This window comes from Delphinapterus leucas, chromosome 20 (genome assembly GCF_059928025.1).
Source record: "Delphinapterus leucas isolate spDelLeu-1000000601 "Yukka" chromosome 20, BTC_Dleu_Yukka2, whole genome shotgun sequence".
Classification (NCBI taxonomy): Eukaryota; Metazoa; Chordata; class Mammalia; order Artiodactyla; family Monodontidae; genus Delphinapterus; species Delphinapterus leucas.
In genome coordinates, this window is record NC_143148.1 from 13,114,692 (window position 1) to 13,175,537 (window position 60,846).

At 50.6% G+C, this 60,846-nt stretch overlaps 3 protein-coding genes across 5 annotated transcripts; all 3 read right to left on the reverse strand.

Moving 5' to 3' along the window:
- Positions 1-4,837: 4,837 nt before the first annotated feature.
- On the reverse strand, positions 4,838-23,480 carry DLL3 (delta like canonical Notch ligand 3). The gene is made up of 10 exons (XM_089902853.1): positions 19,786-23,480; positions 19,377-19,658; positions 18,464-18,521; positions 17,291-17,533; positions 16,144-16,361; positions 14,849-15,071; positions 12,965-13,544; positions 12,630-12,714; positions 8,553-12,290; positions 4,838-5,787 (listed from the first exon to the last, which is right to left on the reverse strand). The coding sequence occupies exons 1-9, from the start codon at positions 19,852-19,854 to the stop codon at positions 12,285-12,287; spliced, it is 1,764 nt and encodes a 587-aa protein (XP_089758979.1). The 5' UTR covers positions 19,855-23,480; the 3' UTR covers positions 4,838-5,787; positions 8,553-12,284.
- A 1,224-nt stretch (positions 23,481-24,704) lies between these two features.
- On the reverse strand, positions 24,705-31,767 carry TIMM50 (translocase of inner mitochondrial membrane 50). Of its 2 annotated transcripts, none has more exons than XM_089902851.1 (11): positions 31,336-31,587; positions 30,531-30,693; positions 29,970-30,001; positions 29,733-29,754; positions 28,207-28,265; positions 27,995-28,114; positions 27,487-27,591; positions 27,279-27,377; positions 26,161-26,317; positions 25,714-25,820; positions 24,705-24,926 (listed from the first exon to the last, which is right to left on the reverse strand). In XM_089902851.1, exons 1-11 carry the CDS (start codon positions 31,507-31,509, stop codon positions 24,825-24,827), a joined length of 1,140 nt encoding a protein of 379 aa, XP_089758977.1. In that variant the 5' UTR covers positions 31,510-31,587; the 3' UTR covers positions 24,705-24,824. The 2 variants fall into 2 exon arrangements, with proteins under 2 accessions (XP_089758977.1, XP_022441380.1); XM_022585672.2 differs by lacking the exon at positions 31,336-31,587 and adding an exon at positions 31,627-31,767 and having other exon boundaries at positions 24,706-24,926.
- Positions 31,768-33,041: 1,274 nt separating this feature from the next.
- On the reverse strand, positions 33,042-59,933 carry SUPT5H (SPT5 homolog, DSIF elongation factor subunit). 2 transcript variants are annotated; one of them, XM_022585668.2, is made up of 30 exons: positions 59,864-59,933; positions 59,515-59,592; positions 54,418-54,583; positions 50,696-50,761; positions 50,144-50,155; positions 49,548-49,617; positions 49,383-49,451; positions 49,208-49,273; positions 48,888-48,918; positions 48,063-48,131; positions 44,387-44,638; positions 43,101-43,190; positions 42,922-42,992; positions 41,249-41,354; positions 40,924-41,017; positions 40,699-40,835; positions 40,111-40,266; positions 39,865-40,011; positions 38,853-38,999; positions 38,641-38,766; positions 37,672-37,756; positions 37,228-37,347; positions 37,041-37,143; positions 36,830-36,957; positions 36,633-36,738; positions 36,019-36,177; positions 35,729-35,897; positions 35,410-35,613; positions 33,540-33,635; positions 33,042-33,450 (listed from the first exon to the last, which is right to left on the reverse strand). In XM_022585668.2, exons 2-30 carry the CDS (start codon positions 59,587-59,589, stop codon positions 33,307-33,309), a joined length of 3,264 nt encoding a protein of 1,087 aa, XP_022441376.1. In that variant the 5' UTR covers positions 59,590-59,592; positions 59,864-59,933; the 3' UTR covers positions 33,042-33,306. The 2 variants fall into 2 exon arrangements, with proteins under 2 accessions (XP_022441376.1, XP_089758966.1); XM_089902840.1 differs by lacking the exons at positions 37,228-37,347; positions 50,144-50,155; positions 50,696-50,761; ... (1 more) ...; positions 59,515-59,592; positions 59,864-59,933 and having other exon boundaries at positions 49,548-50,026.
- Between the last annotated feature and the right edge of the window lie 913 nt (positions 59,934-60,846).

Consider the following 60,846-nt stretch of genomic DNA (forward strand, 5'->3'; position numbering starts at 1 on the left):
GGGAAGTTAAATATCTTTTCATTTGAGTCATACATATTCCCTTTTCCATGAACTATCTATTCAAAATCTTTTCTCCATTTCTTTCCTGAATAATTTTGTCCTTTCTTTATTGACTCTGTTAACTATTAATGAAATAGTGAGATGAGATATGATAATAGCTTGTAATGTGAGTTATGGATATTTTTTCCTAGGTTGTCATTTGTCTTCGGTTTTCCTGAAAGCCTTTTGGCATGGAGATTTTTGCTCTTGTTTCCTTTTATCTTTTAAACCTGCAAGATTTGGGGAATTCCCTGGTGGTCCAGTGATTAGGACTCAGTGCTTTCACTGCCGGGGCACGGGTTTGATCCCTGGTCAGGGAACTGAGATTCTGCAAGCCGTGCAGCGTGGCCAAAAAAAAAAAAGAGAGAGAGAGAAAAAAAAAACCTGCAAGATTTTGAAACTCAAGGTTTTCTCGGTGTGTGTGCATGTGTATGTATGTGTGTGGTTTTATTGTTCATATTTGAATTTTTGAACCATTCGGAATTTATCCCGATGTACAATATGAGGTAAGGATCCAAGTTTTCTTTTTTAGGTGGCTACCTGGCTGCCCCAATACCAGATACTAACTAGCCCATCTTTTCCCCACTAACTTTGTTTCTAACTAGTTTTACATGTAATAATGCTAAAACCTCTCATTATACTTCATTTTCAGAGTGTTCTGGCTATTTTGGTTTATTTATATCACTACGTCAACCTCAAAGTCAGCTTACCTTATTTCAAAGTTCTTTATTAGAATCACATTATATTTAATAAATCGAAGATAACTGCCATCGCTAAGATATCCAAATTATTTTTCCACTTTTTAAAGGCTTCCTTTGTATCCTTCAGAAGAGTATTAATGTTTGTCCTTAAATTAGTGTTCCTAAAGTAGGCCTTTTACAGGTCTAATCATTTATTCCTAGACATTTTATCTTTTATGTTTTTTCCATAGTAAATGAGGATTATCGCTGTTATATTTTCTAAAAGCTTGCCTATGTATTTGAAAATAATTCATTTCTGCATATTTATTTGATAGCCTGTTAACATACTGAATTCTCTTACTGTTTTACAGTAATTTTTCATTTGAATCTCCTAGATTGGGGAACAAGTCATATGTAGATAGTGACAATATTGCCTCTTTTATAATTTTTATACTTCTGACTTCTTTCTCTTTATTTATACATTAGACAGAAGGTACTTTATTGGTACCTTCTTTCTAATGTAAAATAATATGAATGATAGTGAAGCATCATTAACTTGTCCTAATTTTGTAGAGATTCTTCACGTATCCATCTCTCACTATTTGTACATGTGTGTGTTTTATCTAGAGTGGTTATAGAATTTTGTCAAAGGCCTTTTCATAATCCATGAAGGTGTTATTTTTATATCCACCACCATGAACCATGATTGCATTCTTCAAATGATCCTTATTTACAAATGAGATATAATCCTTTTTTTTTTTTTTGCCTCGCCAAGTGACTTGCAGGATCTTGGTTCCCCGACCAGGGATCGAACCTGGGCCCGGCAGTGAAAGCGCCAAGTCCTAACCACTGGACCGCCAGGGAATTCCCTTGGCCACTTCTTAGATCCCATTTCTATGAGACCTCCATGTGCATGAACTAAATTTTGTTTCTTTTTCTCCTGTTAATCTGTCTTGTGTCAATTTTATTATTAGTCCAGCCACAAGACCTCAAGATGGGTCCAAGGGAAAATTTCCCCCTCCCTGACAGTTCCTTCATACGTTTCCAATCAAATCCACTCACACGACAGACCCCTTCACTTTGGTAGACTTGAGTGAAAATCTGGTGGGTCGCAGGGCTGGGGTCATTCCTTGAAGGACAAGCCTCCCCACCTGGCTGGTTCCTTTCAACTTCTCCCCTTCCCTCCTCTTCACCTTTCATCTCAGGAGCAAAATCAAGTCCTCTTCTTGTCTCTCAAAGCATTTTAAGGAGCCTCTTCTCTTGCTTGAACAATTTCAGCTGCAGTGTCAGCACGTACAGTGGCTTCTTCCCCAGAGTTTAGCCAAACTCCCCAGGTCAGGGACACAGTCCTCTGTTACAGACACCATAGCTCTAAGTTCAGGGGTCCCCAGGCCACTCCCACGTCTGACCAGCAGGCTACAAGTTTGAAGATTCCCAGTTCCCATGCAGTTTCAATAATTTGCTAAAAAAAAAAAAAAAAAAGACTCACAGAACTCAAGAAAGCATTACAGTTATGATTACAATTTCATGATAGCAAAGGATACAAATCATAACCAGCTAAAGGAAAAAAAGACGAGTAGGACCAAGTCTGGGAGAGTCCCAAACATATTACTGCCATCCTCAGGGATGCGTCATCCTCCGGCAGGTGCAGAGCATTTACCAACCAGGGACGCTCAGCGAGCCCTGAAGTTAGGCCGAAATCGCGAGGCTTAAACCCTCTAAGACTCTCAGGGATGGCCCAAGGGGTTCCCCACACACACCAGTAACAGACACTCCTATTGTAATGGGGATGGGGCGGCCGTTACCGCGCGACAGTTACCGGGCAACCGTTGCCCTGTAACGAACAGGTCCCTCGCATAGCTGCCTCTGGCGCTACAGTTACCAGGCAACCGTTACCGGGAGACCGCTAATGCGGGACCGTTAGAGCGAGACCGCTAGCCTGGCCGGTTAGAGGGCCCCTTCTGCCAGTCAGGCGGTTGGTGGTTCTCTGGGGAAAAGTGAGGTAAGAGGCGGATCCCGGCCTTCTCCCGGGGGCCCTCCAGGCACTCTGGCCTTGGGCCAGCAGGTGAGCTGGGGGGCTGGGGATAGGCTGGGGGCTGTGTCCTGCAGGGCTCCAGAGCCCTCGCCAAGGCCCCCCACTGGCCGGGCCCAGACCTTGAGGCTGCGGTGAACCTCGCCCCCATCCCCACCTCTGCGACCTAATGGCAGCGGCAGTCTGCGTGGGACGCAGTTTGCGGGACCTGGCCCCCAACGTTTGGGCGGCCTGAGGAGCCTGAGGGCCGGCTGGGTCCTAGGCGTCTGGCTCCCTCAGTGATGACAGCTGTGCAGGGTCTGGGGACCTGGTCCTGAGGGCACTGCCAGCTGGGGTCTACCTCTTCAGCCGGGAGGAACCAGACTGGGTGTCAGACGAACGCTCCTGGGCAGGGTAACTGGCCCCCGCAGGGACCCCCTCCTCTCAGCCAGGACCTGGACCTCGGAGGGTGAAAGTTGAGCCTTGGGACCTTGCCCTTTCTTGTCAGAACAGAGAATAACATTTGTTGGGTGGAGATTTACAGGAACATCATTACCTGACCGTGACCTGACCTCAAGAACAAAGGATCTGACACCAAGAAATTTACAACTAACCACGCCCCTCCCTCACCATTGCTATAAAAGGGCTTTGCTGAAAGCTTTCAGGGAGTTTATAGGGTTTTTCAGGCGTGAACCGCCCATCTCCTTGCATGGCCCTGCAATAAACCTTTCTCTGCTCCAAACTCGGACGTTTTAGTATTGTTTGGCCTCACTGTGCGTCAGGCACACAGACTTGCATTCGGTAGCACTATCGCTGGAAATTCCAAAGATTTATAGGTTACCTTCTGGGAATTAGGGACAAAGTCCAATGCAATTAACATGATGGTTCTTCCAAACCAATACTGGCCTCTCTTTACGAATTCTGGGGGAAATTAGTCTCTGTCCCCTAATATTGATGTTCCAGTTATCTCTTGCTGTGTAACTAACCAACCTAAAACTTAATGGCTTTAAGCAACAACCATTTTATCACTGCTCACTCTTCTGTAGGTTGACCGAAATCAGCTCAGCAGTTCTGCTCCACGTGATGGTGGCCAGGAGCTCAGCTGGGCTGGAATGTCCTGGACGGGTCACTCACATGCCTGTCATATTGGTGGGAAAAGGCTGGAAGGCTGGGCCTCTCCCTTTATGCAGTTTCAAACCCTCTTCCTCTCCACCTTGCTCTCCAATAGTGTAGCCAGATTTCTTATGTGGCCGCCTCAGGGCTTCCGAAAGTGCAAAGGTGGGAAGCTGCCGGGCCTTCAGTCTCAGGCCCAGAGCTAGCACACATCCGCCTCATTCTGTGGGTTACATAGGCCCAGCCCATTTCAGGGAGGAGAGGCAGTACCCAAGGAAGTGAATCCTGAGCACTGGTTTATGGGGAGCCATCTTTGGAAACCGGTCACCACAGATGATATAACCACCATCTCCATTGGTTGAGAGCTTATGGTGATCCAGGCACAGATCTTGGTGCTTTATTTATGGCATCTCACAGAATTCTCACCATGGCGTGAGGTAAAGAGTATTAGCATATCCATTTTATAGATGAGAAAACTGAAGCTTACTAGCTGTATCAGTCAGGGTTCTTCTGAGAAATAAAACCAATAGGAAAGCCATATTCTAGGCACGTGGGCTTCTGTCTTTCTGTGTGTGTGTGTGTAATGTATATTGTATATGTATACATATATATTGTATATACAGAGAGAGAAAGAGATCTTAAGGAATTCGCTCACAGGATTGTGGAGGCTGGCAAGTGCAAAATCTGTAGGGCAGGCCAGCAGCCTGGAGATTTAGGTAAAGTTAATGTTGTGGTCCTGAATGTGAAGGCTGGAAACTCAGGGAGAATATCTATGTTGCAATCTAGAGGAGAATTCCACTTTTCCAGGAAACTTTAGTTTTTGCTCTTACGGAACTAAGATCCCGCAAGATCTTTTTGGCTCTGCATGGCCAAAAAAAAAAAAATATATATATATATATATATATATATATATATACCTTCAAGTGATTAGATGAGGCAAGTCTGCTTTATTTAGAGCCAACTGTTTATAAATCAGATGAGGCAAGTCTGCTTTATTTAGAGCCAACTGTTTATAAATCTTAATCACTTCTAGGAAATATCTTTACAGCAACATCTTAGACTAGTGTTTGACCAAACAGCTGGTCATCATAGTCTAGCCAAGTGGACACAGAATTTATCATCACACTTACCCAAGTTCACACAGCTAAGAAGCAGTAGAATTAGGGCTCAAACCCGGCTTTCTTGCCTCCAAAACTCATACTAATAATCAATTCATCAGTGATTGCCAAAATGGACCACCTTTAGGAATGAACTGGAGTGCTGACCAGAAAATTTTTTCCCAGGACTCCACTCTGACTCTAGAAGACACTTCTTGAGATGGCTACCCACTATGTCCTCCTTTCTCCAGGAATCTCACCCCACCCTCTTAATGCTATTTGACCTCTGTGACTTCACTTCCCCTCCAACTGTAGTTGATTTGATCAACAGTGGCACTTCAACTAGGCTGAGCCAATGAGATACTCGAATACTGGAGCTGGACTGTCAAGGTTCAAATCCCTATTCCACTTCTTACCAGCAGTGAGCTCTAAGGTGAATTACTCTACTTCTCTGGATCAGTCTTTCATCTGTAAAATGGGGGTAATGTTAACAATATCGACAGTTACATTATGAAAAATTATCCAAAGCCTACAAGTAAGACAAGTGATGACTTCATGTCCTTTCTTTTCTTTTTTTTTTTTAAATTAATTTATTTTTGGCTGCATTGGGTCCTCGTTGCTGTGCGCGGGCTTTTCCCTAGCTGTGGCGAGCAGGGGCTACTCTTAGTTGCGGTGCTCGGACTTCTCACTGCGGTGGCTTCTCTTGTTGCGGAGCACAGGCTCTAGGTGCGCAGGCTTCAGTAGTTGTGGATCGCAGGCTCTAGAGCACAGGCTCAGTAGTTGTGATGCACGGGCTTAGTTGCTCCGCGGCATGTGGAGCCCCGACCAGGGCTCAAACCCATGTCCCCTGCATTGACAGGCAGATTCTTAACCACTGCACCACCAGGGAAGCCCTTCATTTTTTAATATTTTTAAAAATCATTAGGGAAGTCCCTGGTGGTCTAGTGGTTAGGACTCCAAGCTCTCACTGCCGAGGGCCCGGGTTTGATCCCTGGTCAGGGAACTAAAATCCCACAGGCCTGTCAGGCACAGACACCGAAAAAAAAAAAAAAGTTACATGTTAACAGTTTTATGAAAAATAACTGTTTCAGAAGAATGATGTCAGCAACATGGCAGATGAAAAACTCTGTCTCTTCAATCTACAACCGCTAAAATATCCACAACACAACAAAGGTACCTCTGTCCAACACACCAGGTGTCCAGAGAATTCACACATCTGAACAGCTACAGAGGGATGTACAGGGACACACAGAGCAGGCGGAACTGAGGGAACAGGGAGGTGGTTCCCGCAAACCCAGCTCTCCTGCCATGGCAGCTGAGGCCGCAGTCCCAGAGAGCGAGTAACAATAGCAGAGGAAGCGGCACACACGACTCTAACCTCCCAGCGGCAGCGGTGCCCACAGTCACCGGTAGCAGTGGAGCCTGAGATCCCATCCCTCCAGCTGCTGAGGCATCCACAGTTCTGACCCCTGGCCACCCACTCGCAGCGGTGGAGCCGGCAAACCTTACAATACTGGCAGAGGCGCCAGGTGCAACACCGCTCCCCCGCCACCATCGCCACCTTCGCCCTCCCCCAGGGGCGGAGTCTGCAAGGGGTGGGGATCCTGAATGTAAGAGAAGAGCACACCATCTCCGAGTCCCAGGCGGAAACACCTGGTGGTGTTTCCAGCAGGAAACAAGGCACCAATGACCCCGGTGGCACAAGGAGCAATAAAGAGGGCTTGAAGCAACGATAAAGGCAGTGGAGTGTGGAAAATGCAGACTCTCAAACATAACCGGAGGCGGCGCAGGGAAGAGAAACCCAAACCTTGTGCTATATCACCACCTACTGGAAAACAGAAGAAACGCCTCAATTTTTTTTTTTTTTCTCTCTTTTTTTCTCTTTCTTTTTGGCCGTGGCCCTTGGCTTGCCGGATCTTAGTTCCCCCACCAGGGACAGAACCGGGGCTATGGAAGTGAAAGCGCCGAGTGCTAACCATTGCACCGCCAGGGAACTCCCTGAAACACCTCAGTTTCTAATCTGTTAAATCGTTAGCATCAAGCAGAAAGGTGTCCCCTACTTCAGACGCATGGGCAGAGGAGCAACTCATCAAGCACCATGAAGAACCACGGTAACACTGTAACACGAAAGAAAATGACAATTCTCCAGAAACCAAACTTCAAGTCGCAGACTACTGAGATCTCACTGATGGAGAATTTAAAATAGCTCTATGAAGAAACTCAAGGAGCTACAAGAAAACTCAGAAAGGTAGTTCAGTAAGCTCAGGAATAAAATTAATGTACAGAAGAAATACTTTACCAAAGAGATTGAAACTCTAAAGAAGAATCAAACAGAAATTCTGGAGCGGAAGAGCAAAATAAACGAGATGAAGAATGCATTAGAAAGCACTGGAAATAGAGCACACTATATGGAAAAGAGAATTACCAAGCTTGAAGATAGAACTCTGTGATACAAGTAGAAGAGGAAAGAGAAATAAGATTTTTTAAATGAGGAAACCCAGCAAGGCTCACATTCAGATTTGATGGAGAAATCAAAAGCTTTACAGACAGGCAAAAGCTAAAAGAATTCAGCACCATCAAACCAGCTTCACAACAAATGTTAAAGGAACTTCTCTAAGCGGAAAAAAAAAAAAAAAAGGCCACAGCTAGAAAAAAGAATACTACGGAAAGAAAAGGCTCACTGGCGAAGTCAAACATACAGCAAAGGTGGGAAATCATCCACACACAAAGCTAGTAGGGAGGTTAAAAGACAAAAGTAGTAAAATCTGTATCCACAATCTGTATCCACAATAAGCAGTTAAGGAATACACAAAACAATTAGATGTAAAATATGATGTCAAAAAACAGTAATTGTGGGACTTCCCTGGTGGCACAGTGGTTGGGAATCCGCCTGCCGGTGCAGGGCACACGGGTTCCAGCCCTGGTCTGGGAGGGTCCCGCATGCCGCGGAGCAACTAAGCCCGTGCACCACAACTACTGAAGTCTGCGCGCCTAGAGCCCGTGCACCACAACGAAGAGTAGCCCCCGCTCGCCGCAGCTAGAGAAAGCCCGCGTGCAGCAGTGAAGACCCAGTGCAGCCAAAAATTAATTAATTACATATTAAAAAAAAACACACACACAGTAGGGCTTCCCTGGTGGCGCAGTGGTTAAGAGTCCGCCTGCCGATGCAGGGGACACGGGTTCGTGCCCCAGTCCGGGAAGATCCCACATACCGCGGAGCAGCTGGGCCCGTGGGCCATGGCCGCTGAGCCTGCGTGTCTGGAGCCTGTGCTCCGCAACGGGAGAGGTCACAACAGTGAGAGGCCCGTGTACCGCAAAAAAAAAAAAAAAAGAAAAAGAAAAGAAAAAGGAATCCAAACCTAACACTAGAGATAGTCATCAAATCACAAAAGAAGAGAACAAAAGAAAGGGGAAAAAAAGACCTACAAAAACAAATCCAAAGCAATTAACAAAATGGCAATAAGAACATACATATCAGGAATTCCCTGGCAGTCCAGTGGTTAGGACTCCACGCTCTCACTTCCTAAGGGCCCAGGTTCGATCCCTGCTGGGGGAACTAAAGATCCCATAAGCCTCATGGTGCAGAAAAAAAAAATACATATCAATAATTACCTTAAGGGCTTCCCTGGTGGCGCAGTGGTTGAGAGTCCGCCTGCCGATGCAGGGGACACGGGTTCGTGCCCCGGTCCAGGAAGATCCCACATGCCGCGGAGCGGCTGCGCCCGTGAGCCATGGCCGCTGAGCCTGCACGTCCGGAGCCTGTGCTCCGCAACGGGAGAGGCCACAACAGTGAGAGGCCCGCGTACGGCAAAAAAATAAAAATAATTAATTAATTAATTAATTACCTTAAATATAAAGGGACTAAATGCTCCAAGATTTGCAAAAAATGTAAAACAATGTCACTTTTCTCACTGAATTATTTTTTTGGGGAAATGATTATATTTTCATAAAAAATATTATTTATGTTAACATGTAATGGGCTTATTGTTTTAAATTGGTTTTAGGATTTCTCAGTTTTAATTCCTAAGATATGAATAACAGTAGATGAATACACATAAACAAAAGCTGTTTGGGACGATCAATAACTTTTACAAGTGTAGGTGGGCCTGAGACCAAACAATTTGAGAATTGCTGCTCTGAGCTTGGCAATCCATTCCTATTTGCTAGGGACTGATTGGCCTGAGATGGACATTTGACCCCAGTATGGCCAATCAGATTTAAGAGCATATCTGCTAAACCTCTGGAAAGGACTTTTCTCCTTGAAAATGCAGATTTTATTTTATAATCAATTAATAAACATATTTAACTTCTCAATTTATTTATTTATTTTTGGCTGTGTTGGGTCTTCATTGCTGCGCGCGGGCTTTCTCTAGTTGCGGCGTGTGGCTCAATAGTTGTGGCACACAGGCTTAGTTGCCTTAAGGCATGTGGGATCTTCTCGGACCAGGGATCAAACCCATGTCCCCTGCGCTGACAAGTGGATTCTTAACTGCTGGACCACCAGGGAAGTCCAGTCCAATACTATTAGGTCAGGTACAGACCTTATTCAGATTCATGGAAGGGTTTCAAACCGAAGTCCACTGTGCTTCCCAACCCCTGAGAGCCCCTCCTGTGCTAAACCTTGGGCCTGGGTCCCCGAAACCAGGAAGATCAAGAAAGACACTGAATTTTCTGTGCGATGCTAGGCAAGCGTCTACCCCTCTCTGGGCTTCACTTTGCCCCTCTGTGAAATGAACTTCAAATGGGCTTTCCTCTTATAGCATAATATTGAGAAGTAATATTTACTGAGCATCTATTGCATGCCAGCCTCTGTTGTAAAATGCTTTGTACTTATTAACTCATTTAATACTCACAAACTTGTGAAGCAGATTCTACTACGTTTCATTTTACAGATAAGGAAATTAAGGCACCGAGAGGTAAAGTGACTTGTCTGAATACATGGCAGAACCAAGGTCTGAACCAAAGCAGTCTGATTTCTGTGCATTTGTAGGCTTTTTGGTTTTTTTGTCTTGGTTTGTGCTTTTTTGGAGTGATCATTTAGGTTGCTTTATTTGCTACTGCCATTGTGCTAAATGCAATAAGTGTATGCCTGATTTAAAGATTTAAAGCTCTGTCAAAAGAGAAAAAAAATGACAAGTTTCTCCTTGGTGTGCAATGCCTTCCACCTTACTCCTCTGGGGCCCTGCTTCCTTTCACCTTTAAAGTGAAGAATTTGGACCAGAATAACTTTCTCTTCCCTGCAAGCTCTGATCATCTCAGATAGTCTTCCTTGCCCCAGAGGCTACGACCTTAGGCTGAGCCTGCAGCAGCCTATGAGGCAAAGCGATAAAACAGAGCCTGCACTTTAAAGGGCCTCCAGACTTGGGTGTGGGACTCTTCCCTTGTGGTGGTGAATCAGAGGACTCTGGTCATCACTCTTTGATAATCCAGCCAGTACTGTTCCTGTGATGACTCACCAACATGTACAGTGATGGTGCCAAGACTCTGAGATAGGTGAGGCATCCTTGACACCAGAAGTGCATCAAAGGGGGGAATCCATGGGATTCAGCTGCTGCCTTCAGCTTGCATGCAGTCACTGATCAAAAATACACAATGAAGGGACTTCCCTCGTGGCGCAGTGGTTAAGAATCCACCTGCCAATTCAGGGAACACGAGTTCGATCCCTGGTCCGGGAAGATCCCACATGCCACAGAGCGACTAAGCCCGTGTGCCACAACTACTGAGCCCACATGCCGCAACTACTGAGCCCACATGCTGCACCAACTGAAGCCCGCGCACCTACAGCCCTGCTCTGCAACGAGAGAAGCCACCGCAATGAGAAGCCCGTTCACCGCAATGAAGAGTAGCCCACGCTCACCGCAACTAGAGAAAGCCCACACGCAGCAACGAGGACCCAACGCAGCTAAAAATAAATTTTTTAAAAAATACATGATGCGTGTAACACAGTTTCCCATCTTTGCTTTTAAATTGAGTTCTGCTCTCTCGGCAGGTGGTATAATTTGTTCAAGGCAGCAAAGACTCGGCCTCTGAATATCGCGTTGTCTTTGAAGGAACAATGGGCTGGTGTTGATGTCTGCCTTTAATCTCAATTTAAATATCATTTGATAGTATGCTTTTGTTTCAATGTCCATATTCCTTAATGGTACAGTTAAATCTCTTGACACAGAAATTCAATATAGTGAAACTTGAAAGGAGAATTTGTATGTATAAGTATTTATTCAATATATGGTACCGTTGACTGAATTAAAAGAACATGTGGATCCCTTGGCTGATGTTCTAATAAAAGGACTCCTTCATTTGTTCATTTGTTGCTATATTCCATTTGTTACTTTTCTCTGTTCTCTCATCTTCAGTTCCTATGATTTTGCTCATTTCCAAAAGTGCTTGGCCACTGTCCCAGCCTACTCCCCACTAGAAAATATGGGGAAGGAGGATTGGCAGAAATTGGCTGATGCAGGCTTTTTATATTTTCAGTGGTAGAAGCAGTATTAGATGTGTGATGAACTGTCTTAGGATAGTCCCCAAATTTAGGAAGGTCCCCCCTCTCTGCTAGATCTTACCTACATTTGTTCCATCTCATCAGGAAGGAGCTGCAGCGGTTACTCCACTCTCTGAGCCTCCCATTCCCCTGTAAAATAGTTACTTTCTGCTCTCACTGACTGGTTCTGTCCGTTTGCCTGCCACGTACAGTACTTATATCTAGTAACAAATGCTGATTTTTGATACAGAAAGGGACACTCCTTTGCCCACATATTCCATGTGGTTTGGACAGGCTGACCTTAATCCCTGTCACGCACTAGACAGACGGCCAAGCCTGGCCAATCAAAATAAGCCATACTGCCTGGCCCCTAGTTTGAGCAAGGCCATGTGACAAGCCAGGGCCAATGAAAGCCTGTCTACATATGAAGTCATCCTAGAGACAACTGGAGGAAAACACTGAGCCCCTGAATCTAGCCCTGCTAAAGCTACCACCTGCCACAGGATTTTCACTTTTATAAACTAATAAATTCTCTTGTTTATTTAAACTACTTTGAGTTGTTTCTGACCCCTGCAGTAGAGTCCTGACTATTATTCTTGGGAGACAAAATCTCTCACCTCAGCCCCAAAACCACATACAAAGCACTCAACTTGATGAGTCAAAGCTGATCAAACTAAGAGCCTTTATAGATGTCTCTGGAGAGATGGGGAGAGAAAAAGAGATACGATATAAATAACCATTATGTACAACTTCCAATGGTAAAACCCTCCCCTTCACCCCTTCCAGCTTGAACTCCAAAGTGTCTGAAGCAGAGAATACAAAAATATCCAGGTTCTGTCCCCAGGTGCTGATGGAGAAGGGGCAGCTCAGGCCTAGAAACAAAGTAGGAAACATTAGAAAGGTCTGACCCTCTACCTCCCCTCCCTCTCCCCAGTGAGTGGAAATCAGTGGAGAAGCTCTGGCTGAGGCTCCCCACTGTGACCTCTTGAGGCCCAAAGGTCATCCAAAGAGAAGATGCCAAGTAGCTCAAAACGATAGCAAAAGGCATGCAAGATAGAACTAAATTAAGTCAAAACTGAAAAATGGGCAGAGGATCTTCCAGAGACACTACCCTCTTCATTTTACAGATAAAGGAGAGCTACAGGAAAAGCAGGAGCTGCCTCTGCCCAGCATGCCCAACGTGTGCAGGGTGGGGAAAGGTGGGTAACTACCTCCCGAGCATAGATACAAGGAGCAGATATGACGTAAACCGAACGAGCGTCTCCATCTTCAGGGCGATTCCAATCTGAGGACGGGCTGCGGGAGGAAAAGAGTAAGATCCAGACACTTTAAATTCTCATATCTTGTTTTCCCACCCACCAAGGAAGGGAACCCAAAGCCAACCAGAGGAATTGTGAAACGACCCAACCAGAAAAAGGTTGGAGCTGGGATAAGAGAAAGGGACCAATCAAGGAAGGCCCATCAAGGAATCAGGCCAATTGCACTACGGAGATTGATGCAAGAAGCCGAGAGGGACAAGGCTTACGTCTGCGGCCAAGCCCCTCACCTCGGGCCATCCCCGGCACCTTCCCTTGTCCTCATGTTGTTGAGTGCATCAGGGAGCGCGTGGACCGATGGCTCCGGTGTCCCCGCCAGCAAGCGAGACCCAGTATCCCGGCCAGGGCCACGGCGTCGCACGTGGACCAGCAAGAGCGCAGAGCCGGCCAAGCCCGCGGCCACCAGCAGTCCCAAAGCCGGTGGCAAAAGGAAACGCTCCGGGTCCCCCGGCCTCAGACCCGGCGGGGCCACGGGCAACGCGCCTGCGCCGTCGGGGTGAACCGGGAACTCGCACCGCGCGCCCATATAGCCGGGCGCGCAGGCGCAGACGAGACCGGAGAAATGCGCGTAGCAGCGCCCGCCGTGGGCGCAGGGGCGCGCGGCGCACGGGTCGGCGCGCTCGCGGCAGTCGCGGCCGCCGAAGCCCAGCGCGCAGGAGCAGCGGCGCGCGCCGCCGCCCTCCAGGCAGGTGCCGCCGTTGGCGCAGGCGCGGCTGGCGCAGTCATCCAGGTCGTGTTCGCAGCGCGGCCCCGCGAAGCCCGCGCGGCAGCGGCAGCGCAGGGCGTGGCCCAGATCCAGGCAGAGCCCGCCTGTGGGGAAGAGGGCGTCAGGGGCGCGGCCCGATTGAGGGGAGTCCCCCAGGCCCGCCGCTCGAAGCCCGCCCGCGATTTCTTCTCAGCTCGGTGATCCCCGCCCTCATTTTTTCTCTGGGCGCCCCTCTACCGTCTAACTCTAGGGCCAGCCTCTGGGAGTTTGCCTGTAAAACCGACCCGCCTCTTTTCCCCCTGGTGAAGTCTTGGATTAACTCGGCCTCATACCTCTTTGATTCTCTGGGTCTCTTTCTCTTTTTCTCTCGGCTTTAACCGTACTGAAATAGTTTCAACAGTTCTGGAACGACGGGTTTGAACCATCTGGCCTTTGCCCATGCCTTCTTCTCCCTTTTCCCTTCCTCCTTTTCTCTCATTCTTTTCACCTGTTCTCTTCTCGAGCTCATCCTCCAGGTCTGTGCTCAGGTGTCCCCTCCTCCAGAAAGCCATCCGATTCTTCCTCCATCCCAACCCTCCTCTGGCTCCATCTCAGGGTAACACCAGAATCCTCCCCATAACACATGAAGCCCTACAGGATCTGTCCCAGGCACCTCCCTGACCTCATCTCTCACCAGCCTACCCTCACTCCCTCTGCTCCAACCACACTGGCTTCCCTGCGATGCTGAACACACCAGGCATATTCCTACCTCAGGGTCTTTGCACTTGTTCATCCCTCTGCCTGGAACATACTCTTCCCTCAGATCCCCACACGGCTGCCTCCCTACCTGCAGCATGGTCTTCCTTACCCACTCTAGCTAAAATGTCAACCTGCCACCCCATACACACTACTTCTCATCCCCCTTCTGGCTTTTTTTTCTTTTTTTTTTTTTTTGTTTGTTTTATTTTTGGCGGCACCTCACGGCTTTTGGGATCTTAGCTCCCCGACCAGGGATTGAACCCATGCCCCCTGCAGTGGAACCACAGAGTCCTAACCACCAGGGGATTCCCTCTTCTTAGTTTTTATCACCACAAAACCTCCTATATTTACTCATTGATCTACTTTATTGTCTCTCTGCTCCATCACCTCTGTGAGGGTGGGGATTTTCATCTCATTCCCTACTGTATCCCCGGAACAGGGCCTGGCACACAGTAGATGCTCAACAAATAGTTATGAGATAGGAATGTCACCTCGCCCATTTTACAGAAGAGCAAACTGAGGCTGGGCAGAGGGGAGCCCAGCTGCAGACCGAGAGGAGGCAAAGTCAGGATCCCCACCCGGGACTGTGTGAGCCAAGCCCTGCTCTTGCCCACTGACCATGCAGGGACCCCCACTCCCCACCCTCACCGCTCTGTGCTCCCCACCTCACCATTCCGGCATGGCTGCAGGCTGCACCGGTCTACCCTCTTCTCACAATTGGAGCCTTGGAAACCGGGCGGGCAACGGCAGATGTAGGCAGAGTTGGGGTCCGCACCTCCCACACACAAGCCGCCGTTGAAGCAAGGTCCATCCGCACATGTCACCCCGCTCACCTCACACCGCAACCCGTAGAACCCACGGGGACAGGTGCATTCGAAGGACCCCGGGGTCTCCTGGGCACAGGCAAGAGGACTTTGGTCAGCATCTCCTTAGAAATCCCATCCCTCTCCTTAGCCTTTTTTTTTTTTTTTTCGCCGCTCGGTGCGGCATGAGGGATCTTAGTTCCCTGACCAGAGATTGAACCCATGCCTCCTGCGGTGAAAGCACGGAGTCTTAACCACTGGACCGCCAGGGAAGTCCCCCCTTCCTCAGTCTTGACCACTGGGGGGCTGCTCCTGGTCTAGTCCCACCTCCTAGGGTGTAGAGGCCTCACCGAGGAAGTCCCTGAGGCCGAGACAAACTCTCTGTTCCACGTTTCTGGGTCTGCACATCCAACCCCACAGATGGGAGGCTCTGGAGGCCCGGAGAGATCCCGTTCCCACCTCTACACCTTTGCTGCCAAATGCTGCCTGCCCTGTTTGCCCTCCCCGATGCTGTCCTCATGGCCCAGGCCTAATTCCAGGTCTTAGCTCTAAGCCCACCTCCTCCATGGAGCCTTCCCTGGATCTCCCCTTCTCAGGCCCTCCCCCTAATTTGAACGCTGAGCGTTTCTCACTGTCCCGTGGTGGCAGTGTCCAGGTGGCCCACACCAGGCTCTGGTTCATCCCAGGCTCACTCCCACCACCACACCTTCTTTTCCCCCAGGCCACTCATCCGGTCTAGCTTCTCCAGTCGCCTCCTGTCTGCCAAATGGGGCTTACTTCAGAAGCCCCAGCCCGGGTCCATCTTCAGAAGCCTTCTCTGATGCCCGCCCTTCCCTAATCCTCAACCCACTCGGCCCCACCACCCCTACCTTGAGCTCTGACTTGTTCTCTACCCCATAGGCGGGGCAGTTTGTGGCCCGATAGGACCCCTCATCATTCCCACATCTACACCTTTAGGTCCCACCCACTGGGGCTGCTCTCCCCAACATGTCATCCTACTTCAAGGCCCCAGATGCAGGCTGGACACCTCCAGGAAGCCCTCCCTGATAGCTGTCCCAGCCGCCCCCCCCTCAAGGCTGTTGTCTCATGGAGCCCCAGACAGGGGACTCCCTGGGAAAAGTATTACCTAGGATCGGGGGGTGGGGGTGTGTGTGATACTGACACTACAGCTGCCTCCGTTGGCACACGGATTCCCGTCACAGGGCCCAGGCCCGGGTACGAGGCATCCAGTGGTAGCAGAGGATGGGCCCCTGGGGCTGAGGCAGCTGCTGGTGGAGACAGGGATTGTGCAGAGGGGCCCAGTCCAGCCCTCCAGGCATCGACATTCATCGGGCTGCTCACAGAAGCCGTGCTCTGGGCTGCAGCCTGCTCGACATGCTGCTATGGGGGAAGGAGAGGCAGAGGGAAGAGGAATATTGATGAAGGGAGGATAGGAAATCAGAGAAATTTCTGAGCACTTTCCGTGCATCACTTGTTTCATCTTTGTGACTGTCAACCCAATGGGCTAGATGGTATTGTGACTCCCAGTTTACAGACAGGGAAACTGAGGCCCTGAGAGGCAGGGTGATTTACCCAGCTAGGAAGTGGCACAGCTAGGATCTGAACCCAGACCAATGAGTTCCAGAGTCTGTGCTCTTGGAAGGAGAATGGAGTGGGGGTTCCCAGGTCTGAGCTTGGAGAGAGGAGAATGAAGGAAGAGGATTGAGGAGGGACCCTTGGCCTTTCAGGGGAAATGGGAGGGCCTTGGATTAGGGGAGGTCTGGGAGGATCTGGATAAGCCTGGGGGTCCTAGGGGCTTCAGTGGGGCTCAGACATTGGGATATCTAGGGTGGGTTGGGGGACCCCAAGCTTTAGAACGCAGTGGGGTCTAGAGTGTGATCACAGGGAGGGAGGATGGTGGAACCCCTGGGGGGGGATGGGAGGAGCTTCCAAACCTCCTGAGTGGGGGTAGGGAGGGCCCCAGAATTAGAAGAGCTTTGGGGTCCGAGCATCTGGAAAGGGGTGCGAGTATGGATTAGGGGAGGAACTGGGGGGTACAAGGATGGGAAATGGGTGTGCGGTTCTTTTTTGGGGAGACAAGTGTGCTGGGAAGAGGGAAGGGGGCTGGAGTGCCCAGGCAGGGCTGGAGAGAAGTCTAGGGTCCTTAGCTTCCCAGAAAGTGGTAGCTGGATCATGGGAACAGGCTGAAAACCATGAGTGAAGCTGGCGAGGGGTTCTCGGGTCCCCAGTTCCCTGAAGAGGGTAACTAGGTTGTGAAAGGAGCCGGAGGGGCCGTGACGGGATGAGGTGGGGTTGAACGCAGGACTCACGCGGTGTCTCGCATTTGTCCTCAATCTGCGGGCAGGGGCGCAGTTCCGGGCCACACCGCGAGGGGGCGCCGCGCGAGCGGCAGAGGCGCGCGCACGCGGCCCCAACGGCCGGCGGCTCGCAGCGCGCGCGGTAGGAGAAGCGCAGCTCCCAAGCGCCTGCGCGCTGCACGTCCCGGGCCCACGGGCCCCCGGCCGCCAGGCGACGCCGGCCCGCCACGCGCGCCAGCAGGCTCCAAGCGGGCCCTGAGGTGAGAAGGGAGATGTGCTAGGCTGCGGCCCGCCTCGGTCTCGGGATGGAGACGGAGCGCGCAGGCTCGCACTCTCCCTTCCCATCTTAAGAAGCCAAAACACCCCTTTTGAGTCCTGAGAATGGCAGTTACTTAGCAAGGCTGCAAACTCCCCTAATGCGCCCTGGGATCTTCGATGACGCGAACCCTGTGACCATCATGATGATAACAGTTCTCCCAGAGAAGCCGAAGTGCCCCTATATTTTGCCCCAGAATCTTTGTATATTAAAGTAGCTCTGAGACCCCTAACACCCTGGGACATATGATATCCCTAATATGGCCAAGGGGCAATGACAGGTCTTTGAAGTGAGGTCAAAAACACCCCCAAATTGTGCCTCAGGATTTTCCTATATCAAAATGGTGACAGAACCCCCCCCCCTGGGCCTTATATAGCATCAAAGTCCCCCTCGAATTAAGGTTAAGATCATCCCATATCCCTCCCTGAAACCTCTCTGGTGAAACTGCAACATCCCAAAGGGGTCCTGAGGCCCTCTGTATGGACAAGGTGACAAAGCTTTGCCTACAAGAACCAGAAAGTAACTCATATTGTACCCTGGGTTCTCAAAATCAGATGGTGACAGAGCAGGACTGTGAAACGCTGCTGCTTCGACTCCAAGAGAGTAAGAGAGCTTCTTCCCGCCTCTCCCTGCCCCCACCCCGCTTTGCCTGGTATCAGGACATTTCTGTGTCGACATGCCAAGAGCCCTGGGGCTGTCAACACCCAGCACCACACTCCGGGAGCTGTGATGACATCATGGGTCCAGCAATCCCATGAATGCCCCACCCTACAGACAGCCCCATGTCACCCTCCTGGACCTCACATCGGGCCCCAACTCCCTGGATCTCCCACACTCTACACTGAAGTCCCAGAATTGAAGATACTCACCTCCAATCTGTTCTCCTAACTCCTCTCTCCAGGTTTCAATGATGAGAGAGAAGGTGCCCTGGTCGGGTGGAGGAAGGTGGAGAGCGAAAAATGAAGACAGTGGTCAGGGCCGGTAGGTACTCAATGAAGCCCAGATTTTAAGAGGTAAAGAGTGATGACCATTCCAGGGACCAGACAGGCAAGGGACAACTCCCAGAGGCTGGCCCAGGCAAGGAATGACTGTTTTGGCTTTCTTTATTGAGCACTTACTATGTGGTAAGCACTATACTCAAGATACCTGGTTGAATCTCTCAAAAGGGACCACTGTAATGTACCATGATGATCCCATTTTACAGATGAGGATACTGAGGCTGGAAAAGGGAAAGTCACTTGCCCAAAAGCATAAGCATCTAGAATTCAAAAACAATTCTGTTCACCTTTATGCTTTTGGGGTTGTGGGATGGGAAGTAGGATTTTGGAGGTGAAAAAGTCCTGGATACAGGCCCCAACTGGAAGGTCTGAGAAGAGATAAGGTGAGAGGATATTGGGGGTCCCCAAGACAGAGTGTGAAAGTCTCCTTAGGTGCAAGGAAATTGGGGGACAAAGATGAGGATACCAGTGTTTAAGGATCCCCAAGGAACAGGGGTAGGGTCCTGTGAATTGAGGATTTCTAGAAGGTGAGTTTGGGGTTCTGGGAATTCAGGGTTCCAGGCATGCAAGGCTGTGATCTGGGATTCCCTAGAGGGAAATTCGGAATCAGAAAATTTGGGTTTATGGGTAGGGTTTATGGGTCTGAGAATGTGAGATTCCAGATGATGGAGTTACCGGGAATTTGGGGTCCCCAGTGGGCAGGGTCTTGGAAGTTGGAGGGCAGATGGCAGTCGAGGTTTGGGTAAGGCCCCCAGCACGAGCGTGCCCCGGGGCTGGGTCTCACCGGCCAGGCGTCCCGGAAGGGCACGCGCATGAGGCCGTCTGGCAGCGGCATGTCAGGCGCTGGCGCTCCGGGCTGCGCAGTGTAGACCGGTCCGCGCGCACTCAGCGCCGCGCCCAGGGTGCACGGAGACTCGGCGGCCTCCTCGGAGATCCCTGGCTTCAGGCAGACCCTGAAGAAAAGGCGGCAGGTGTCCCCGGCCTTGCAGGGGGACCGCGGGGCGCCCGGGCCTGGTCCCGGCCCGAAAGAGTGGATCTGCAGCTCGAAGACGCCGGCCGGCCGTGTCTGGGGCGGAAAGGGGTACAGGGTGAGGGGACTGCGGGGACCCAGACGTCTCATCCGCCCCGCGCCCCCTCCCCAAGACCCCCGGGTCGCACACCCTCCCATCCACCCTTTCCACTCGGGCTCCGACCTGGGGAAGGAAAAAGAGCACCAGGATCACCGTCGGGGAGAGGAGCTGGGGCATCTGCGGGGAGACCATGGCCTTCCGGAGGTCTTGGGAGCTGCAGCTGCTGGCTCCGGAGCCTTATATCTGAGAGGACAGCTCCGCCCCTTCGGGCAGCCGCCGGCTGCAGGGGACCCTAGGGGAGGAGGTCGCAGGGGAAGGAGAGCGTGCTGGAGCAGCCGTGAGACTGTGTCGTGGCCACAGGCAATGCAGTGAGTGTACATCTTATATGCGGTTGTGGGTACGATTTGTGTGGCTGAGGATAGGGTGGGGTGGGGGGGGTTAAGCTTGTGTGTGAGGTTGGATATGATTTTAAAACTCTGTGTGTGGTGTGTGAGCCAGAGCTACTGGAGGGTGTACATGACTGTGATTGTGTGTCTAGGTCAGATTGTGTGGCTCCACATGTGCTTGAAATTGTATATTGTTAAGCCTCTTTGGGAGGTTGTAAATAATTCTAAGATTCTGTGTGTGTGTGTCTGTGTGTGTATACACGCGCACACACACCTGCATGGGAGAATGGAGATGTACATGATTTCATGGTTGTGTGACTTTTGAGATTCTGTGGCTGTGTAGATGCTTCTCTGTTCAGGTGTACAAAAATGTGTTAGCTCCTGCACCACTGTGTGTAGTCATAGGAACCTGTGACTTTGTGGTCTGTGCAGGTGCCTCTAGGTGGCTGTGTGTGTTTGTGTGTGTGGTAAGGTCTGTGCAAGGTTGTGAATGGCTGAGGGTTTGTGTGTGAAGGAGGCTGGGTGTGGGAGGTCCATGAGTGTAGCCCTGTGTGGATACGATGAAGATCCAGTGTTCTTTGTGGACCCATGTGTGTCTGTGTGTGTGTGTGTGTGTGCACGCGCGCATGCTCGAGTGTTTCCCCTCCCCAAAACAAAGCCACCCTCCCCAAACCCGCATCACGGATGCACCAGACGCTAGGGCGAGGAGCCCCCGCCTCAGAGGGGGCTCCCAGCTGTATGTAAATGCTGCCATCTGCTGGGCGGCCGCGCCCCTCCCCCTTTGGGCCGCAGCTGGGCTGCCCGTTTGGCCTCCGGAAGGTGTGAGCAGCAAATGGGCAGGAAATTCGGTCCTCACAGATCAGGGGCCCACTCCCTCACTCCAGGATGAATGGGGGGCGGGGGGGCACCCGGCGCCCTCCAGAAGCTCCTTAGTATTCCAGGACCACCGCAAGGAAAGCCAGTTAGAGCAGATGTTCCAGCCCTCCGGTCCTAATCATTTACTCTGCCAGGTGCTGAGCAAAGCCCTTTAGACGGAGTAAACTTTTTTTTTTCCAGAAGAAAAAAATTTAACACTTAGAAGCTAATAATTATAGGGGGAAATACAGGTTCAATTATATACGTACATATTTTTCTTTCGGAGAAGGTGCTCAATAAAGCACAGCCCAGTAGAGCCAGGCATACAGTAAGTGCTCATTTTTAATGAATGAAAGAACTCAATCTAAACAGTTTTCTCATAATCCTGAGGACGGGAGTCATGGAAGGGTTTTGAACAGGGGAGGGCCATGGTCAATTGTGCAGAACATCCCAGGTTCCTTTGCACAGGTTTTTCTTCTACTTGATACATTCTTTCCACTTCCTTCTTTTTAAATTGTTACCAGACTTCACCTCCTATAGGAGGCCTTCCCTAACACCCCCCAAGGGGGTCAGGCACCTCTTCTGAGTTCCCACAGCCCCTGGGGACTCCTCTATCCCAACTCCAACCACTCTGGCCTATGAGGTCTTTCTAAGCACAAATCTGACCATGTCCCTCTCCTACATAGACTCTTCCATGGCTCCCCAGTGCCTCCCAGCTTCTGAAATTCTAAGGTTGACATTTAAGGCCCTCCCTCCACATCCCCCTACTCAAACAGGTTCTGTGGCCCCAAAGCACAGAGCCAGACCTTGTGGACCCCAGTTAATGGGAGGCAAATTAGGGCCTGTACTGGGGTAGGTAAAGGAGTGAGCCTCCCATTATAGGAACTATTCAAATGAGATCTGGACAGTTATTAGCTGTGGGAGAAGGCAAATTCCTGCCGTGGATAATAACTGGGGAGGTAACAGTTTCCACGTCTGAGATATCTCAAAATTTTTAAAGATTGTAAAAATAGCCAGCCTTTATTGAGGGTTTCTGCCAGGCATGATAGTGTTTCATGTGAATTCTCTCAAGTCTGTATGTGTACTTTAAGGGATTTCCAAGCATCTTTTTGGCTATCTAGGACTTTTCCTTATGTGCCCACCTTAGAGCCCACAGAAGGCTATGCTGAGGTGACATCTGCAAAGACCTGAAGGAGGGGAGGGAGTGAGCTATATGGATCCTGGGGGAAAAAACATTCCTGGCAGAGGGCATAGAAAGTGCAAAGGCCCTGGGGTGACCATGCCCGGCACACCCAGATATCCCCATGGTTTGTCTCATTTCATTCTGGTCTCTGCTCAAATACACCCTCCCAAGAGGCCTTCTCTGACTGTCCCATTCAATCTAAAACAGCACTCCTGTTCCCAAACCACTCTATCTCCTTACCATGCTTTCCTGTATGCATTTATTTTACCCCAAGAAATATCTGACCACTTTGTCTCCTCCATGAGAACATCAGCTCCTTTTTTTCTAGAGCTTTTTCTCTAGTTTGTTCACCAGTACACCCTTGTGCCTAAAATGAGGCCTGGCAGTCAGTACTTAGGAAATATTTGTTGAGTAAGCAAATGAGAGGTACTATTATTAACCTCTTATGAATGAGTAAACTGAGATGCTTGAGACCTTGCCCAGGGTCACAGGGCTTGCAAGTGGCGTGCAACCTGGGAATTCAGCCCCTGCTGGGATATGCCTCAACGCTGGCCCAATCCTGCCCACTGGATGACGCCCTAATGCAGCCCTAGCACCGAGCATTTGATATAAACATCCTACGCCATGTCACGTAAGCAGCGTCTCAGAGGCCACCTGGCACAAGTCAAACCTTCTCCTCCCATCCAGCTTTAAGCAGGTGTGACCTGACAGACAGCACCATCCCTGAACCAGCATCAATGTCGGGGAGAGGCCTTGGAGGAACCCACTGGACACTGAAGCATGTGCCACCCAGAGTGCTAACCTTAACCCCCAGGGCCACGGGCCAATGGACAAGCGTACTTCCTCCTTTCATGCCCCGTGGATGGACAGATCTGAGCCACATTTCAAAAGCTTCTCAGAAGGTCCCATGGGTCACCCCCGGTGGTCGGCGAGCACTCACTTGCAGTGGCTCCCTCCGTCCACAAACTCTCTCCCCAGGATCATGTTCCCCAAATACCTTGCTTTCAGTTAGGAGTTTCCAACACTCAAAGCCACCTGCAAAGGAAACACAGGCCCTCCCTCAATCCTGCAGATGCTCTCAAGCTAGGGAATCCTGAGGATATTGAGGAAACTCTCTCCTGGATTACAAATGGTACACCTCAGGGGGGGGGTGGAGGGCTGCAAATGTTACTTATTTGTAGACATCTGTGAGCCTTGCTTAAAAATCTAGAGTTCAAGTTCAATCTGGCCCACACAGTTTCAAATACATTTTAATTCTTTTCACAAATACCAGGGAAGGGTTTTTAAAAGTATCTAACTGGTACAAGCACTAAATGCTGGCTAGAGCAGGAGAGGCTGAGACAGCCAGGGGGTAGGCGACTGCCAAAACGGTACAGGATATTTCAGTCTGGGAAGAACCAACATGGCCTGGTAACAATAAGCCCCACTGAATATACATGCAGCCTGAGCATGAGCTGTCCCATTTACTCCTCGCAGCCACTCTATTACAATGGGTATTATCATCGCCCCCATTTTAAAGATGAGGAAAGGCAGGCAGAAAGGTGCTCCCAAGGTGCATACAGCTACCATCTGAGTGCCTACCGGGGGGACCTCACTCAGCCTTCAAGCCTAGCCTATGAGGTAGGTACTATTATTTCACAGACGTGGAAACTGAGGCACCGAGAGGGGAAGTAACTTGCTCATTTGCTTGTGATCACACAAGTCAGGACGTGGCATAGAGCTTGGATCCGAACTTGGATTTGGGTTTATAAAAGTCTGGAGGGACTTCTCTGGCGGTCCAGTGGTTAAGACTCCGCGTTTCCACTGCAGCAGGCTTTGATCCCTGGTCAGGGAACTAAGATCCCATATGCTGCGCTGCTGCACGGCCAATAAAAACCAGTCTGGAACTCAACACTCTTAAATAATACCCAAATGCGCTGTCCATTGCAGGAGCCAGTAGTCACACGTGGCTATTTAATTAAAATGAAACAAAATTAAAAATCTCATCCCTCAGTTACCCTTGCCACATCTCAAGTACTCAATGGCCCCATGAGGCCACTGGCTGCTCTACCGGACAGTGGAGATACACGACACAGGGTACACATCGTGGAAAACTCCAATGCAGAGTGCTGCTACAGTCTGTTTTAGTTAGGAGCCAACATTTTTAAACTGGGAGATTTAATATAACCACCCCTTTCCTGGCTTCTACTGAAAAAGCAGATCAAGCAACTCTAGGCCCACCTTCCCACAGGGCCATGGCTGGCAGAGCTGAGCAGCAGCTGCCCTCGTGAGATGGGGCGGGGCAGCCTTTGGTCCACCGAAGCCCCATGCGCCCACACTTCACACATTTACACAGCAGCCTGGCGGCTACCTGTATTTCAACCCACAGTGCCATCCTCTCTTTTCCATAGGGAATCTGGGGCCAAAGAGGGAGATGCACTTTCACAGACCACGTGGCACATGGGAAGACACGGCCAGGGCAGGGCCCTACACAGGTTTTCGGATTCCCAGGCCAGAGTTAAAAACCAACCATCACCCACCAGAGTGCCCTTGCTGCTTGGCAGCTGATCAGCCACTGTGGGACGACCCCCCGAAGAGTCCCACACTGCACCCTGATGCCCCCATCTGGAGACTCTCCGGACACAGCAGTGTGGCGTCTGGGATGAACTTTATTGGACATGTGGTTGGCCAAGCCGTGGTCTGGGAGCACTGGGCCTGGGGCCCAGAACCCAGGCACTGAGTTTGAGGAGGCCCAGAGGTCAGGGCTGTTTGGAGCGAGGCCACAAGCGGCTGGTAAGGGAGCCAAAGAAGAGGTTCTGCTTGCTGGATTTGGAGAGCTCAGCCAGGCGCTGCTGCTCCTCCTGGAGTTGAGGGCAGACAGAGTGGGAGAGTTAGCCCAGGGGCCACCTTCCTTAAACCTTTGCCCAGCCCAGACACAGGATGCACCCAGAACCTAAGGACCCACTTCAGACACTGGCAAAAGCCAGCTTTGAGCCACAGAAGCCCAGACTCAAATCCCAGGGGGCCTGTCCCTTGAACCCTGGGAACCTAACCCAGGCCCTACACTGGACTACAACATGCTACTCCCTAAGCCCCCAGTGCCCAGTCTTGAGCCCTAAGACCCCTGTCTGGATGCTGAGGGACCCCAGGCCCAAATCTCCAGGGATTCCTCCTTTGGGTACTCAGGAGCTCTAGCCAGGAACACAACCCCAAACTCGATCAACCTCAGCCTAGACTCCTCGGAATCTCTTTCTCAGACTCAATTCATATTGTTATCCCCACTTACAAATTAGAGGATCACAGGTCATCAGAACTCCTTGCCCAAACCCTTGGGCCAAGTGTCCAAGTATCCCTCTTCCCAGACCTGATCCAAACCCTCACCCCACAAAATACCAGGACCCCCAGACCATCAAGGCCTCTGGACCTATCTCAAGTGCTTGGCGTTTCCTGCCTCCTGTGCTCAGCGCAGGCTGCAGAATCAATTCGCCCCTCATTAAAGGCCCCCTGGGACGGGTGGTGTGAAAGAGAAGACAGTTGCTCAAGGTCACACAGCGGGAGTGGAGACAAGCTGCTCCAGGGCCCCGCCTTCAAGAGCCTGGGGAACTGACGGTGACAACCCCCACCCACGCTGGGAAGCTGAGGACTCACCTGCTCCAGCCGGCTTTGCCGCTGCTTGAAAGCCTCCAGTGGGTCTTCCTCCAGGGCGTAGTGCTCCAGCACAGTTCGGACATCCTCCACACCATTCAGAGCAATGGCTGTGGGGATAGCAGGTGGGGGTCAGCCAGCTGACGGTCAGAGGGAGGCAGGGCCCGCAAGGGTAAAGGTCAGACCGGGGTGGGGTCAGAGCTACATGGAACATTTCTCAGCATTCTAAAAGAGATTCCCCTGAATATTCCCAGGCATCCCCTAAACATTCCAGAGAAGCATCCCAAACATTCTAAGAAGCTTCTAAAAACTGCAAGATGCTCATGGATCTCCCGCATCGCAAGTCCCTGGTTTCATATAAAAAACAAGCCAGAATCAAGCATCTTATCATTCCTCTTGAATGTCAAGGGCTCCAGGGTCAGAGGCCAGGAGGTCAGGGGTCAGCCTCACTCTTCAGGAAGGCAGATAGGTCCAATAAGACCCGGTCATCGGAGTTGCCATTCCAGGGCCGCAGGGCGACACCGTTGTAGGGCTGTAGGCGGAAGGCTTCCTTCTTGCAGTCCACGACTACTACTCGGGCTGGGTCCCGATTCAGACACGAAATGTCCTGGAAGTGGGTGACAGGTCAGGTCAAGGCCCGTGCTCCTTCCCTTCCCACCAGGAACCCACAGAGGGAGAGAAAGGTGGACAGACTACACATGCACTTGGTATCACACACTGGGATCATCATGACACGGCCTCCCGAAGACCAGGCTGGGATGAAGACATCAAACCTAGCAGGGAGCAGAGGAGCTAGTCACACAGATTCCTAGACCCAGGGCCTGGTGCTCAGGCAGGCTGATTTGGAGGTTCCCTGGGGAGGGAGGTGGGCACTTGTATATTTAACCACTGCCCCAGGTGATTGTGACAAGCTGCACGTTTGCAAACTTCTCACAGATAGAGGTGCTGACTGATCCACAGCAACACACAGGGAGTCACACAAAGACAGGTACCCAGACAGACCCTTCAAGACCCTCAATCACAGCCCATGTCCTTCTGAACCTTGAAAAACTACACAGACCCCCAGACCCACCAACAGACACCAAGACCCATGGATACCTGGACAAAGACCCACAAAGAGGCCCATTCACAGCCCCCCAGACTCCTGGACCCCTGGATATATCACTGGTCACAGCAACAGACCCCAAGTCAAATTCCAACACAGTCTCATTTAAACTATTATAATTACATAGTCCCAGAGACACTCAGCTCCAGATACAGGGACAAAAATCCACTTCCAAATGTCATGTCCCTACCCCGTACTCCCAACTGTTTTCTCTGGAGAGACCCCATTTTCCCCTGCTCCCACTGCCAGATTCTGGGACAGAGAAAAGGGCGTAGAGGCCCAGCCCAGGCTGGCGGCAGGCTAGTGTCCTGCCAGAATCAGACCTGGGGCAGAACCAGAAGCAGCCGGTTGCTTCTCAACCAGAAACAGGTTGAGGCTGGGGTCAGAGCTAGGTCCTCTTTCCTTTGGGAAGTGCCAGCCCTCCCCCAAATCCCAGAGCCCCACCATGGCCCCCACATGGCACCTTAACGTGGTGCCCATCCATGTATCTCGTGGCGTCCCGGAACAGGCGGTAGGAGATGAAGCCGTGGGGGTCCACGCTGTCGATGAGTGGAAAGGCAGTCTGGGGGGTGGGGTCGGGGGGAGAACAAGGTCAGGCTGCGCCTTGGCCCTGCAGCTCTCCCTCACCTCCTGCCACATCGACCATCCCGCCCCTGCCCCGGGGGCCTCACCATGCCAGTCTCTGATGTAAAGATGACGATTTCATACAAAGGGGCGAGCTGTTGGAATAAGGTCTCGATGCCTGGACGCTTCTTAAACCTCCAGCCAGTGGCCAGCTGGAAAGGCAGTGAGAACAGTGAAACACTGAGACCCGGAGGTCCCTGTAGCCCCAAGAGGACAAAGACCCAGTCTCGGGGGATTCCCGGAACCAGAATGCTCTCTCCATCTCTGTGGCTCTTGGACAGGTTCAGGAGTACATGGCTGTGACTGAGGGTCTAGGAGTCTGGAGGATGCGACTCCCCTATGGCACTTACTGTGTGCCAAGGCACACTTACAACCACCTCCGGGCTGCGGAGTAGCACCGTTGAGGGAAGCAAGGCAATGAGGGGTGATACCTCTTCCCCTGGATCACAGAGTGGAAATGGGGCCTCCAGAGTCTATGCTCTTAACCACATCATCACAAGCCGGCCACCCAGCCCTATCTGGTGTCCCTAACCCGCTGCCTTCCCCAGGACACACCGACCACTCAGGGTGCAAGAGGACGCCAGTGAGCTCCAAGACCAGTGTGTATGGTGGTTGGTAGTACGGCTCCCGCAGAGGGTCTGGGAGAAGGCAGGGGCTGGTGGGCTCGATGATCATCTGTGAAAGAGAGATGTAATGGGGGCACTCAGACAAGGAGGCAGGAGGCTGGGGGTGAAGGGATAGGGACTGGGCCCAGGGCTCCTGCTCACCTGTCTATAATCTTTGAAATATTTGTATGTCCGGCGCAACTGCTGTACCAGAATTGGATCTAGGAGAACACCAGGGCACAAAGGGATTCCAAGATAAGCCACTGCTCAACCTCCTGGACAAACCAGGGGTTTATTTATCTACCAGATACAAACAGGTCTACATACCCACCTGGTTTGAAACAGCTCACTTCCGAGTAGTGATAAGATAAAAAGCAATGACATATCTAACTGCCAGGTAGGAACAAACGTTTTTATTCACCTGTCAAGTTTTAATCTGAATACTTATATCCACACACCACCCCAGGTATAAAACAGAATGCTTATACATCTGCCCACTTAAATCCCACATACATATAAATAAATCTGCTGACATTATGCCAGTATATTTAGTCCATTTTGAACCTCTAGGTTTCCAGATGTGCCCACTTTAATCAAGTATGTGAAATCTAGTTAAGCCACGATAAACATACACACGTCTGTACACTTTAAACTAGTGGTTCTCAACTAGAAGCAGTTTTGTTCCTCGCTTCCCAGAAAATTCTGCGATGTCTGGAGACATTTTTGACCGTCACAGTACTGGCATCTAGTGGACAGAGGCCCAGGATGCTGCTAAACATCCTACAATGCATAGGACACTCCCCTACAACAAAGAATTATATGATCTATAGTATCAGATTGGCTGAGGTTGACAAATCTTGGATAAATGAATACACCAAATCCAGTTTAAAACAGAAATCTTACATGACTACCTTCTTCAATACAATACTTTTAGTGCAGTTAAACTGTCTGTGGGCCTGCCTTTTTGAAACCAAAATATCGAAACACCACTTAAGCTAATAAACACACACACTTTAAAACTACAAGTTTACCTGCCCAACTTAAATCAGTATACTGCCTTGTTTAAACCAGTATGATTCTACATCTGCCCAGTTAAAACAGCATACTTACCTACCTGCCTAGTTTAAAACAATCAATGTACTAACATACCAGTTTGCAAACATCCCTACCACAAGTGGCTTTCTGGACCTACCAATTTTATATTTCTCTTGGGAGGGACCAGGTGTGATAGAATTAACAACTACTCTCTACTATCCAACTTGTCAGAAGCTCCCTAAGAGCTGGTTAATCATAAGGGGGAGGAAGGAAGGAGGCACTGTTTCGGAAATGAGGAGTTGGATGGGGTAGGGACCTGGTGGGAAAAAAAGAAGCTGTCATAAAGAAGGGGGTGAGGGGCTGCAGATGCTCAGATCTAAGGCACAGGAAGTCATGTGTCTGGCGATAGAAAGCCCAGTTCTCCCCAAGCACTCCCACCCACCTAGGATTCCCCTCCCCCATCTATCTGTCCCTGACCATCTGCTCTTGGGCTGAGGGGCCAGGGCAGGGGACTGGAGTTTTGTATGCCCCTCCCCCCAAGCCATCCAGCTGCTGACTCCCCTACCTCCCAATGGAGGGGTGGGGAAGCACCAAATGGGGAGGGCACAGTAGAGAGGGTCAGGGGACCCCAGAATCTGTGCTTGTTTACTCACCGTTGTCGAATTCATCGGGAATCTGGGAGGTAGAGAGAAAAATGGAGGGTTTGGGATGGCAGAGGCAGAACCCCATCACACCCAGAAAAGGAATCTCCAGGGCCCTGGGAAGAGTAGGCAAAGGTCCCTGGGAGGGAGAGGTTCACCCCAGATCAGAAATGAGCCTGAACAGGCCAAATGGGAGGAGACCCACAGGATGGGACCCCCGGTAAGGCTCTAGGTCTCTCTCCAGCTCACCTTGGCACCATTTTCATCCACAGAGTTGTTTCCTGTAAGGCAGACAGTGGTGAATGAGAGGACTGAGGATCCAGTCTCCTGGGTTTTACGGAAGGAAAAGGGCAGGGGGCCTACCCTCCTGGGTCTGAGGGAAGCGGGCTAGAGCATCATGGCCTTCTGAGAGAGAGGAGGGGGCTGGTAGCCAGGATACCTGGGCCTCTGAGACAAGAAGGGCTGGGGCAGAGTCTCCTGGGTCTCTGAGGAATGAAGGGACTAGGGGGAAGGTTGGAGTTTTGGGTGCTGAGGGAAGAGGTAGCTTAGGGGGGTGGGCCCAGCCTATCCTTCCTTCTCTTCCAATTGACTCCCCATAGCTTAGTGCAGGAACCAACTAGAAAGAGTACAACGTTGAGTAGAGAGGCAGTAGGGAGACTTCCCTCATTTCCAAATTCTAGTTGGCTGCCCTATTGAGGGAGGAGCCAGGGAATGAAGACGGGTGAAGCCCTTAGGGGAAAGAGGGGGAAGTTCCCAAGCAGAATAGCGGGCCAACAGAACAAAACTGGTGGGCAAGGATATGTTCCTCACCAAAAATATAGATGACGCTCACGGTCCCACCAGCACCGAGCAGCCCAGCAAGCCAGAGTGCGACTTTTTTGGCATAGCTGGGACCCTCCGAGTTCCTCTGCTGCTGTGTCCCCTGGGTCTGGGCCTTAGTGCCTGCTCGGCTCCCAATCTCTGTAGCCTGCAACTGAAAGAGGGCAGGTTGGCCAAGAGAGGAGAGAAAGAAGGTCAGGGTGGTTTGGGCACCCTGGTCTGAGAAGAATCGAGGTTGGGAGCCAGGAAGCAACCACCCACATGGCCTCCAGGTGTTGTGTGCCTGAAGGGGCAGGCAGGAGACTGGGTCTCTCAGAAGGGTCAAGAACTAAACTGTCTGGCGCCAGGATCCCAGGGGTTCAAGAGTTGACAAGCTCTGGTGCCCGGGATCCCAAAAGCAAAAGATTGGAGGGCCTGGAGCCGGAAAAAGCTGGGCAGGGAGATAAGATGAGGGAGCCTAGCTGAACACTGGGATTCCTGGAGCAAGACAATGAAGGACACTCAAGGGGATAGGACGGAGAGTTAAGTCCTCCGGACGCCTGGGGCTCACAGTAGCGGGGTATGGAGGGGGAGAGAATGGGAGCGGGGCCGGAGGGGCAATCGCTTGCTGGGGCTTAGGGCACGGAAGTAATGGACCCGGAGGTCAGAATGACTGGGTCTCTGTCAAGATGGAGGCAGGTCAAATCAGAAGCCCGAACATCTACCTCACCGCCACCACCACCACCACCGCGAGGGAAATACCCGCAAGGCCAGGCTGCGACTCCAGCGTCCCCGGATCCTCCCCTTCAAGTATTACCTGAACAGTCACTGAGATGGGGGAACAGATGACTCCCCCTCCCCCGGCGCCCACGTGCGGTCGAGGAAGTGGGGTCCAGAGGACGCACTTGAGCCCCCAAGCATCTAGCCCGGGACGCAAGCGCTGCCTACCCCGGGAAGCGGGGAAGAGACCCAAAATGCTGGCGGTGTTCATTCAGCACCCTGAGGTGCTGCGTCCCAGAACCTCCGGGCGGCGGCGGTCCGCCTGGAACTCCAGGAAGGAGCCCCAGCACCCGGAGGTCACCCCCACCCCCACCCCCACCCCGCTCACCTGGTCCGGGGCCCGAGGGGGCGGCGTCGCGAGCCTCGCGCACAGCCCCCGCGCGCCTTGCCGGAGCCCGCTCCGCAACCGCAGGAACGGCCCCGCTGAGGCCGCCATCTTGCGCTGACGCCACGCTACCCCGCCCCCTCACTCTCTCCCCGCCCCGGGCCGGGGCCGCGGCCAATGGGTGGTGCAGGAGAGGGGCGGGTGGACGGGAGCCCGAGAGAGACAAAGGGCTGCGGGCGCACTGCCGCGGGCACTCCAACTAGGACTGGGAGACAGACGACACCACGCCCCCCTCGCGCCGGACTGCGTTCCACCGCCCACGCCCCAGGTCGGCGCCGGACACCCATTGCTCCGAGGTGAAGCGGAAGCCCTAACGGAGGGAACCTGTGGCTGCGTGATTTGTCCTAAAACCTGAAAGCCACCTTCACACACCTTCTTACTCACGTGCAGCCCAGAGGCCTCATCCGTCTTCCTTCCCATTCTCCAAACCCTTTCTTGCCCCTCCTCCCGTGAGCTTCTTAAAATGGGTCTGGAAAACCAGCCAGTTTCATGGAGGTTCAGCCAAAAGAACAGCTGCCCGTATCTGGCGGACTCGGGGTATTAAGAGGAAATCCATGAATTAGAGGCTACAGGAACCACGATGAATCTTCCTCAAATTATTTTGAGAGGAAAACAAGTCTGATACTGTTTATGTAAACTTTAAAAACATGTAAATCACCACACAACATTTAGGGACATTTACTAATGTAGTAAATGTACAAAGTCAGGAAAAGACAGGATTCAGGGTGCGGTTACCTCTGGAGGGGGATGGACTGGGTGTGCTGCTCGAGTGGGTCCTTACTATCCGGTACACATATGGTTCCTATGCTGGGTGGTGGGGACATGGGTGCTCCTGACATACCTTTTTAAACATCTGAACTATTTCATAATACAGTTTATATTACATTTGTAAAGACACATGTGAATATCAAATGAGGAAAGTGAAGGAAGCTCAAGTACTAAGCCCACTCTCCACACTGCTCCCCATCCCCACGCCCTTACACAAGCTACAGCAGTTCTGGTGTCACTGCTGTGTGGGCTCAAGAGAAAAAACTATCAAATGCTGTAACCTGCGCCAAAGGAGCAATTTAGGCTTCCTGAGGGACACTCACTTATTTTCACTTGACTCGAGCATGAGTAAGATGTAACTCTGTCAATCACATGGCAGGCTCTGTTCTAATAATCTCTTTCCAATGTCTTAAACATTCAACAGCCCTCTGGGGTAGGGAGTATCATTTTCTAGATGGGGAAACAGGCTTTTGTAGGACTGTTATTTGCCTAAGACCACACAGCGTGGAAGTAAGTGGGGTCTGCAAATGACCCCACTTACAAACCAGAACACACACACACACACACACACACACACACACACACACGACTTTTGACCAAACAGCTTTTTATTGAAAGACCGTAACACAAAAGAAAGCTGGGGAAGGTGGGGACTGTCCCTGTCGACTCTACTCTGATTCCCATGAATATCAGGGAGGGAGACAGGAACCCAGAAAGGAAAATAAAAGAAATCCTGATCAACCCGGCTAGCCCTGCTCCAGGGCCCAGATCCTGTGTCAGAGCCAAGGGCCAGGAAAGGAAGGAGGGACACTCTCCATCTACCAGATTCATCTGCCAAAGTCCACCCTGCCTGCCTCAGGCCTCCAGGAGCTTCCCCAGGAAGCGGAGGTTGAGGATCTTGAGCTGTTCATCAAGGTCCATGCGGACTATGCCATCCTCGCCATCAATGCTCAGCAGGACACCTGTGGCTTCCCGATCCTCACCCAGGATCACCTTCACCTGGGGGGGGGGGCGGGGACGACACGACACATGGGGTCACGGTCCTTGGCAGCAGCCCAATGCCCCCACATCCCTTTGTCCTCCCTTACCTTGTTGTTCTTGGTCGGGGTGATGGGCTCCAGGTGCTCACTGGAGATGCTGACAACCTTCTCGCTGTCCTTCAGGTATACGGAGCACATGCCCCCCTGGGGGTGGGGACAGCCTGGTCAGCCTGGCCTGCTCCCAACACAGGACTGATACCGCCCCCCCCCTCTCAAGGGACATAGGATCAGGGCTTATTCTAAGAAGTCACTTTCCCAAAGTGACACAGGGGCAGGAAAGGTGAAGGCTGGGCCTGGTTCCAAGGCCTGGGGTCTGTGGTGTATGGGGGCAGGGTGATAAGATCAGCAAGGGAAGCTCCAGCATGAAGCTAACTTAGGCCAAAAGGGAGACTGTTTCTCAAGCTCTTGACTCATCGTGTCCCAAACTGGCCTCAGTTTCTTCCCCACACTCGCTTCTCATCCTGGGTCTCCGTCTCAAGGATGGCCTCATGGTCCCCGGCACCAGCCAGAGCTCTAGACCTCGTCTTAGTCAGCAACTTCACCAACAACCTCCAGCTCTGAGGCCTGTCCATTCAGCCTCCTGAGGGGTCTCTCCCACCTCCCTCTTTCCTCTCCTCCCCACAGCCCTATAGTACAGCCTGACCTCCCTCTGGGCTCCCAGGCCCTGATCCAACTATGACAGAGCAACATAGTGAATTGATTCCAAACCACGGATCTGATCCCACCACTCCCCTGCTTAGATTCCTCCACCACCTACCAGTGCCCTCAGGACACAATCCAAGTTCCCCAGGCTGGCATGTGACCAGCTCCAGCCACTCCTCTGGCCTCATCACTCACCTTCCCCCTTGAATCTTTAGTTCCAGCCACAATGAAGAGACTTCAACCCCCCAAATGTGCCAGGCTTTCCCTCACCTCCAGGCCTTTGCACGTGCACTCTATCTAGAACACACTCAACCCCTCCCCCAGCCATTTCTCTCGGCTTACTCCTGTTCATTCTTCAGGTCTCAGTGCAGATGTCACCTTCTCCCGGAAGCCATCCCTGATCCCTTCCAAAGTTGGATAAGGTGCCTCCCTGGGTTCACATAGCTCCCCTTGCCCTCTGGGCTTCCTATATCCCAGCTCTGGCCACTTGGGCTGTCACTGTCTGGAGACGTGTCTGTCTCCCCCACTGGAATGTGAAATCTGTGAGGGTAGGGCCTGGAGCTGTCTTCTTCTCTGGTGTTTAATTAATTCAATTAATATTTACTGAGGGGCCAACAAGGTGTCAGTCCCTCATCTAGGAACTGGGGCTACTTGGGAAGAAAATATAGGCTTGGTAATCAAAGAACCACACCAGGGTAAACTTTAAGCTTTTAAACAGGTAGATAACATGAAAAAGAATTACATGGACCCATAAGAGACAGATCTGAGACAGCCCAAGTGCTTTCTTGAAGGATGAGTAGGAGTTAACTAGACAAAGAATGGCAGGAAGAGAGTTCTAGACAGAGGAAAATAATAAGCAAAGGCCCTGAGGCTGCAGAGAATTCAGTGACTGAGAAGAATGGAGAGAGGCCAGCAAAGCTGGAGCTGGGAACGCCCGGGGGGTGTGGGTGCCTGGCGCTAAGCCGAAGCCTGGCACAGAGGAGCACCTAGTCCATGTTACTGAACTGATCTTAGAAGAGTATGTCAAAAAGTAACCACACTCCTGGGTGCCAGTCACTGTCCCAGGCCGTTGGGGGCCCAGCCATGAGCACAAAAGGTAGAAGTCCCTGGCCTGTAGAGCTTACATGCCAAACCTTTCCACATCTATTTTTCCAGCTATAAATGAGTACTGGAAAATGGGGATAGACAGTTAAAAAGAAAACAGAAAACAGTAACCAGAGAGACTGGGGACCCCAAAGGAAAGGATGCCCGCCCACCCACCAGCCTGGGCGCTTACCGTGACACTGCGGATGACGCCTGTCTGCCCCACCACTTGTGTATCCAGGTAGGTGTCCCGCACCTTCACCTGGATGTCCGTGGTCACCCAGTCGCTGGAGTTCTGCTCAATGCCTGAGCCCGGTGTGTGTGGGTTGTAGCCACCAGGGGAGGGAGCTCCAGGTGTCATCGGACTATAGCCAACAGGGCTTGGGCTGGGGCTGGCCTGTAGGGAGAAAGGGATGGGGTCATTGGGAACAGGTTATTTGGCCTGGTTGTCCCTATAGGCCCAAGGTCCATCCTAGCCCACCACCCTCAAGGGCATGCCAAGTGAGCAGTACCTGATAGGCCATGGGCGAGGGGGTGGGGTGGTAGCTGGCTGGGGAGTGGGTGTTCTGGTAGCCTGCTGGGCTTGGCGCCACCTGGTGGTAGCTCTGGGGGCTGGGGCTGGGCTGGTAGGAGCCTTGCGGGGAGGGGGCTGCATAGGGGGAGAACTGGTCTGTGTTGTACCTGCAGAGATAAGGAGAGGTGTGGGGCATTAGCTGGGGGCATTAGAAGGGGAGAGAAGGAGGTGGTGGCAGTGGGGAGGGTTTGGACAGCGGGTGATAAGGCCTAGTCCCAGGGGACTCACATGGCTGGCGTCCCTGGCGTCTGCGGGTTGTATTGTGGGTTGACCTGCGGGGACGAGGGGTCTGGGTAGCCAGGTGTTTGGGGATTGGGGGTGCCCCCATAGGCCTGTGGGGATGGTGTAGGCTCATCATCGAATGCGTACTCATATTCTTCCTCAGCCCTGTTGGGGAGAGACGTCTGTTGAGAATGACTATGGTGATCGCAATGATATAGCAAATGCTTCCAGAACAGCGCTGAACACCAGGCAAAACCAAGGCAACTTCATCCTCACAAACAACCCCATCCAGAGGCCTCCATTTCACAGGTGAGGAGACTTGGGAAATAGAGATGAGGTTGCCCAAAGTCACATGACCAAGATCACACAATTTGTCTCCAAGCCCAGGTCTTGACCACAGCATGCTACTACGATGGGAGCTGGAGAGATTACTTTGCCCCCAGCCCCAGCCTTGCCTACCCCTTCACATAACCAGCCTGGGGCTGAGAGCAGAGGACACAGGGTGGACCACACAGACCCGTCCATCACACAGAAACACAGCAGAACCATTCACGCACATGGGCACACACACCCAGTGGCTCAGGAAGCCCTGCCCCAGCCCCCAAGCTCCTGGCCCTCACCGTGACGGTGTGTTAGGATTGTTGGGGTCCCAGGCCCCACTCTGGGCAGGAGTGCGGCTGCCATCATGCAGGGGCGTCTGAGAGCCATAATGCGGGGTGCGACTACCTGGAATGGGAGAGATATGTGTCCATCAGTTCTGTCCTGGCTCCAGATCCCCCCACATTGCCCCTCATCCCCGTCCCGTGGGAGTGCTCACCATCCTGGAGAGGCGTCTGAGAGCCGTACATGGGTGTGCGGGAGCCAGAGCCGTACATGGGCGTCTGGGAGCCATACATGGGTGTCCGCCCATAGGTCGAAGTCATGCCGCCCGGGCGCCGTGAGCCCCTGTAGACACAGAGAACAAGTGGGGTGAGTAGGGCCCTTGCACCACCCAACAACCTCCCTCCCAGCCCTGACCTGGCCCGTACACCGTGGTGAGGCGCTGACGGTCCACTGAGATGGTCTGGCAGGTGGAGTGCAGCTCCACGCGGGCTGTGGACTCCGTGGCATCTTTTACCACGCCAATGTAGCCTGGTGGGGAGGCAGGAGGTCAGGCTGGGTGGGCTCTCCTTCACCGTGCCCCTCCCCAGGCCTCCACACAGTCTTGCAGGTCACCTTTGTAAGGCCCCTGGGAGATGCGCACAGTCTGGCCAATAAGCTCGTTGTCTCTCCGCCCCCGGCCCCTGCTCATGCCGCCACTGCCGCCACCCGGGCTGCCAAAGCCACCACGCTGACCTGGGGAAGAAGACTGTCACCAGTCCCTGGGGCCATCCTCTCATGTGCTGTGCCCACAGTCAGGGTACCCTCCAGCCCCCTCTTCACCTGACTCCCTCCACCCTTGGGTTAGGAGGCTTCTCTGGGGGCCCACCACCAGAGCCCTGGGCTTTCCCATCACAGCCCTAGCCACCCTGGGCTGCACTGTGGTAGGGGTCGGGTCTCCCCTGGGCTGTGAGCCCCCATCATGGTCGGGCCAGCCCAGAGCAGACACTCAGTGAGTGTGGGCTGAACAGCCTCTCTCTTCCACCCCCCAGACATATCCCCACCCCAAATTCCCCTCACCTCCAGCACTGGGGTGCATGGGGCTGCTGATCCGGGGGCTCATAGGGGCAAAGCCACCTACTGTGAAGTTGGTCACATCTCGCGGCTGGGGAAAGGGCAAGAAGTGAACAGGAAGGCAGGGCCTGGATGACAGGCTCCCAGCCCCCACACCACACTGCCTGCTGCCATTTGGGAACAGTTCCTAATTGAACCTGCCCAGCAGCCATGCCTCCCTCCTTCTGGTCACAATGCCTCAATTTCCCTTTGGGAAAACAGTCACCCCTATGCCATTGTGGGCCTGTCAATCAAGAGGCCCAGGCCTCTCTTGGGCAAGGAGTGAGACTAAAATGTGGTAGTCAGGAATTTAAACCCCCAGTGACACAGAAACTGCAAGCCATGGGAATTCAGCATTCCACCTGCAGGGCCTGAGAAAACCATCTCCTGGTCCCAGCTCCCCAGATCCCAGGTTTGATTTCCTTTCTGATACCTGGTTCTGTGCAACTTCCCTACAAATTCCACCTCAGGAACTCTGCTTTCCCCTGAGACATTCAGGTGGCTCTCTGACCCTTCCTTCAGGTCTCTGCTCAAATGCCACCTGCAGCAGCGCCCATCATTCTCTGTCTCCTTATCCCGTTTTATTTTTCTTCATAGTGCTTGCCATCAGCCCCAGTTGTATTACGCATGTATTTATTTATCTGTTCATCTCCAGAGCAGCAGCACTAGAAAGGCAGAGATTTTTCTGTCTTGTTCACTGCCGTACCCCCAGTGTCAAGCACCTAACAGGTGCACAATAAAACTGAATGAACAAATTATTTGGTAAATAGCTCAGTATCCCAATAACCCTTTTTTTCCATACTTTGCCAAGGACCTGACACTGACACTTGCCCTCCTAATCCTCCACAAGCCCATTCTTGTCACTCCTGGGGCCAGGGTAGGTCAGAGAGCCGAGTCAGGTGGTCAACAGACAGGGTGCCACCATGCCTGTCTCACCTTCGAGCCCCCTGCCAGCACCAGATGGCGGGTCTTGCAGACAAACATGCCCCCGTTCTCTACCAGTTTCTTGCAATGCAGGAAGGCGAAGCTGCGGAAGAGATGGCGAATCTCGCCCTCCCGGCCCTGGATGGGGAAGGACAGTCACTCTCGTGGCCATGCCCCACCCCAACTCTTTCAGATGTGACAGATGGGCAGGAGCTTATACTCACTGAGTGGGGGCCATCAATGACCTTGACAATGTCTTTCACATGGATGTTGTTCTGTTCTGAGTCCAGGGCCACGGCAAAGCGGTTGTCCTTCTTCCGGGTCACAGCCTGGTGCCTGACAGTCACCACCTTCCCATACATGTTCAGCACCTACGGAGGGAGGGGAGGGGATACTGAGGGGATGAGAGTAGAAAGGGGTGATGTGGAGCAGGGCTTCCCTACAGTGGGATGATTATTCCTGTAGGAGACTGTCCCAAGCTCTGCAGGACGTCTAGACTCCCTGACTCTGGGGCAGGTAATGTCAGGGAACCACCCCCCAGGCACTGGGTCAACCGAAAATGTCCCCAGTCATATTCCAAAACACCCTCTGGGAGGAGCCTCCATTCCAACTGAGCATCAGGGACCTGAGAGATGAGCAGAGGAACAGATGTTAACATAATAGCTAATGTCTACCCATCACTCTGTGCCAGACCCATGCTAAATCCTTCACACAAGATTTCACTGAGGCCTCAAAATTTCCCTCTGAGATGGATGCTGTCACAATTCCCATTTTATAGAGGGGAAATCTCAGGCCCAGAGAGGGCAAGTTACTAGCCCAGGGTCATACAGCAGAGAGCAACAGAGCTGAGATGTGAATCCAGAGCCCAGGGTCCTAAGCATTTACGCTCTGTGGCTCCCACATGCACGGTGAAGGGGAGGAAGGCACCAGCAGCACCCAGCCCTTGAGAAAGCACCGAATGCCTGGGTACGTATCTGATGTCACGGATTCAGTCACAACTAACGAAGTATATGCTGCTGCTATCTTCTTTTTACAGGGTGTGATACTGAGGCACAGAGAGGGTAAATGACACGCACTTGCCTGATATCACACAGCTGGCCATGGGTGACAGAGCCAGGTCTGCAACCCTGAGCAGTCTGGGATCTTAGCCACCATGCGCGGCCACCTCCCAGGATGAGGAGCTGGAGGGAAAGGAAGCCCCTAGAGTAAGCCTGCCTCTGCGTGCAGCACACACACCTGGAAGGTCTCCCGCTCCAGTCGCACGATGACACCCACGGTCTGGGGATCCAGCTGCACCAGCTCCCCCCATTCATGCTGGCCCCCGACATCCACACCTGATGCCGTCTCCGAGCAGAGCTGCAGGTCCCGGGGGAGCACCTTCAGCTGTGGGAGACGGGAAAGGGTGAAGCAGGGTCCACGTGGCTCATCGGCCTCGGTCTCCTCCTGGCACATTCACCCCACTCCCAGCCCTCCACTAGCTACCTCGTGCATGGTGAGGTCAGAGAAGAGGATGACGAAGTTCTCCTCCACCCGCACAATGAGGCCTGTGTCGCCCTCGAACCGGCCGGCAATCACCTTCACGTGGTCCCCCATCTTGAAGTACTTCCGAAGTTCCTGGGCCGGGAACTCCAGCATGTCCTAGGGATCGGGTGTGAGGACAACAAGCAAGTCAGGGGAAGTCACCACAACCCATCTGTCTCCCCATCTTCAGATTCCACTCGTAGTCTCAGAAAGACCCTGGCCAAAACCCACTCCAGGCTCACACCCCCAACCACAGACTACCCCAGGCCACCTGGACCAACCTCAGCCTGCCCCGGAGACTCAGGACATCAGCCTGGACAACCCTTTACCCCGCACAGAGACAGCCTGTCCCCAAGACATATGACACCAGACTAGACACCTCCTCAGACCCACCTGGAGACAGCCTCACCCCAGACACACCATGCTGGGCCTAGACAAGCCTCAGACACAACCACCCCTAAGCAAACTAAAACCAGTGACTTCAAGATTACTCCATGGTTTCGTCATGCCCTCAACCCACCACGTACATACGGGCAGCATGGTACCCACCTTGAGGTCCTCGTGCTTGGGCATTATGGTGATCTTGTTGCCATCCACGCTGAGGATCTTGCCCTGCAGGTTGATGAGCTCACCCTCACACACCTCCACATTGTCCCCAGGTTGGAAGTTGTGTTCCCGCTCCTTCCCTGTGGGGGGAGGCACAGGGCTAACTTGAGGGCTGCTCACCATGGGCCGCCCCCTCCTTGGCCTGGGTTACTGACCAGGACCAAATACCTGTGCTTTCAGTCACCACCTCGAGGTCAATGCCCTCTGGCTGGTCCTCAAATTTCTCCAGCTCAGAGAGTGTGGGCTTCACACCCTCCGTGATCTGAGCCCCAAGAGACAAGAGGAAGAGAAGGAAGTGGATGAAAGTCAGCGTCACAGCCCAGCTGAGCGGACTGGAGAGATGGTGAGATTAATCCCCTGGGGATGCTCCTAACTTGAGGATCCAAGACAAGCCCAGATAACCCACTGCTCTGGGGCCTGGACTGCAGGAGGGAGAAAGCTTGGCCTCCCCGCTTCCCACCGCCATTAGCACGAGCCCCTCTGGGACCCTCACCACAGCAGACATGGCAAAGCTCTTGAACAGAAAGCCCTTCCGGCTGTAACGGTTCCCCTCGAAGATGAGGAAGTCACCATCAGAGGCAACATCACCCCCCAGGGACCTGGGAGTTTGTGGGGGAGAGAACATTGGAAGTGGAGGTTAAGAGGAGAATCTTGCTGTACCTCAGTCTCCTCTGCTGGCAAAGGGGGAAAAGGACACAGGATGCCTGAGCCATCCCCTCCCAAAACACACACCCCTTGGCGAGGGTGACCTCTCACAAAGCCCAAAGGCCCCGCCTCAACGGAAGGGCGCACAGCACCCACCTTCTTGCACCCTGCTGCCCCCCGTCCCTGCTTTATTTTCCACTACAGCAAGTTTGACCCATCTTCCTAACTAGAATGGCAGCTCCAGAAGGGGAGGACTTAGCATCTTTTATTCACTATTTCCCCTATAACAGGGCCTGGCACACAGCAGGCACTCGGTGAGTACTAGCTAGACAAAGTATCAGACACTGCTAACAGTTAACACTCACAGACACATATGACCTCACCGACTCCTCCCCAAAGCCCATGACATCAGTAATATGAGCCTAGTTTCCAGGGAAATGAGAGAACGAGGCTCAGGGAGGGCACACCACATGGCCAACACGGCCGAGCCCTTGAGTCTGAGAGTCAAGATTCAAATGCAGGGGGGCGGGACTCCCAAGCCTGTGCTTAACTCTAATGGCCCTGCATGTGGGACAGGGGGACCTTAGTTCCTGCCCATGCTTCTAGAGTGGGGAGGGAAAGCCTGCCCCGCTCTCAAAAACGGAGCGCTGGGGAGCAGGCTGAGCTCCTCCTGCCGAATGCTCAATCATCTTCTCATTCACATGCTACACTTGGCAAGAGGCAAGACTGCTCAGCTGCGCATGTCTGGGCACTGCGTCAGACCGGCTACCGGGGGGCAGGGAAGGGTCACTCTAATTTGTGCTCAGCGGGGGATGTCCAGACGGGTGGAGACCACTGGTGTAAATGAGTCCAATTCAGGCATGTGAAGTATTAATCTGGCCTGGCCTGGAGGTATTAGCCCAGGCTGGCAAATCAAAAGGCTCATTCTACAGTCCAGCCTTTAACAGAATGAAAAACTGGCTGCTCATGATGTGTTTTTTTCGGAACAGGACCAGAGGAAAAGTGTCACTGGCTCTTGTTTCTCCAACTCCTCCTCTCCTGCCCTCCCGCTGGAGCCCCCAGCAGCCCTGGAACACTGGAAACCCTGGGCTGCTCCAATGCTCTATCCAGTGGGGAGGGGGAGGGAGACACCCTGAGTGGAAGGGGCTCTGTACCCACAACTGAGGTGTCCAGGCATCAGGAAATGAGGGTAAGAGACTTTATAAAGCCTGATGTGTTGATAAATCTCATTTCAATATGTGATACCATTAATCACACTTACTAGGTGTCAAGTGTTGTTCTGGGTACACACACATATTAAATCATTTGAGCCTCAATACAATCCTAGGAAGTGGGGGTTACTATTATAATCTTTCCAGCAGAGGAAACCAAGGCACAAGGATGTTAAATAACATGGCTAAGGCTCTACTGCCAAGCTAACCACTCACAAACTACAGATGGCTCCGGGAGCCCAGCCCTGCGGGGGAACCTGCAAAGGCATATCCTACACCACAGCTCTGGGCACCCGGCCTGGACACTCACCTGATCTTTTCTGCATCAAATAGCCTCTGTGGAGGCCGCTTAAACTTCTTCCTTTTGGCAAACCAGTCTTTCTGTGTAGGAAAAGGGGCATGAGTAGGAAGGGTGAGGGACGAGGGCTTGGCCACCAGCAGGGGTATCAAGCACCCCCTCTCCCCACTGGCAGCACATCCCCACGATACCAAGCTCATTCGGGCCTTGATGCGGTCGTAGTCGATGCGCGGGATCATCTTTAGGGAGATGGTGTTTTGGCTGGGCTCCACGTAATCCACCTGAGAAGGCCAGACAGGTGGTCAGCAGGGGCCCAGCCCTCCCCTCCTGACCCCGGACACAGAAAGGGAAAGGAGATGCCAGGAAGGGCAAGGGACAGAGGGTGATGGGGAAGAAATGAAACTGCTGACAAGTCCCCCAAATTCACTCTCTAGCCTGTCTTCCCTCCATTCTGAAACTGAGTATCCACTGCCATCTTGACATCTCCACCTGGATGTCTAGAAGGTCCCGCACACCCAGCATAACTGCAACTAACCTCCTGATTGCCCCAAACCCACTCCTCTCCCCATCTTGTCCCTCTCCATCCTTCCTTCTTCTCAGGCACACAACGTGGGAGGCATTCTTCACTCCTTTTTTTCTCTTATACCCATATCCAACCTGGTAGCAAACCAGTCAGCTCTGCCTTCAAAAATTCTGACCTCTCCCCTCTCCTCTACTACTGCAGCCTCAGTCCTGTCCTACCATCACCTGCCACCTAGGCTGTGGCAGCAGTCTCCTCACTGGTCTCCCTGCTCCCGTGGCCCATCCAGTCTATTGCAGGGTTTCTCATCTGGGTAAGCCTTTGTTGTGGCGGCCGTCCTGCGCCTTGACGGATGTTAGCAGCACCCCTGGCTTCTAGCCCCTAGATATCAGACTCAACTCCCTCCCCAGGCGAAACAACCAGAAATGTCTCCATTCATTGTGCAAGGTCCCCTGGGGGTACCCCTGCTTGAGAACCAGTGGTCTAGTCCCAATGCAGTCAGCAGCGTAATCCTATCAAAATCCAAGCCACACTGTATCCCTTAGAACCCTCCCATCTGACTCCAGTAAAAGCCAAAGCTCTAGGATGAGTCACAGGCCCCCGTTGCCTTCCTGAACTCATCTCCTGCCACTCTCACCCTCATTCACTCTGCTTCGGCCAGTGACGGTCCTAGCTCATGGGCTGCCTTCTGCCACACCCCTTCCCCGAGAACTCCGCGTGGCTCACTCCCTCACCACCTTCAGATCTTTACTCAACACGCATAGAACATGCACAGAAGATGGTCATCCGTTTCCTGTGTGCTCACAACAAAGTCCAGACTCTGCTTCACCTGATCCGTGTGGGGTTCTGCTCTCTGCACTAGTCAGGGGGCTGGAAAGGACAAAGAGAAAGGAGGGGAGGACAGAACAGAGAGCCCTGGCCTCCTCGGCCACCCCAGCCCAGCCCAGCCCCAGACACCTGAGCAATGTCGTCCTTATAGATGCCCCGCTTGAGGCGGACCCAGGATTTTGGTTTCAGGTTGGCCACCTCCTTCACCACTTTGAGCACATCTGTCATCTCCTTGATGGGCACCATCTGCTGGTTCCAGTAGCCAAGCCGCAGGTTGCCCACGCCCTCGATGGCCTGCTTCACATGGGTCTGCTTGTAGGCCTCCACGTAGATGTAGCCCTTCACATGCTCTGGTGCCACTACCGACTTAATCTGCAGGGGCTGGAGGGCCGAGCCAGTGAAAAGAGACAGTGAGACACGACTGCTGGTACCAGTAATGACCGCCACCTCAGCAGTCTCTCTTCTAGGAATTTATCCCACAGAAACATGTTTGTGCAATGACCCCCACACAGGGACATTCACTGCAGAGCCATTTAGCATAGAAAACAAACAAAACTGGAAATTTTTAAATGCCCCCAAAGAGGGACTTGTTAAGTTATGGAATAACCATACAGACATAACTCGTTTTACTGCTCTTTGGCTTTATAGCACTTTGTAGCTATTGTGTTTTTTACAACTGAAGGTTTGTGACAGCCCTGCAGGGAGCAAGTCTATCGGTGCCATTTTCCCAACAGCAATTACTTTTTAGTTAAGGTATGTACACTGGTTTTTTTAGACATAATGCTATGACACACTTAATAGAATACAGTATAGTGTAAACATAACTGTTGCATGCAGTGGGGAACAAAAAAATTCATGTGACTTGCTTTACTATGATATTCACTTTATTGTGAGGGTCTGGAACCAGCATCTCCGAGGTCTGCCTGTACCATGAAATACAACGTAGTACTTAAAAAAACAATGAGATGGATCTATATGTAGTGACACAGAAAGATATCCAACATACGTTCTGTGGAAAAAGCAACTAGAACCAAAGAGAGCTGGAGTGACTATACTAACAGCAGCACAGACTTAAAGACAAAAATTGTTACCAGAGACAGAGGACATTTAATAATGATAAAAAGTTCAATCCATGAAGAAGATATAAGAATTATAAATGTATATGAACCTAACAACAGAGCCTCAAAATATAGGAAGCAAAAACCAACAGTAATGAAGAGAGAAATTGGTAATTCACCAATAATAACTGGCGACTACAATACCCCACCTTCGACAATGGGTAGAACAATTAGACAGAAGATCAACAAGAAAACAGAACACTTGAGCAACTCTACAAACCAACAAGACCTAACAGACATCTATAGCTAGAACAGTCTGTCAAACAGCAGTGGAATTCTCAGGGGCACACTGAACACTCTCCAGGATAAACCATATGTTAGGCCACAACACAAGTCTCAAATGTAAAAGGATTGAAATCATATCAAGTATAATATATTCTTCAACCACACAGAATGAAGTCAGAAATCAAAGGAAATTTACAAGGTTCACAAATATGCGGAACACACTTCTAAGTAACCAGTGGGTCAAAGAAGAAATCGTAAGGGAAATTTTAAAATATTCTGAGATGATGAAAACAAAAACACAACATACTAAATTTATGGGATGCAGAGAAAGCCGTGCTTAGAGGTAAATTTACAGCTGTAAACACCAATTTAAAACAAATTTTTTTTCAAATCAATAACCTAACCTTCCACCTTAAGAAACTAGAAGAGAAAGAGGAAATTAATCCCAAAGCAAGCAGAAGGAAGAAATAATAAAGATCAGAGTGGAAATAAGTAAAATAGAGGTTAGAAAAACAATAGAGAAGACCATCAAAACCAAAAGTTGGTTCTTTGAAAAGATCAACAAATTTGACAAACCGTTAGCCAGACTGACCAAGAAAAAAAAGAAAAAACTCAAATTACCAAAATCAGGAATGAAAGAAAGGACATTACTACCAACCAAACTTACAGAATTTTAAGGCATGCTATGAATAACTGCATGACAATAAATTAGATAACCTAAAGGAAATGAATGTTTTGTAGAAAGACATAAATTACTACAACTGACTCAAAAAGAAATAGAAAATGTGAATAGACCTATAAGAGGTAAAAATATTGAATTAATAAGCAAAAAACATACAAACACACACACACACTCACAGACACACACACACACACCCAAAGCCCAGGATTAGATGGCTTCACTGGTGAAATCTACCAAACATCTAAAAAATTAATACCACTCCTTCACAAATTCTTCCAAAAACTAGAAAAGGGGGGAACATTCCCAATTAATCCTATGAATCCATTATTACCCTGATACCAAAACCAGACAAAGACATCCTAAGAAAACTACAGACCAACATCCCTTATAAACATAGATGCAAAAATCTGTAATGAAATAGGAGAAGACCAAATCCAGCAACATGTTTTCATACAGTACGTGAATTATATTTCAATTTTTTAAAAAGCACCTAGTTTGTTTCCATATTCACTGTGATAGTGAAAAATGGAAACCACCTTATGTTTACTGTCATGGAAAGATGACTATGGTATTGACAAAAGGCTCTCTGCAGAATGATACGTATATAATACCATTTTTTTTTAAATACCTATTTTTCAATATGCAGAGAAGACAGTCTGGAAAGACACACAAACCAACAGTAATTACTTCTGAAAAATGGGACTTGCGTATGGAGAGATTTTGGCTTTCATGATATACATGTACCACTTCAGTCCCATCTCAAATGGGGTCACTAGAATCTTGCCCAGGGCATAGGGTAGAAGTTTGAGCACATTCAACATCATGATTTGCAAATCCTGCAACTGTCCACTTGGTCCCACTGACACACACCCACTGTTTTGGCAGGTAAAAGCTATGCACTCAGCCTAACACAAATCATATTCAGTGAGAAAGTTACCAACCAGCACGTCCTGGTTCCAAAACTAACAATTACGCCTATGATAACAATTACATTTACTGAACACAAGCTGCAGAACAAGTCCCGGCTAAGGATTGGACATATTCAAATATACTTAATCCTAACGATGCTGAGGGGCAAGCAAGGGGCACAACGAAGGGAAGCGGCTTGATAGAGGTCACACAGTGAGGAAGCAGCAGGGGCAGGATTCAAAACCAAGGAGTCTAAAGAAAAATCTGTGCCCTTAATGCGGCATCTGCTGCCTTGCACGCAGCCGGCATTACTTCATGTTTTGTGTGTTGTGTGTGAATGAGCCCTTAAGGGGCAGGGACCAGCTCTGGCATGGTCACGGCTGTATCCTCAGCATCTCCCAATGCCGGGACCAGCCCAGAGGAGGGGCTCAGTGGATTTTGATAACTGAGTGAAAGAGAGAAGGAAGGAATTCTCCTCCCCAAAGGCCTGTTCTGTGATGCACTTAGCCACACTGCCCTATGGTGGGACTCGCGACCAAACAGTAAGAGGGTGACAGCTGCCCACCAGGGTTGGTGAACAGGCAGAACTCATTCTCAGGCAGAAAAGGCTCAGGGAGCTAGATGGCTGACTTCCAGAGGGGTGCAGAGGCTGGGGAATCCTGCCAGAAATGCAGAGAGAATGAAGACAGTACCTCTGTAAGGCATGAAGAACACTTTGATCCAGAAAATGGTCATTTTCTAGCTGAAGCAGCTCACCTACCAGGCAGTGCTGCTCAGCACAAGGGGTATCTGGTACCCCTGAACTTGTACTGTCCCTCACTCTGGGCTTTACCTGTCTCTCATCCACAAGCTGCTTGCCTACCCGACTTACCGTGTCTGTGAACTGGTAGGCAATGAACTTGCGCATCAAGGAAATGGCTGTGGCCCGTTCCTCCCCAATCTGGAAGAAGAAAGGCAGACTCAAGAGAAATGACAAGATGGAGAACAGGACATAGAAAAGGGGGCAGGAGACAGCAGCAAGAAAGACAGAGTCGGGGGAGGGCAAGATAAGGGTAGGGGATTAAGAGGAACAAACTACTATGTATAAAATAAAATAAAGCTTTAAGGACATATCGTACAACACAGGGGACATAGCCAGTATTTTCTAATAACTATAAATGGAGTAGCTTTAAAATACTGTGAATCACTATGTTGTGCACCTGAAATTTACATAATGTTGTAAGCCAATTATACCTCAATGAAAAAAAGAAAGAAAGAATCATCAAGCAAAAAAGATAAAGTAAGACAGTGGGAATTCCCTGGCGGTCCAGCGGTTGGACTTGGCACTCTCACTGCCAGGGGCCTGGGTTCAATCCCTGGTTGAGGAACTAAGATCCTGCAAGCCACGTGGCGTGGCCAAAAAAAAGATAAAGGCCAAAAAAAAGATAAAGTAGGAGAGAGGGAGGAGCAAGAGAGATGGAGAGATTACAGAGCAAGAGTAATGGACAGCAAGAAAAACAGGGAGGAGACACTGAGTGAGGGAGGGAGAGGGGAGGGGAGGAGGAGGGTGGGGGGAGAGAGACGGATGTAGAGGCAGACAGAAGGAAGAGAGTGACAGATCAAGGAGACCCCGGAAAGACAGAAGGAGAGTTCCCCCCAACGAGGCCGCCTCTCCCTTTCCCCTGCCTCCCCCAAGCCATGAGGCCAGAGCACATACCTTACATTTGACAGTCCACAGATTGGGATCCCTGACAGGAGAGGAAAAGGAAGCCTTTTAGTGAAACTGTCTCCTCATCATGAAACATACAAATCACCACACCCATCCTTCTTCCTCTCCCTCCACACCCTCTCCCTTCTCCATCCTTCCATCCATAAGCAGAGAGGAGAACAGTGCCAATCTGCCCTTTCCCTCTTTTCCCACCATCCACCACTCTGTCTGTGTGACACTGTGACCTGATTTATTTCGGGGAGTGAGCCGTGTGGGCACATCACCCCAGTAAAAATTCCCACCTCGGCCCTCCTGTCCCACCCCCTTACTTGACTCCCGGGAGCAGCTGCTGCTGGGTGATGTCATCCGAGAGCTCATCGGATCCTCCATACACCCTGGAGAGAGAAGGGCCGTCAGGAAGGAAGGGGTCTGTCAGACCCCTGACCCTTCTCGGAAAGGAACCACCTGCTCCCAGCCTCCCATCAGCCCAGCCCACACCCTTACGTCTCTCCCACAGATGACTTTGCGTATTTCTTCATGTAATACTCGCCCAGTTCTTCTTCTCGCTGGTCCCTGGGGTGTGAGGGGGAAAGTAAACAAGAATTGAAGGTTGAGGAGAGGAGGGTGGGCTGACCTGCCCCCAAACCTCCCTTTCCCCTCACTGCTTACCTCCAGAGGTTTTGTAGGCGGCGAGCCCCGGAACGGTCTTCATCCAAGACAACATTGTCGATATTGGAGGCTGCAAAAAAAATGGGCAGATGGGGTGAGTAAGGGGAGATGAAGAGCAAGCAGGGGCCTGGAGAAAGCGGTGGGGGTTAAGGGGGTCAGAGGTGGGTCCTGGGGCGGCAGATGCCTCACTGAGGAAACCCCTAACCCTCATCTTCCTGTTCTGGCCTACTCAGCATCCTGCTTCTCAGTGTCCTCCTTGGGGATGGGGCCCAGCAGTTGGGGACATCCAGCTGTTCCCCATCTCATTGCCACTGCCTAAGCACATCCTGAACTCCGTCCCAGCCCCCCAACCCCTTCACCCTGCTACCGGCAATGCTCACACTCACACATACACGCACACATAAACACATACACGCTTTCCCAGGCCAACAACTGCTAGAGACCTGGCCCCAGACCCCCTGCCTCTGGACCCTACGTGAGTCAGAGCCCCCGGGGCCGGGGAGGGGTCAGGGGTGAGGGAGGGTGCCACAGGCAGGAAGGAGGAGATGTCAGGATATGGGAGGAGGGTCGGGGAAGCACACTTTTCAGGTTCTTACCTTCAATCTCTTCTACTTGGAGGAAGAGGAGGTGGTGGTGGTGGTGGTGGTGGTGGTGGTGGTGGTGGTGGTGGGCGAGGGCAGACAAAGTATGAGCCAAATTATAGCAGCGAAATCAACCAATGGGTTGGGGGAAGGGGAAGGGAGGGACACAAGAAGGTTGAAAATCAAAAGTAAAGGCCAGGCACCAGGTGGTGGGGGGAGAAGCCGAAATGTATGAGGCGCACAGAACGGAAAATAACAGGGAAGGGGTGGCACTGGCCCAGGAAGTGGGGGGTATCTTGGGATAGAGCCTGTCCCACCCCCACAGCCCCCAGAAGGGATTCACTGGGGCCCTAGGAGCCCAGAGTCCTCTCCCCACAGCCCCCATCCCCCCAACTCATGGGCCTAAAAGGAAAAGGGTGCGGAGCTGGCCTCTCTGGCAACGACAGAAAGAAGCAAGGTGAGGAGGGTGTGGGTTGCGGTGGCTCTGGGCATGGGGGTGGGGGTGGGCTCTCAAGGCCCTCTCGGCCACACCCCCAGTGGTCTCCCAGAGGTGGGGCCCACACACACCTTTCTCCAGGATGTCCTCTGCTCCATCCTCCCACTGGTCCTCATCCTCATACTCATCGTCCACATCTGGAACGGGAACGCCAGGTGATCAGGGGGGCATCCAGGGAAAAGATGACCTCATGACAACAGCTCCCAGGAAACATCTCCTCTGGGCAACAGGCACTACAAATCCCCACCTCACAGGTCAGCACACTGAGGCTCGGAAAGGTGAGGCTCTCACCCAAAGCCTCAGAACTGCCTCAAGCAGCAGGGTCAGGTCTAATGTGCAGATCCACCTGACTCTAGAAGTCATCCCTCCCCCTACCACCCACAGATCCATTTTAAAAATAAGATAAAAATAAGCAAGCAGAAAAGTTCCCTCCCAACTATCAAGGGAAGGGAAAATTGGTATATAGTTTTTTTTATTTGTTTGTTTATTTAAAGATAGGGTTTGTGGTTTGTTGGTTTTATTATTATTCGCTTACATTTGTAACAGCCAACCCTTATTGAGAGCATACTATGTGCCCTGCCCTCCTCTGAGTACTTCCCAAATTCCTCATTGAATCATCCTGGCAACCCTAAGGGAGGTACCACCATTGTTCTAATTTTACAGTAAGGGCTCTGAGACCCAGAGAGGTCACCTAACTTGCCTAAAGACTCTCAGCTGATACCTGAGAGGCAGTCTGGCTCCAGGGTCCATGCACTTAACCTCTCCACTACATAACATATACTCTTGTATGTATTGAATATTACACTAAAAACTGAAACAACACACAACGAAAAAATCCAAAGTGTACAGAGGATGTAAGTGTACAGTGAGTCTCCCTCCAATTTCTAACCCATCAGTCCCCTTTCTCAGATGCAACTGTGTGACCAGCTTCTACTCTAGAGGTAATCTGACCTTATATAAGAAACGCATATAAATCCCCCACCACTATTTTCCCTTCACACAATTTCTTTTCCTATAAACTTATTTATTTATAGCTGCATTGGGTCTTTGTTGCTGCACGCGGCCTTTCTCTAGCTGTGGTGAGCGGGGGCTACTCTTCATTGTGGTCGCGTGCTTCTTACTGCAGTGGCTTCTCTTGTTGCAGAGCACGGGCTCTAGGCACGCAGGCTTCAGGAGTTGTGGCACGCGGGCTCAGTAGTTGTGGCTCGCGGGCTCTAGAGCGCAGGCTCAGTAGTTGTGGCACATGGGCTTAGTTGCTCCACGGCATGTGGGATCTTCCCGGACCGGGGCTCAAACCCGTGTCCCCTGCATTGGCAGGCGGATTCTTAACCACTGTGCCACCAAGGAAGTCCCCTTCCACACAACTTTTTAACACACTGTTCTGTCCCACCCTCTTTTTTAAAGCAATACTAGTAGCTTGGAGTTCTTCCATAGCAGCACACGCCTCATTATCTGTCCTATAGTTCATTATACCAGGCCCTTATCATCGATGGACATTTAGGTCACCAAACATTTGCAACTGCAAACAGGATCACAGCAAGTCTCTTTGTTCTTGTATCCTTATGTACCTGTGGGGTGATCTCCTAAAAGGGAATTGCTGGATCTAGGGTCCTGATGTGGTAGATGTTAATGGGCACCGCCACAGGCAGTGCTGAATGTCACTCCCACCACCACCAAGCAGGTGTCCCTAGTGGCCCACATCTTTGTCACATGGCATGTTATCCGTTCTCTTGATCTGAGCCCATCTGCTGTCTAAGACTTTCTCTCTAAGCAAGGACTCCCTCCCTCTCAGCCTTTCAGAAAAGGGCCGAAGCTCTCTGAGAACGAGGAACACCTAGAGCATCTCCTGCCCCTCTGTTCCCTGGCTTCCTCTCAGGTAAGAAGGTCCCAAGAAAATGAAGGGTGGTGTTTCAAGTCGCTCCTCTTTACCTGCGTGTGGGAAACAAGCATTCTCATGTATGGATGGTGGGAGTATCAAGTAGCGACATTTTCAGGAGCTGATAACTGGCCAAAGAAAAAGCTTTAAAAACATATGCATCGGGCTTCCCTGGTGGCGCAGTGGTTGAGAGTCCGCCTGCCAATGCACGGGACACGGGTTCGTGCCCCGGTCCAGGAGGATCCCACATGCCGCGGAGCGGTTGTGCCCGTGAGCCATGGCCGCTGAGCCTGCGCGTCCGGAGCCTGTGCTCCACAACGGGAGAGGCCACAACAGTGAGAGGCCCGCGTACCGCAAAAAAAAAAAAAATATGCATCCCATTTGTCCAGCAATTTGACTTATAGGGATTTACCATGTAAAAAATCTGCCACGTCTGTGTTTGTTAGATGAAAAAACTACATCTTCATTTTCACTAATCTCTAAGTGAAATTTAGTCAACATCAATTATGTCAACAAAATTTAGTCAACAACAATTATGTCAACAAAATTTAGTCAACGTCAACTATGCGCAATGGCAACAAACCACAGTAGTGTTAGCCATGAAATCTGATATTTTCATAGCACAGTACCGCTATAAATATCTCAAAATATTACAATCAGTGTTGCTTCAAAATTAGATTCTTAACAGATCCTCCACTAAATCTTGTTATTTCAATGTGCTAAAAAAGAAGCACATACATCACAATGTTCTCTTATTATTTAGATACTGTATTTCAATATAATTGTTTTCTTTGGAATCCTGTGTATTTTTTTAAATGCATTTCAGAACATGATTCTGAGAAGGGTCAGGGAATCACACTTCCATAGGTTTCACCAGACTCCAAAAGGGGTCACGGTACAAAAAAGATTAAGAATGCCTGATCTAGGTAATAACTTGCATATGTGAGTCTAAGTGTTATATGAAGATGCTCAAGGCAGTGCTGCTTATACTACTGAAAACTACAAACAACATCAACGTCCCACAAGAGACTGGTTCAATAAAGCACATCACAGAATGGAACAATGTGCAGCCACTGGAAAAAAACAGATATTTCAACAGTGATGATGATGACGACGAGAGCAGCTAAAATTTACAAAGTACTTGCCAAATGTTCAGAAAACTTTCCTTCCGAGAATTAACTCATTTAACCTCAACTATCTGTGTTATATCTACCTCCACAAGCACTGAACAGAAAAGCAGTTACAGAACAGCAGAGACATTGTGGGTCTATGTAACATAAATAATAACCCTGTTTTCTGAGGGCCTACTGCAGGCTGGGCATTATACTTTGGGCTGCCATCAGCTTGACGTGCTTTACATGCATAGTCCCCCAAATCCCCAAAACATCCCTGCTGAAGTCGGCAGAACTGCCTGTCCCCCTGTACAAGGGGGAAAAGAGGCTCAGACAGACAGGCAGCAACTTGCCCAGGGCCACGTGGAGAAAAGAGCAGAGCGAGGCCAGAAGGGACCTGCATCTGTCAGCCTCCACTACCCTGTCCAGCTGCCTACTTCTAGGTCATCTGAGCTTTTCACGATTAGTAGTTTTTTAAAGGAGGGTAATGGCATTGTAACCGGGTTTTAAAAGGATCTATCTTATAGGAATACATATGAAATATTTTGGGGTTAAATTGTGTATTTGGGATTGGCTTCAACATCATCCAGTGGTGGGTGGGAGTGAGCAGGAATAAGCAAAACAGGTGCAGCACTGAGCTGTTCACTACTGATGCTACGTGATGGCAGATGGGGGCTCCGTAAACTACCCTACGATTGTGTGTTTGACATTTACCAAAAGAAAATGTTTAAAAAGTACATTGGAGAAATAGAACTGAAGGTGGAAGTCCAGCCTCTGCTCAGCACTCGCCAGCCCTGTCACATACCAGCCTCATCCAGAATGAAGCCGCCGTGGCGGGGTTTCTTGGGGGGCCGGTCATCATCTTCCTCCTCCTCTTCCTCATCATATTCCTCCTCCTCTTCCTCCTCCTCTTCTTCCTCAGGCTCTTCCTCCTTCTCACTACCTGCTGCACTCCGCCGCTCCTCCTCTACCTGCAGGGTCAGGTAGGGTTGGGGCACCAGTGTACTGAAACCCCCAAATCCAGACACCATGCTCTCCACCCCTAAATCTGACCTCAGCTCTGCCTGGACGATCACAGCCCCCTCTGCTCTGCATACATGTCCTTCCACCCCGGCCAGGCCTCCCTGGTAGCCATCCTATCTCAGTGACAGCACCGCCATCCACCCAACCAATATCTGGGAGCTGACCCCCCCCCCAAACTAGATCTCCTTGCTAGCCTCCACCGAGCCTTTAAATGTTATCACTCCATTAGGTTTGGTCCTTGGCTCTTGTCTCTCTCCATGCTACAACTCCCCTGGGCCATCTCATCCACTCCCTTGGCTGTGGTGGACATCTCTGTGACGACTCCCACATCTGTTTCCAGTCCACACTGCTGCCAAGGCCACTGACCGCCTCTCACAGCTATTCTATGGACATTCTTTGGTCCTTACCTATAAGATCTCTCACACCACCGACCACTCTCTATGCAGGGAAACACTCTTTCCTTGGTGTCTGCCACATCGCGCTCTCCCGGCTTTTCTCCAACCTCTCCACCTGCTCCTCTGCAGGCTCCCTTTACTGTGCTCACCTCTCAAATATTGGCTTCAATCACCAGGGTTCAACCAAGGGCCCACTTTCCTTCTCCCTCCATGCACTCTCTTCCTGGCCATTTTACCTTCCACGATCTCACTTACTGTCTCTGTAGATGACATCCCATCGGTCTCCAGTCCCCTACTTTTTCCCAGAACTAGAGACCCTCCTGTGCCAGCAGCCTCCTGGATACCTTCCTCAGATGTCCTCTGAGCCCTTCACAACCACCACACCCCAAACTGGCCTCTGTGTCTTCCCCTAGACCTGTGCTTGCCTCCTCTAGCTCCCATCAGGCACCAAATTCCTGACCTTTCTGCTTTTTGAGCCTCATCTCTTCAATCCGTCCCTTCTTCCCCATCTGCACAGCCCCTAGCCTAGGCTAGAACATTGCCCTCTAAATCTGAATCCTTGCCCCAGCTTCCTTTCTTGTCTCTTGGCCTCCAATCCCTCTTTTTCATACAAACCACAAAAGGCAATGACCCACACAAAACAGTGTTCCCCAAATTTCAACCTTTCCCTCATTAACTTCATGACTTTTTGCCATGTCCACATCGGTACAACCCATTTATCTAATATTTTCTTTAAATTCACCAAAATTTTTACTTCTGAGGCAAACTTTTTTGTTTTGAAATGTTTCAGAAGTTAAAACTCTTTAAAGGTTAGCTAGTTATAAACAGAAAGTAACCATAAAGATAAAAGCAAAACAATGTTACTAAGTCCCAACATGATATTGTTGCCTGCTGCAGGCTAAGTCTAAGGCCTGTTCTCCCTGCCAAACACAGAGACTAGCAAATTTCAGAAAGGTGTTCAAGACACAGTAGCACTAAAGTGAAACTTTCTCCATGACCCAATTAAAAGACAGCGTGTGCAACTAAAAAGAAAATAAATGAGTCAATGTGGCTTCAGGTCTTATTCTTATTCCACCTAAAAGCACTTCTCATTACTCCCCACCTGGAAAACATCCTACAGTCTTGGGAAACTATGACCTAAAACACGAATCTGGGGGACTTCCTTGGCAGTCCAGTGGTTAAGACTCCACACTTCTGCAGGGGGAACGGGTCCAATCCCTGGTCAGGGAACTAAGATCCCACACGCCGCACCATGCGGCCAAACAACAAAAACAAACAAAACCAAACCAAAACAAAAAAACATGAATCTGATCATTTGGTGCCCTGCTTAAAACACAGCCACGGCTCCCCACTGCCCTCAGGTAAAGAACCAGCTCCCTAGCAGCCTGGTCTGGGAGTGCACACTGTGCCCTCTGCCTCTCCCTCTCATCCCGCCTCGCTGGGCTCCCCCTCCTAAATGCTAGGTTTGAGCCACAATGAACCACTTGCAGCATGCTCTCATAGCACTGTCCATCATCCATGCCGGTCCTCAGCATAAAAAGCCTTTCTCTTCTGCCTCTTGTTCATACTTCAATCAAAATACCCTCTCCTTTTTATTATTTCTCATAACTTACATACAATTAAATATATTCTTTTGTATATTATCTAATGATATTTAAAAAATCAAAATCCATCGTATACCAAAGATAACCCCTAGACATTAATTATAGAGAGTCCACTTTGAAACAACATACATAGTTACTCATAAATCTTCTGTAGTTGAAAGCTTTTAGCTATGAAATTCTTCGCCCTTCATATGAGGACTTTATGTTCCATAATGAAGGTAAATTGTTCCTACTTTGGGACAATTTGCCTTCTTTATTTAAGTGATACTAGTTAGTCCTTTGGCTGCCTAGAAATTTTAAAAACAACTGATAACTACATCTACTGCCTGCAAGAGAATAAAGGAAAAGGAGCATAGGAGGCAATCTCATACATTATTGATAAACACATACAAAGACAGTATTGGTACAAAGCTATTTCTCCATATAGCAACTTTGAATTTTAATAATAAATACATATATATATCAAAGATTAATAAAAGAATAAAAGTATCCACAAAAAAAAAAGTACCCTCTCTTCCAGGAAGTGATGCCCAGGAAGTGATGCCTGCCCTCTCCCCACCAGGGAAAGTCAGGCACATTCTCTGGGCTCACAACTCTCTGGGCTTCCTCCATCACAGCCCTGACCACCGAGAGCTAGCTCCTTAAGTGAAAGGCCCATGCTAGTTCAGACATTGCTGGGTCCCTAACACACCACCCAGCCTGGGGCTGGGAACAGAAAATGACTTTAAAAAAATAAGGCTGACCCTTGAATAACATGGAGGTCAAGGGCTTCAACCCTCTGTGTAGTCAAAAATCCACACATAACTTATGGCCAGCCCTCCGAATACAAGGTTCCTCCGTATCCACGGTTCTGCATCTCAGGATTCAACCAATCTTGGATCATGCAGTACAATTTACTATTGAACAAAAATCCACATATAAGTGGACCCAAGCAGTTCAAATCTGTCGTGTTCAAGGGTCAATTCTATTTGCTTAATACAGAATCCTAACTAGCCCACAATGTCCCTTACTTTAACAATTCACACTACAAGAGGACCACAGCCTGACTTCTAGGAACCTTGTCATCATGCCCCTGGCTCAGTCCCAGCAGTCTTCTGTCCAAACCTGGCTCCGCATCCTCTGAGGAGATAGCTCTCACTACTATCTCTATGTTACCTCAGGGCTTGAACGTGCTCTTACACAGTCCGTCCTCAGCACCCCCTGGAGTAACCATCTGCTTATAAAACTACCTCCACCTCAAGACAGAGAGCTCATGAGGGTCTCATTACCATCAGGCTTTAACCACAAGCAAAGTGTCTTGAAGCCGTGAGTCAGAGACCAAGGACTCAGTGAGACAGCTTCAAGTAAAGGCCCTTCGTGTCATCTTCCCTCTTGTCCCATTCCCACCATGGCAAGCTGAGGACTCCCCAAAGGACACAACAAAGATTGACAATCAAACGCCTGCAGAGGGCAAACAGGAAACGTAAATAAGTAGGGCAGCTCAAGGGAAACCTATGGCACTCTTCACCTACCTGATATTTTCCAGAACACAGGTTTATGAAATCTTTCCTTTTCTTAAATCTGCATGATGACAAATGGCAATTAATATATCCCGGGAACAGGAGAAAATTCCTAACTTTAAAGAAGGGGTGCCACTTCTTGAGAAAAGTGCTGCTGTGGGTGTCACTCAGATTGCTGGCTCTTCCCATTGTCCCAGAAAAGCAAGAGAGCTTGATTTTTACATGAAATTTCTACAAGTGTTGGCAACTAACTTAAGCAATAAGTTAACGTTTCTATAATCATACTGCCATCTCTTTGTTTGTCTGTAATTGTTGCCTACTAAGTGTAAACTCTGTGAAGGCAGAAATTTGCCTTGCTCCACTCTCTCCAACGCCTAGGAAGTGTCTGGAGCATAGCAATAGATGCTCAAACATTTACCTGTTCAACAAACGAGTAAATGAGAAATAAATAAAACAGGCTAATAGCTAATAAAATAATATCTGAAATCAGCTATGTCCCAGGAAATGTTTATTTGGTTCCTAAAACAGTGACATTCAACAGACCCCTTTGGGTTGAAGCTAAAGTAATCCTTTCAAAATATTAGATCACATGCTTCCTTTGCTCAAAACCTTCTCATGGCTTCATCTCACTCAGTTAAGGACAAATTCCTCACCACAGCCTTTAAGATTCGACAAGATCTGGCTCCTGTTACTTCTATGTTGCACTTACTCTGATCCAGCCAAACTGAACTTCCTGTCACTTTCTGAACACCACAGACATGCTCCCAACTTTGCACTTGCAGTTCCCCATTACTGGAACACCCTTCTTCCACATGACATGACTTACTCACTCACCTCACAAATCTTTTTCCAAATGTCACCCTCCCAGACTCACCATGATCACCCTACTCAAAGTGCAACCAGCACTCCCTATTCCTTCTCAACTCTACTTTTCTCCAGAGTGCCTTCTAGCTAACTAAATGATTTACTTCTCAGTTATGTTTGTTTACCTTCACCAGAGCAAAGAAAGATTCTAAAAATCAGTTTTGTTTACTGGCGTAGCCCAAGGGTAAAGAAGTGCGTCTAGCATGTAGTAGACACTAGAAGTATATTTCTGGAATGACTGAACACACCTAAATATAAAAACTAATAGTGAGTTCTTACTATATGCCAAGTCCTTCAAACACATCACTTGTTATCTCACTGGACCTGGAACATCCCGGGTCTCCAGCACCTGAGCCTCTGCTTGACTTGGGCTTGCCTACTTCCCTATCTCTCCCGAAAACCTGGAAGCTCCCAGAGGCCAGAGCTCCTTCTGATCCCCGCTAAGCTCCCACATGGGCCGTTCTGCCCTGGTCCTGTCCCCAGGCGCAATGCCTCCCCCAGCGTCCCAGCCACAGACCTCGGCCTCCTCGCCGTCACTGCTGCGCTCGCTGTCCTCCTCCTCGGAGAAGTTGCTGTCTTCGCTGTCCGACATCTTCTGCTCGCAGGAAAAGACGGCGGCCTCAGCGCTTCCCCCAGTTCCGAGCCCCACCCCGAGCCTCAGTTTCCCCTCGGGTTCCCGGGGAGAAGAAAAACCCCTCAGCGCACTTCCGGCAGCCTCGTTCCGGCAACCGTGATCCCGAAATGGGACCACCCCCCGACACACGCCATCCGCTATACCTCCGGAGTCCCCTAATCCGGTCTCTACACCTCCTTGGCCCCCGGCGACTCCCGGGCCTGCTACCACGGCCTCCAACCCAACCGCTCACCGTTCAGGTGCCACCTCCGCCTTCGGCACCAGCTGCCGTTCACACGACGCCTGGCTGAGACTGACGTGCCTCTCGCGAGAACCTACCACTTGGCCCCGCCTAACGCGAGATTTCTGGGGTTCTTCCCCGGTGACGCACTTCCAGGACGCCATCTTGAGAGTGGCAGAGTTGTCTTAAAGTAGAGCTTGGAGCTGACATGTTGGGATGGTCAAATCGTAGTGTTATAACACCCTGGGATCGGTCTTTTCTAGCCAGAAGTAAGTGCTTGCTTGAATTTGGTCCAGATCACTAACGTGGTGTGCCAAGCCGTGAGGAAGCAAGAGATTAGCAAATAATAACAAATTTGCAAATAAGTCAGACTTTATCTCACAGCCTCTGAAACATTCCTAGGAGGTAGATACCCCTACTTTGCAGACAAGGTAACCGAAGCTCAAAAATAAACTATGTAACTGCAAAGTGGCAGACCTAAGACTCCTCCCCAAGTTAGGTAACCCCAAAGCCCTTGTTTTCCTTAGCAATCTCCCTAAATTGACTGAAATGTGAATTTACATAGTAGTAATTATTTGTCAGAGAGATGGCAAAGACAACCAAGTATGATGAGGTAGAGATATGAAAAATTAACCTGATGGAGGAAAAAATAATCGAAGCTTTTAGAACACATTGCTAAAATTTCCCACATAAGCATTGAGACATCCGGATTCAATTTACAGAAATTTAATATACATCTAGTTAGTTAAAAGGGAATGAGTTGCTGTTGGACTGGCAGCAGGTTCATAAGACGTGTAGTCCATGGAGTGAGTATACATCACAGGTGCATCTGTGCATAAGCATACAGTCTCCCCTCCAACCCCAGAATGAACCCAAGACAGATTGGGGAGGGGCTGCACACAAAATAGAAATGTTTTCCCGGGAATTCCCTGGCCTTCCAATGGTTAAGACTCTGCAGGGGGCGTGGGTTCCATCCTTGGTTGGGGAACTAAGAT

Excerpts from the sequence above, each read along its gene's own strand:
- DLL3 (XM_089902853.1), bottom strand. The coding sequence starts at position 19,854 with ATGGTCTCCCCGCAGATGCCCCAGCTCCTCTCCCCGACGGTGATCCTG. Across the intron at positions 18,522-19,376 it reads CCTTCCGGGACGCCTGGCCG|GGCACCTTCTCTCTCATCAT; the intron begins GTGAGACCCAGC and ends CCACCCGACCAG. Across the intron at positions 13,545-14,848 it reads CCTGCAGCCATGCCGGAATG|GCGGGCTCTGCCTGGATCTG; the intron begins GTGAGGTGGGGA and ends TCTTCCCCACAG.
- TIMM50 (XM_089902851.1), bottom strand. The coding sequence starts at position 31,509 with ATGAACACCGCCAGCATTTTGGGTCTCTTCCCCGCTTCCCGGGGTAGG. Across the intron at positions 28,266-29,732 it reads TCCCGATGAATTCGACAACG|ATCCAATTCTGGTACAGCAG; the intron begins GTGAGTAAACAA and ends GTGTTCTCCTAG. Across the intron at positions 27,378-27,486 it reads TTACATCAGAGACTGGCATG|ACTGCCTTTCCACTCATCGA; the intron begins GTGAGGCCCCCG and ends CCCACCCCCCAG.
- SUPT5H (XM_022585668.2), bottom strand. The coding sequence starts at position 59,589 with ATGTCGGACAGCGAAGACAGCAACTTCTCCGAGGAGGAGGACAGCGAG. Across the intron at positions 49,274-49,382 it reads AAGTCATCTGTGGGAGAGAC|GGTGTATGGAGGATCCGATG; the intron begins GTAAGGGTGTGG and ends TTCTCTCTCCAG. Across the intron at positions 37,348-37,671 it reads CATGCACCCCAGTGCTGGAG|GTCAGCGTGGTGGCTTTGGC; the intron begins GTGAGGGGAATT and ends CTTCTTCCCCAG.